We start from the raw sequence: 72,089 nt of genomic DNA, 5'->3' as shown, positions 1-72,089 counted from the left end.
AGCAAGAGAGAGAGTGGAGAGAGAGAGTGGAGGGAGAGAGAGAGTGGAGAGAGAGAGAGTGGAAAGAGAGTAGAGAGAGACAGTGGAGAGAGAGAGAGACAGAGAGTAGAGAGAGTGTGGAGAGAGAGAGTGGAGAGAGAGACAGTGGAGAGAGTGGAGAGCGAGAGTGGAGAACAAGAGTGGAGAGAGAGCGTGGAGGGAGAGAGAGAGTGGAGAGAGACAGTGGAGAGAGAGAGAGTGGAGAGAGAGAGAGAGGAGAGAGAGAGAGTGGAGAGAGAGAGTGAAGAGACAGTAGAGAGAGAGAGTGTGGAGAGAGAGTGGAGGGAGAGTGGAGAGAGAGTATATGTAAATATGTAAATATGGCGCAACAAGGCGCATTTTTTACGCCACTGATGCATCACAAAAAGTGACGCACCGGCGGCGTAAAAGTGATGGACATCCTCATAAATGAGGCCCTTAGTTTTTAACAAAATAACTTCCTCTTGTATTAGGTGAAATGCTTATTATGTGTAGCGTTTCTAGGTTGTATCTATTATTTCACCTGTAATAATACTCAGTTGTATGTATTTTGTATTTATATTCGCATTCATTTGGTTGCTTAAACTTTTGAAGGCATTTGGTTGGCTAAATAAAGATTATTTACTAATAGTGTATATTTATATTTATATCTCTTAGAAATTCACTGAAAAAAATAAGGTTACAGTGACATAGTTCGGCTCATGTTTCACTAATACAAAACCAGTGACATTCAGCAGTTATACTTAGCTGAAGTAACTATAACTCGCACCACTGCAATACATTGCTTATGAACACACATATTACATGACTGATGACATAATCTAGTGACTGTGAGTGTTTTTAAAACGCTTATGAGTGCTAAATATATATACTAAGGTATGCGGGCGAATCAGTGGGTGTATGAGTTCCTGTATGGATGATTCAATAGGTATGTGAGAGACTGTATAAGTTAACATTAATGTTAATTTTAATGTTAACAGAATTTATAAAGCGCACAAATACCCAGAGGTGTCTTGACACTGAGAACACAGTAGCCCGTGAGTGAGTGAGTGAGTGAGTGATTAGGTGTCTCAGTGAATGTATGGGTGAGTGGTTGATTGTGTGAATGATGTATCAATCGGTCAGTTGGTGTCTAAGTGGCTTTATGGGTGTGTGAGTGGGTGTGTGAGTAAGTGAATGGTTGTCTGAGTACCTGTATGAGTATCTGAGTGCCTGTGTCATTACCACGCATGCCTTTACCACACATCCATTACAGTGCAGTGCTTTTACCACGCATTGCCTTTACCACACACGTTTTTAAAACGAATATGCCTTTACCAGGAATGCCTTTTAATGAAATAGTAAGTATATATCAGCTAAGTGAAACCTGTATAAAATAGGGGTTTCACTTACCTGGTATATACTTACTATTTTGTTGAAAAGGCATGCTTGGTAAAGGCATATGCATGGTAAAGGCTTGCACGGTAAAGGCAATATGTGATGAAAGCATTGCAAAGTGATGGATGCATGGTAAAGGCATGCATGGTAATGATATTTGTTCCGATGTCATATAATTGGCAGGAACAGTAGTCCAAGGATGGTTGAACAATATACAGCAGTGTGTTGCTATGCCCTCCTCTCCATCATTTCTTGAAAACTAGACTTTGTGATACATTTTCAAATGACTTCCTTGCATGCAAAAGAGTTGTTTGAGGTCTTGTGTTACACATCATCTTAAAAAATGTGCATTTACCCTTCAGCCACAACAGGTTTACAAGAAAAGGTGTGCACAATTCAGTTTCCTCCTTCCCTGTCTCACACTCCTTGCTGCATTTTATGAATTTCTTGCTTTTATTGTTGCTTGTTCTGGAACATAACTCTTAACAGGGTGTCCCGGTGAGTCAGCACTGCCATGGATCTGCATCGGGTGGGAGTAGCAAGGGTATATCTGATGACTCTAGTTGTAGCTGCATTCCCTACCTGTCTTTGAATCACCAGCTGGGCTAGTTCCAACCTTCTCGCACCATCTATGGTAATTATGCTCTGACTGTGGTGAGACCACCCTTAACCTTAGTCATTAGGTTGCCCATGACTGGGCGTTATCTCTTTATCACCATGTTTTGTGGGATTAGGCGTGCCTGCAGCAGGCAAGACATCTTAAGCGAAAGCTTAAGATCTCTTTATGCAAAGTCATGAAGTATCACATTTCAGGACCACTGTTGCAATCCCATGATGCATCATGTGCAGATGGGACATAAGGCCTCATTACAAGTACAGCGGTCCTGGGACCGACATACATGGCGTGGCGGTCCAACTGCCAATTATGAGTGTGGTGGTGAGACCGCCAAAAGACTGCTTCCTCTGCTGGGGTCAAGAATCTCACTGTGGTAGCGATCTGCAGCACTGCCGAGCATATTAAGACCTGCATAGCCCCCACCCTTTTCATGGCACGGACCCAGCCATGAAAAGAGAGGTGGACATACCGGCTTAACCTGGGCCTGGTGGTGCGTGCAGGGAGGCACATGTGCCCCCCTGGAATTGCACCCTCATTCTTGCGTGGTGTGGCATGCAATACATGGTGCGTGCCACACCATGTAGGAACGTGCTGCAGGCACTCAAAAGGCAGGGGTTTGCTGTTTAGGCCCTCCTATAACGCAAAAAAGGCCTGTCCGGTCAATTTATTCGGAGGCGTATCTTGCCGTACCTTCAAGGACCATTTTATCTGTTTAGTGATACTCACAATTGACATATCTCAATAACTCAGAAATACTGTTGACATATGTACAAAATTGAGTGACAACTAGGCTTCCTGTCTGTATGCAAATCAAATAGTTACTACCCGAAGTGATATTTGTGTTATCAACCCTATTTTGTTTTCTTGTTTCATGGTTCTATTGTCAAATCGACTGTGTTTTAGATAGGGGATGATTGAGGTAAGATTGTTATGAGTGATGAGGCGAGTGTTCAGGGGGTGAGACTTTTTATTTTTTTCAGAGCGTGAAGATTTTTCGGTGAATATTTTTGGGGGGAGATTTATAAAAAAAGTCACGTAAAGCTGCGAGTCTGTGCTGCGTTGCACAACAGGGAGGGAGCAGGAGAGCGCATACAAAGTCAGAAAAGGTTTCCATTGTGTCTAGGCATAGTATTCTGTACAAGAATGGTACCCTTCCTATACAAAACCTGTACTAGGCACATGCACACACCCTAGCGCTATGGCGCCAATGTGTGCGGATGGTGCACGGACGCTGAAATCAGCGCTGGTGCACGGGAAAGGGGAGGAGAGAGCCATAGCTCCGAAGATGCCAAGACATGATGGAAAGCTGTTCCAATTTTGTATGCGTGCTGCACACATGCAAAGTCAGAAAAGCACAGACAAATGAAGGGATTTTGTTATGTATACACGTGCCTTTTCTCTCGCGCGCCTTGTGTATTCTATTATCTTGCGCTTTGTGTTTTCCTTCAAATGTATGTTATTGTTCAAATATATGTGTCTCATGCGCCACGGCACGATCTTTCATCGTGCCGTTCCACGATTCATGTACGGTTTAATCAGTTGCTGTGTGCTGACCGGTGCCACGGGATGTGTTGCTGGTGGTGCTTCCTTTTTCCACGAATAAACCTATCTTCTATCAAATTTATTGGTGATTATTGATCCTACACATTTCTCCTGTTAGCTCCTCCTTTGAAAGGGTGTCAACTTTTGGCGCAAAACCATGTCTACAATTCTTCATTCATATGGTTTTACGTCAAACGGCATGGGTGGGTGATTGAGCACGCCCATGTTCCACCCATGTAAAGCCCCCTCGGGGTTAAGTAACGAAAAGCAGAACTTCAAGCTGCTTTGCACTACTTTGAGGGTAATTTCAAGCGCAAAAAATATTTTTGACGGAAAATAAATAGCAACAAATTTTATTTTGCATTGGTTAGTGTCACTTTTACGAGGCTAACCCAGTGCAAAATGTTTGTAAATCCTCCACCTGATGTATATAAATTCGGAGATATAAAACAGATTTTCTCTTTTTGATGTTTGTATATGTATTTATTTTCACATGAATTGCATTATAATAAATAATATTATTGAATGAAAAGTATTGTGCTTGATTTGTTCCTAAATTACTGAAAGTAGTATATATATATGTGACTCCAAGATGATTCCTAAACACTAGATGGTGACAGTTCCTATGAGGAGAAAGAAGAAGAAAGAAGAGGCGCTCTCTTAAACCCTTTATGATTTTGGAGTGACTAAGAAGAATGTCTCCTGCAAGGGATTGAGTATGCGTGAATGGGGAAGACTCCTTCCTGTGCATTCTTGTGCCCTCAAACACCCTTGCAAGTTTAAGCATCATCATCGGGCTATGCTCCTCGTGGGGGTGGCGCTGCAGTCCTCCATGGGCCCCACAAGAAGGCTCCTTGACGGAGATCTTTTCAGGAGGTGCCGCACTTTTGCATGTGGGTGTGTGGGCCAAGTGAGTGAATAGGGTGCGAGTTAAAATTACCTATTGGTACCCTAATGTGTTTTAATAAGGGGTCCTCCAGGTAAAGCTAAAAATTGCACAGCGTTGGAGACTATCCTCAAACAAATAAAAGGAAGGGACAAGAACATTTTTATTCTCGTTGTTCTCAACCCGTGACAGAAGTGTGTGTTCAAAAGTGAAAGATGGTCGACATGTTTCGCGCAACCTTTGGGTCCCTAATGGATCTCTGTGCGCTTCATCAGGACTGTGCAAATGGATGTAAAAGGTAGGAATCAGGAAATAGACTCCTTATAATCCTACCTTATAATCCTACCATACCTGTAGTAAGGTCAGTGATAAAACGACTCAGCGTTCGAGACACGTATTATGTGCGTTCTCAGAACCCAAAACCCTCCCCTAGACGGTGGAGGACTGCACCGGCGAGTGATCGCGTTGGGGGGGAAATGTGTCACCCTCAGTCTCGAACATTTTAACCTGCCCGCCGATCAGGTATCACCGGTCCCAGAAAAATGTCAGCATCTTGAAGGTACAGGGAGATACTCTGCCATATAAATTGACCGGGCAGGCCTTTTTGCTTTGTGCTTTTGTTTTCTCCTGTCCTCCTGCTGTGGCATTTGTCCCTATAGGGACCCTCTTCTTGTTTGTTATGCTCTCCTGTGAGCCTAACTCAGCCGTCGCTAAACCACCGCTGGTGGGTGGGCTCACCACGGCCTTTGTGGTCTTCCTGGACCCCAAAGTCGTTATAAGCCCCATAGTCTCCGGCTATTCCTGGTGGCAGGTTTGTGGTAGGCTATCATCTACCAAGACGGCAGCAGATTTCCACTGCCACCTTTTTGGCGATCTCGAGAGCAATGAGTGGTTGCTCGTGTGTGCACATATTGTATTGGTTTTCCAAGGGAGTGTGGCAGACCAAGTAGTACAAAATTCATGTATCTGCTTCCTCTCATTATCTGGCGACTCTATTTATGGTGCAGGGTCTAAATCCTCAAATTTTACATGCAACTTTGGTTAGTGAGATGTGAAATGGAGAAATTATGGCATTTTGTCTGTCTCACATTGTGCTGACACACTTCAGGCTGCCTTATGCCATGCTCCATGCATGCATGCCCCCTTGTGCCATAGGGTACTTTCCCAGTACAAAATACTATGCTTAATTAAACATGGTTTACAGCATTTCCAAGTTAGTATGTGTGCTGTCTACCTTCTGTTGTTAGATTAGGCTTACGTCATAGACCGTTTGTGGTTGCATGGGAATGCCCATGTGCCACCCGTGGTAAGCCCCCTTGATGCAAAGTAGCACTCAGCACTATTTTGCAATCCTTCAGACCTACTTTCCAGTGTACTCTTTTGCACTTAAAAGTAAACCCCATTTCAACATTGTGCACCAGTCTGTCTCACTTTAGTGGCAGAAACCAAGAGGAAAGTGTTAGGAAATCTGGGCCTATCATTTCATGCTCTTGCTATGAGTCACAAGACTCCCCGGGGACTTGCACATCTCAGCAGAGAAGCTACTTTTGCTATTGAGTCTAAGTGCAGGTGAGCACTTTGTGGCTTGGAAACGGCTCAGCATTGACCAGACATAGACAGGTGATGTGGCTCACATGACATAGTATGCTATGACAGGCCTATTGTGCTGAGACAGATGAAACTGAATGCTATACTTCGAGTGCGATGCATCTACGTAATGAACCTCTGGCATTGTATTATGTTGTATACAGATGCTTTGCCTTTGCTGGTATCTCACTACCAAAGTGGTCTTTTGTCATGCAGATTGTGAGTACGATTACCTTGTTTAAGTGATATCTCTAGAGAAATTCCTGTTTTGCAAATTCATGGAATGGTCTCCTCTGTTGGAATTTCCTAATTAATCCGAAATTCTTATATGACTACTAGGCTATGAGCGGCCATCCTGCCAAGTTGAAGTAGAGTATTCCATAAGGGGAAGTCCTACGCATCTAAAGAAATTGCAGCACTGTGAAGAACTTTAGGATCAAGCAAGACAATTTGATTACAAGATTCAGAGCAAGATGGTATTCTATGTGGGTTCTGAATAAAACCAAAGAACGAGCTATATTGAGGGACAGGAATGATCTTATACATCTCCCGCAGGAACCAAATAGCAAAGACAATACATTGACGTTTAACACCAAGTATAATTAACAGTCTACAGCTGTGAAAAAACATTATGAAAATACATTGTCAAATTCTTAATTCTGATAATGTTCTCCCTAGGTTCATTACATCTAATCCTAGCATCACATAAAAGAGAAGCACCACACTAGCACCCACATGCATCAACCTATTTACGAAGTGCAAACGGTGCGAATCGGTAAAATCGGCCGTTTGCACTTCCTAAATACGTTTTTGGGATGCATCATGCATTTTTGTGAAAATCGCTATTTTTAGCGATTTCCAAAAATGCGATTGCTTTTAAGGAATCGCAAATTTGCGATTCCTTAAAAGCAATGCATGATTGTTTTTCTAATTGCGAATTAGCAATTAGGAGGTGCAAATTACCACGAGGTTGAACCTCGTGGTAATTTGCGAAAAGTTTTGAAAAAGCTCAAAAATGCATTTTTTAAACGTTCATGTTTCAGACACACATGTCCTTAGGACATGTGTGTGTGAAACATGCACTTCAAATTACATTTCTGGGGTGCAGGGGGGGTCCTTTGGACCCCCCTCTGCACCCTTGGAATGCATTAACAAATTGCGATTTTCAAAAAGAAACTCGCAATGTGTTGAAGCCTTCCCATTGATCCCTATGGGCCTTTTGGCCTATAGGAATCAATGGGAATTGCGAATTCGCACTTTGGAATTCGCATAATATTTGCGATTCGGTAAAAATTGCGATTTTTACCGAATCGCAAATAATTTGCGAAAATATACATGCATCCCATTTTGCGAATTCCAAATTGCGATTCGCTATTTTTCGCAATTTGGAATTCGCAAAAGGCTGGGATGATGCATGTGGCCGTAAGGGACAAATTGATGAAGTCAGAAGTTACCAACACATACATAAATGTGATTTGGACATTAAGGGGTTTTACATCTGTGGGAGTAGTAAAGGCTGTAAATCATGGAAAATTGTTGTTTCTTACAATGTACCATAATCAATTCCTCACTAGCAAATCGAATTGCGTTGGGCATATGTTAGTATGACCTTGTGCTGTTATATGGCGCCTGGGGACATTGTGGATAATGCAAAGTTAGCTTGAGCTTTGCTGCCATGATGCTGCTTTTGCGCACATTACTACATTACTTTGTTTTTGCAAAACTCTGTTTGTGCCTTTCACATGAGAATGGGCTGTTTTCGTGGTCTCTGCCTTTCCTGGAGTTTAGTCTGAACATGATGTGCAAGGTCAATAAACAATGCCCATTGTTATTCTGTTCTGGTCAGTCCCTAGCACCTAGATATAACATGCTACACACAGCTGCAGTACTGAAAACTTGGGCTTTGATATTACGTTGTTGCATGTTGTTTTAACACACTTGGAGAAAGCCGTTCCATGGAAAAGCGCTCTGCTGTTCCTATGTAAACTTTGCATCCAGGCTTTAGGGTATGGGGTCTGCTGTGAAAGTCCAGAGATCGTCCTTTTTATAAAATAAACTTCTTCTACGCAAGGGGAGGGTGGTTAGTCCTAAAAGCCCTAATGTCCACAGTCTTTATAAAATGACTTCTCCCTTTGTATTCTATGGAATTGTAACAATGCTAACTGTGCTTAGTTTATGCATTTTGCTGCTAGTAGTGGCACGTATACTGTATTGTAGAGCACGATAGGTAAAATAAACATTTTGAACTATTACAGTGACTCTGCCTATTCGCATTGTGGAAAAGTAGGAGTGAGTGAACGAAAGAGTATGCCTTATTGCGTGATTCCTGAGAGAGTCGGGAGTGTTGTGTTCTGGGTTGTTTAATCATTTATAGCTCCGTAATCTTTGGAGGAGAATGAATAAGACACTGTAGCTAATCGGTTTGGGATTTTGGGCACTTTTGTGGTAGGATGGTAGACATAAGGGTCCTGTTTTTCTGTGCATAGTTCTGTGTATATGCAGAATCCCTGCAACAGTGGATTACAAAAGATAGAGTGAACTATCCATCAAGCTAAAAAATAAGTACTGGAACATCTACGACATATAGAATGAGAATCCTCAATACTCTGTTGCACTCAATTTTGATGATAAGCATGAAAGTGATGACAGTTTGCTACATTATTCTGTTCTTGACAGGGTAAGGGAAAACATGCAAGGTGGAACTAGAGAGCTTGAAATGAGACAAATGTAGGCAAGGTACATTGTAAACTTAGAGACAAAGTTCTCTAGTGGTCTGAATTTGGATGAACAACTTATTGTATATTTAAGTTGAATATATGAATTATGGTTGTTCATCTGTCTTGAACTTTTAAAGCAGAAGTTTATGTAGATATTTTAATGAGGATTTTACATGGTTTTTCAGGGAGCACTGCTGAATATGGTTCCAGCTTCTCTCACAGGTTTCAGCCACACCATCATTGCGAGGATTCAGGATCAGGAAGTTCAAGGAAGTACTAGTATATTATATATATATACATATATATATATATATATACATATATATATATTTATTACCTACTGGCAATAGCCAGTAGGTATATATAGTCAGGACCTAGCTACCATAGGAAATCCGCAACATTCTATTGGGAATAACTTTGGCGCCAGTTGAGGAATTTGCGTGTAATTTTACAAAATTTTGGCCAGCTCCGCTCCGCTCCTTCCCTGAAAGTTTTAGGTGGATTCGTGAAGTGGGGGCTGTGAAAAAAGGGGGGTCCCAAAGCGTGTTTTCCCCATGTTAATTTCCTTAGGACGGTCTGACAAGTCTACAGCCCGAACCGCTGAACGGAATTACACCAAACTTGGCAAAATTGTAGGGACTGGTTCGCAGATGTGCCTTTGCTATATTTGGTGAAAACTGCTACAGTGCTTTTTATGAAAATTTACTTCAAAAACACATATATATCTATGTGAGCTTACCCGTACGCGTACCGTACGCGTGCACGAGCTGCATGCTGATTGGCTGCCACTGTCTGTCAACACTCCAAAACAGAAATTGTGGGCAGCCATCTTGTGCCTCGGTAGAGTGAGGTACAGGAAAGCAGAAAAACAAATGTGTAGAACTCGCAAAGCTGCCAGGGTAGAAGCACCCTGACCCCCTAGGCCTGCTCAGGAAGTCCCACAAGGACCCTCAAGGCAAAAAAAATAAAAATAAATTAAAAGTCGCGGGGTACGCGTACTGTACGCGTACGTACGAGCACGGTACGCGTACCCCGTGATTTAAAAAATACTAATTTCTTTTTGGGGCTTGGAGGGTCCTTGTGGGACCCCCTGAGCAGGCCTAGAGGGTCAGGGTGCTTCTACCCTGGCCGCATTGCGAGTTTCACACCTTTGTTTCACTGCTTTCTTGTGCCTTGGTTCTACCGAGGCACAAGATGGCTGCCAACACTTCCTGGTTTGGAGTGTTGACAGACAGTGGCAGCCAATCTGCATGCCTTACCAAGAAAGCTGCATGCTCATTGGCTGTCAACACTTTTAACCAGGAAGTGTTGGCATCCATCTTGGACCTCAGTAGACTGAGGCACAAGAAAGCAGAAAAACAAACGTGTTGAACACAAAAAGGGGGCAGGGTAGAAACACCCTGACCCCCTAGGGCTGCTCAGGTGGTCCCACTAGGATATTAATATATTTAAACGTTATCCACTAATAGAATTAGCATTTAAAATTTTTTGCAAATTCACTGAAAAAACTATAGGTTTAAGGCCTTATATAGTTAGGAATTAGCATTTAAAAAACCTTTGAAATTCACTGAAAAAACCATAGGTTGCAGGCCTTATATAGTTAGGAATTATCATTAAAAAAACTTTTGAATATATAAACGTTATCCGCTAATAGAATTAGCATTTAAAAAACCTTGCGAATTCAATGAAAAAACCAAAGATTTCAGGCCTTATATAGTTAGCAATTAGCATTTAAAAAACTTTTGAAATTCACTGAAAAAACCATAGGTTTCAGGCCTTATATAATTAGGAATTAGCATTAAAAAAAGTTTGAATATATAAACGTTATCCGCTAATAGAATTAACATTTAAAAAACCTTGCGAATTCACTGAAAAAACCATAGGTTTCAGGCCTTATATAGTTAGGAATTAGCATTTAAAAAACCTTTGAAATTCACTCAATAAACTATAAGTTTTAGGGGTGTTTTCACTCATACAAAAACCTTGAAATTGCTCCTATATAGTTAGTTGGACTAACTATATTTCGCGCACCCACAATCCACTGCTGATGATGTCACATATTACATTACAGTACCGCTTTTGTCCACCATAAGTGTGGCGGGGTATGCTCAGACGTGAGTCCCTTGCTCACTTTGCCACTGGATTCAAGCAAGTCGGGCTGAAGATGGCTGGAATGCCAGAAACCGGTCCTCGGAAGCTTGTTTCCAGTCCAGGGAAGGCATGGCTTGGCAGTTCGCGCTGGACTGGGTGTGAGTGTTTGATTGGTTCAGATTGTCAGGGCCCGCCTCGCAGGATTCAACTGATGAACAAAGGGGTCCACCTCCCGATGTTACCAACACCCTGAATATGAACACAGGGGGTTCGAACCACAAGGGATAAATAATGAAGAAAGACCGGGGAAGGGAAAGGGTCAGCAGGGACAAGGGATCTGAAATGACAAAGCATAGGGCATTATAAATACTGCTCTACATACAATACTACACTCGGTATTTCTCGCTAGAACTATAATACCTTATGAGGCTGTACTCATTCCTCCAACCTATATAAGATAGACCTAGTCCAGCTTCCTGCAACGAAACACACTAGTTAACACAATAATCATATGTCAGTAGAACACCATCCTAGCTCAAAAACCCATAAATGTACACACCATATAATGTGGAGATGGACTTTGTCATGACCCGTTTATAAACTGTAAGTTTCTTTACTTTGACCATAGAATAGTTCACTTCCCCAGTATTCTTTACAACCTTAAAAAGAGTTAGAGATATGTATCTCTGAAAGCACTCAGATTAGGTGTATTTCGTTTCACTCCTAGGACGACAGGAATTGTACTCCACAACATAGGAAGGCAACAGAGTTCGTGTCCACCTCTAGTCCGTTATCGTGAATACTTCAAACAAACGGTAACGTGTGGTTGCGACCACCACTACGCTCCGCTTCTTCCTGTGGGTTCAATAAATAATACACCAATCCGGCAGCGGGTAGTTGCGACCACCACTCTGCTCCGGTACTAAAGTCTTTGCCTGACACACGGTAACGTGTAGAGCCCTACAACGCTCCGCTGCTATCTAACATCCAGGAAATGCCTTCTGTAAACAACAACCTTCACGGCAACTAGTAGCGACCTGCCACAAAGTTCCGCGGAACGAATCACTCTACCGCTGTCCCTGAACTGGCATGCATCAGCCGATGCATTTCCTCCGGTTTGTATCGGACAACAAAAAACACACAAAAGAGTATCACGTGAGCTACGGCTCCCAGCGGCTCTCACTTTGACAACAGTACCTTAAGATGAGCGGTTATTTCTGCAACAGCATCGTTTCAACCGCGATCAGCAGCGCGATGCTAATAGCAGCCAGTACTTCTCCAATCAAAACCAACGAAGGACTCAGAATTACGCGCACCTTCCCCCCTGTCTCCTCTATCCATATACTTCCTGCAGCAAAGGCTCATGGAAGTCGTAGTCCATTAAAGTTTAGGTAGGCGCGGCAAGGCAAAAACCTGACAGAATGCCCTCCCCCCTAGCACCTCCTAGGCCCAGGCTTAGCAGGGAACCTCCGATGAAAGGACCGGCCAGCAGCAGGAGCATGCACATTAAAGGACGGCTCCCAGGAATCGTCTTCAGCAGTGTAACCCTTCCAAGCCACCAAATACCACAGCGCACCCCTACGTCGCTTAGAGTCCTTAATGCAGCGAACCACATACTCCAAACCACCATCACACAACACAGGTGGAGGTGTCCTCTGTTGAGCAGACAATGCAGGCTGCAACAAACTACTGTGAAAAACAGGATGGATACGAAGAGAAGCCGGAAGCTTCAGTTTAAATGCCACAGGATTGATCTGCTTCAGAACAACATACGGACCGATGTATCTGGGGTGGAACACCGAACGAAGTTTGAACCGGATGTCCTTCGTGGACAACCATACTCTGTCCCCCAACTGGTAATTTGGACCTTCACCTCGATGTTTGTCAGCCCACTTCTTGTAGACCGCCTTTGCTCGGACCAAATGCTTAGACACCTTTCTCTGTAGAGAATGTAAATGGCGGACCTGACTCAATACAGAAGGCTGACTACCCACTTCACAAGGGATGGTGATGGGCAATACTCGAGCATCAAATCCATAATTGGCAAAAAAGGGGGACACCCCCAAAGAGCTGTGCCAAGCATTATTATAAGCCAATTCAGCGAGCCATAACAGCGATACCCATGAGTCATGAGCCTCCGCAGCATAACATTGCAGGTACTTCTTCAGAGTTTGATTGAGCCATTCCGTTTGACCATCCGTTTGGGGATGGAAACTGGTTGACAACGTGGCTTTGATATGTAGCGCCAGGCACCAGGATTTCCAAAAACTGGCGATGAATTGAGGGCCCCTATCAGATATTATGACTTCCGGTATTCCATGGTAACGGAAAACGTTAGATAAGAGCAGCTGAGCCGTCTGACCAGCTGTGGGAAGGTTTCTGCACGGTATAAAATGTCCCATTTTGGTGAGACTATCCACCACTACTAGCACTGCCGTGTGTCCATGATCTGAAGGTAACCCAGTAATGAAGTCCATGCCTTTGCATTGTTATGTTATGTTATGTTATGTTATGTTATGTTATAGAGTTTTTTATATAGCGTGCAGCTACTCACAGGGAGTGTCCCGACGCTTTCCACCCTCAGCTCATAATGAAATAACACAACACAGCTAAAAACAGGCAACAAAAACAGAGCAAAAGCAGTAATGAACAGTAGTGAACACACTAAGAGTTAAAAAGCCAGGTCTTCAGGCCCCTCCTAAACTGGAGTAAATTAACAGTACTCCGCAGAGCGAATGGAAGCTGATTCCAAAGCTGGGGGGCTCTGCAGCCGAAAGACCGCCCTCCCGCACGATCCTTCCTCACCCGTGGAACCACAGCTCTACAAAGAGCTTCCGAACGGAGAGAACGCGCCGGACGATAGAAAGTCAGTCTCCTCTGCAGGTATCCCGCTCCTGAACCATGCAGAGCCTTGTGCATCAGGGTCAGGGATTTGAACTGGATCCTCTTCCTGATGGGGAGCCAATGGAGCGACTGGAGCAACCCAGACGCTCGGGCACGTCTCCCTAGACCAAAAATCGCCCGGGCAGCAGAGTTCTGCACCACTTGAAGGCGCTGGACCAGATAGTCGGGAAGGCCAAGAAACAGAGCATTGGCATAATCTAGCCTGGACCCGACTAGAGCCTGCACTGTAGTCCTCCTATGCTCCTCAGATAACAGAGGCAAAAATTTGCGGAGCATTTTCAATAGTCCGTAGCAAGTGCCGGCTAGGCCAAGAATGTGAGTGCGGAGCGAGAGCTGATTGTCGAGCTTAACGCCCAGGTTTTTGGCCACCACAGAGGACTGTACAGGAGGGCTCATGTCGGACGGCCACCAATGCTGCCATTCCGGATCGGCAACGCAACCAAAAAAAAGAATCTCAGACTTTCCCGAGTTGGCCCTCAGACCGTTCCGCTGGAACCAGTCGAAGACCAGTGCAAGGCAGTCCCGGACTCTCTCTCCCACAAACTCTTGATCTTTCCCGCATGTGAAGAGGAGTTGCGTGTCGTCGGCATAAGAGACGATCTGGGCCCCATACGCCTCTACCAAGGCCGCCAGAGGGGACATAAAGATGTTAAATAATGTGGGGCTCAACACAGAACCCTGTGGAACCCCAACTCCCAATGGCGGCATCTCGGCGGAGCTCTGGGAGACCCAGACCGTCTGGCGGCGGCCTTCCAGGAAAGAGGTAAACCACCTCAACACCGTCCCCCTCAGGCCGATGTCATAAAGCCTGGATAGAAGCGTCTTGTGGGGGACGGTGTCGAAAGCCGCCGAAAGATCTAACATGACCAGCATGGCCCTGCCGCCGGCATCGAGAGTCTCCCTGATGATCTCAGTCACCTCAATCAGAGCAGTTTCCGTACTAAAATTAGGTCGGAAGCCCGATTGAGATGGATGGAGCAGATTGTTGGCTTCCAAAAAACTAGAAAGGGCGCCGTGAGCATGTTTTTCCGTCAGCTTCGCTAGTGCAGGTAGCAGCGAGATAGGCCTGTAGTTCGCCAGAACTTCGGTGTCAAGGCCCGGTTTTTTTAGGAGGGGGATCACCATCGCTCTTTTCCAAGAGCTAGGGACCCGCCCCTCCCTCAGGGAGGCATTTAGGATAGGGTTGACTAAAGGGTTCACCACTGCCGCCATACCAGCCAAAAATTTGGCGGGGCAGGGATCAAGTGGCGAGCCAGATTTGAGGTTGGCCAACAACGTAAGAGAGGCCTCACTGGAAACAGTGGGGAAGTCGGACATTGGCATGGCTTCTTTGGTGTGGGCATTGGCATTTGTTTCCCCTTGCTCTGACATTGTAAGGTTTTAGCTCGAGCACACACCTCACACTTCCCCACCCACAAAGTCACATCTCTGGACAGTGAGTCCCACCAGAACTGTCTCTGCACGAGAAGCACCGTTTTCTTTACTCCTTGATGACCAGACATAGGTGAAGAGTGACACCATTCAAAGGCCTTTTTCCTGCTTTCCACGGTAGGCAGAAACAGTTTGTTTTGAACAAAAGGCAGACCATGTTTAAGAGAACAACCTGTACCTCTGCTACTGCAACTTCTCCATGCGGCATCAGTCTTTTGGCCTTTGATTGTCTCAAGGAACGTATTCGCATTAAGCACACATATCACCTTGTCCGGTTCTACTATGGCTTCCATCGGAGGATCGGGCTTCCCCATTACCGTGTCCCCCAAGCGAGACAAGGTGTCCGCCTTTCTGTTTTCAATGCCTGGACGGAAGGTGATAATAAAGTTGTATTCAGCAAAAAACTGCATCCACCTCATTTGTCTCTGAGACAGATGTCTGGCTGTCCTCATGTATTGCAAGTTACGGTGGTCTGAATACACGGTCACAGGATAAGAGGCCTACCATAGGTCCTGTCTCCACTCTTGAAAAGCCTTTTTTATAGCAAGTAGTTCTTTTTCCGCTATAGTATAGTTCTTTTCAGCCTGACTCAGCTTTTTTGAGAGGTACGCCACCGGATGCAGTTGACCTGTTTGTGGATCCCTTTGGGACAAGATAGCCCCCACAGCCTCATCCGAGGCATCAGCTTCCACAATGAATGGCAAGTTTGGTTGAGGATGCGCCAGTATGGGAGCGGAAACAAATGCCCTTTTTAGACAACCAAAGGCAGCGTCAGCTTCAGGTGACCAACAAAATCCCACCCCTTTTCTAAGAAGGCGAGAAAGAGGAGCTGCAATGTGCGAAAAACCATCAATGAATCTCCTATAATAGTTTGCAAAGCCCAAAAAACATTGGACCTCTTTCACTGTCTTCGGTATGGGCCAGGATTGAACTGCTTGCACTATTCTTTCGGCCATCTGTAAGCCTTCAGGACAAAGCATAACTCCCAGGAACTCCATGTTCTCTACTCCAAACTCACATTTACTGAGCTTACAAAACAGTTTATTCTCTCTCAACCGCTGTAAGACCTGTATGACATGCTCCTGGTGGATAGCGATATTCTCAGAATAGATCAAAATGTCATCAATGTAGACTACAACACTAGTATCCACAAAATCTCTCAGCACATCATTCAGGAAGTATTGGAACGCTGCCGGGTCGTTAAATAGCCCAAAGGACATGACGGTATATTCGAATAACCCGTAACGAGTCTTAAAAGCAGTCTTCCACTCATGCCCCTCTCTCATCCTCACCAGGTGGTGTGCTCCTCGGAGGTCCAGCTTAGTGTACACGCTGGCATTTATGACTTGATCTAACAGAACAGGAATGAGGGGGAGAGGATATCTGTTACGGATAGTGTTCTTGTTTAACATCCTGTAATCCACGCATGCCCTTAATTCTCCATTTGCTTTAGCAATGAAAAATAAAGGAGAGGCAGCAGGAGACTTAGAAGGCCGGATGAAACCTATAGACTGGTAGTGGTCCAAATATTCCTTTAAATGTTTTGTTTCAGGCACCGACAAAGCATACACCCGACATGTGGGCATAAGTGCTCCTTCTACTAGATCGATACAACAATCATAGGTTCGGTGAGGGGGTATCTCATTGGCCAGTTGTTCACTAAATACGTCCTCAAATGATTGAAACTCAGAGGGTAATAGCACCTCCTTTTCTGCCGCAGTAGCTACTTGAAAAGGAGCAGATAACCCTGTAGCCTGAGTGACATGATGCAATGACATATGTGTCTGACATTCTGCTGACTGGAACCGTAGCTTTTTCTCTTTCCAATCTATATCAGGGTTGTGATAAGAAAGCCAGGGCATGCCCAAAATGACCTCGTATTGAGGGGCCTCAATTATATTCAGAATCAAACTATCTCGATGTTCCCCTTCTGGTACCTCAACAGTTAACAAAACTTCTTCTGTTTGTTCAGTGATCAACCCTGACTTTAATGGTTTCCCGTCTACCGCCCATACTTCCTCGGGGTGTCGTCATGGTATACGTTTCAATGATAACAAGGACACCAAACCACTATCTATGAAATTGCTGGTGGCCCCTGAGTCAATCATTACTAACACCTGATGTTGGCTCTCCAAACACATTGACAATACAATGTGCGATACAGAATCCTGAATAACCTCACAAACCAATGAGGGAAGTTTCAGAGGTGCATGATCACCCCGTTCTCCCAATAACTCACTACCGAGCTCAGTGTTGGACACTGTCAATCTTTTCTTGACCCAACCCCCAGTAGTCTTGGGCTTGGAAGGACATTCCCTTACGTAATGACCTTTTTTCCCGCATTACATACACAATCCTTGTGTTCTGCGGGTTTCTCTCTCCTCTCTGGTTAACGGAGCCCTCACGGCTCCTATCTCCATGGGTTCATGGTTTTCAGTAACCCCCGGTGGCCCTTTCCTGATCGTGTACTCTAGCCTAGAAGAACCTCTGTCCCACTTCTTCCTATCCCCGCTTCGCTCTGACATCCTGCCATCCAACCTTAAAGAAAGGCTGACCATTCCTGCACAAGTAGTGGGTTGGGGATCTATTTGGGCGGTTATATCCTTAAGACCGTCTCTCAGACCCTGATAAAATATGGACATTTGTTTTTCCTCTGGCCATGATGATTCCGCCACCAACCTATTAAAGGTTGTTAGATATGTAACTAGCTCATTTCGCCCCTGTCTCAATTCAAGCAATTCTTTGTCTGCACTGAAAGTTGTTGCACGCCTATCAAACACTCTCTCGAACTCGGCTCTAAAAGCCCCCCAGTCCGATAGCATGGCATCATCCTTCCTTACTAAAGGAACAGCCCAATTTGCGGCATCGCCTATCATGTACGAGATGGCGAACGCCACCCTTGAATGGTGATTCGGAAAAGACGCAGGTTTGCACGAAAAATGCAACATTATTTGAGTTAGAAACACCTGTGTCTTAGAAGGATCCCCAGAATATCTTTCGGGACTTGGCAATGGTATAGGCGGAGGCACAGTGACCTGTATCCGGGGATTTTGTGTAGCGGCATCAAAAGGATTACCGGCTAACCTATCTACTCTATCCCTTAAGGCAGTGGTCTCTGCTCTAGAGGCTATCAACTCCTGCTGTACTAGCACAAGAGCTTGTAAAACATCCTCAAGGGTAGCCATGTTTATTCATCAAATTGAATCGGGCGACGCATTTAACTTGGGCGCGTAATTCTGTCAGGGCCCGCCTCGCAGGATTCAACTGATGAACAAAGGGGTCCACCTCCCGATGTTACCAACACCCTGAATATGAACACAGGGGGTTCGAACCATCAGGCGAGGGATAAATAATGAAGAAAGACCGGGGAAGGGAAAGGGTCAGCAGGGACAAGGGATCTGAAATGACAAAGCATAGGGCATTATAAATAATGCTCTACATACAATACTAGACTCGGTATTTCTCGCTAGAACTATAATACCTTATGAGGCTGTACTCATTCCTCCAACCAATATAAGATAGACCTAGTCCATCTTCCTGCAACGAAACACACTGGTTAACACAATAATCATATGTCAGTAGAACACCATCCTAGCTGAAAAACCCATACATGTACACACCATATAATGTGGAGATGGACTTTGTCATGACCCGTTTATAAACTGTAAGTTTCTTTACTTTGACCATAGAATAGTTCACTTCCCCAGTATTCTTTACAACCTTAAAAAGAGTTAGAGATATGTATCTCTGAAAGCCCTCAGATTAGGTGTATTTCGTTTCACTCCTAGGACGACAGGAATTGTACTCCACAACATAGGAAGGCAACAGAGTTCGTGTCCACCTCTAGTCCTTTATCGTGAATACTCAAACAAACGGTAACGTGTGGTTGCGACCCCCACTACGCTCCGCTTCTTCCTGCTGGTTCAATAAATAATACACCAATCCGGCAGCGGGTAGTTGCGACCACCACTCTGCTCCGGTACTAAAGTCTTTGCCTGGCACACGGTAACGTGTAGAGCCCTACAACGCTCCGCTGCTATCTAACATCCTGGAAATGCCTTCTGTAAACAACAACCTTCACGGCAACTAGTAGCGACCTGCCACAAAGTTCCGCGGAACGAATCACACTACCGCTGTCCCTGAACTGGCATGCATCAGCCGATGCATTTCCTCCAGTTCGTATCGGACAACAAAAAACACACAAAAGAGTATCACGCAAGCTACGGCTCCCAGCGGCTCTCACTTTGACAACAGTACCTTAAGATGATCGGTTATTTCTGCAACAGCATCGTTTCAACCGCGATCAGCAGCGCGACGCTAATAGCAGCCAGTACTTCTCCAATCAAAACCAACGAAGGAAGAATTACGCACACCTTCCCCCCTGTCTCCTCCATCCATATACTTCCTGCAGCAAAGGCTCATGGAAGTCGTAGTCCATTAAAGTTTAGGTAGGCGCGGCAAGGCAAAAACCTGACACAGATGCTCCGTCCATTACCACCCCCTTTTGTATCGCTATATAGGGAGCACCATTCTCAGTGTTAAAATCAGAGTGTTAGAACACATGGGGGCCATTGGTAAGAAAGATCTGAATTACCCAGTAGCACGGTACTTTGCCATCAAACATGGGGGTAAAAGGGATCTGTTACGATATTTTACATCAATTGTATACCCAACAATGTCAGAGAAGGTGACAGAGTCTTGAGACTTAGGCGACTTGAGTCTCGTTACATAAAAGACCTGCAAACCTAATCCCCTAACGGACTGAATTCAGGGGAAGAATTAACTGTTCACTTAATAATCCACATTTTGTAAAGCGCGAACCATCACCCGTTAGGGTCTCTAGGCGCTGAGGGCCGTCGGGAAGATTAAGCAAGCTATTGCCCAGAGTCACATGGTGCTGGGCTAATCTGCCGCCGGCCCCAGGGATCGAACCGTGATCCCCAGATTCCGGAGTCAGTCACCCTGGCCGCGGCGCCACACCTCTTAGGTTAATGAATCACTGTAGTCATTACGAATCACCTAATACTGTGTAGAGTTATTAAGTCCAGCTATGTTTTGTGTCTGTTATTTTAATTCTTTTTGTTATTGATATTAATGTGAAAGAATACATACACTGTTGCCGATACACGGCTTAATTCAGGAAATGTGGGAATTTGCCAGCAACCTGCATTATAGGTTGCCTAAGCCGATCCACGGCAAGATCGTTTAACGTTGGATACATGCCATCTTGTTAGCCTTTTGCAATAAGATCGTATGCAAAATGTCTTTTATAGTGCTTTGTTCCCACACATTGTTTACAAATGCAGGCATGCTTCGTTGGTCGTAATTTTGACTCTTTAAAAATGTTGCGTGTTTTGAATTACACCGGGGCGCCAGTCCTCTTTTCATTTCACTGAATGTTCTTTTTTGAGTAAATGGCGTTTTGTGGCACACACGATGTAAATGCACACTGACGAACGTAATCTACCAAAACGCGTCTGTGTAATAAACCGCACTACTGCAACTAACCCCGTGAGTGCTGCATATTTCTTTCTGGGATTCGGGAGAAAACCGAGCGTGCAAATTGACGCGGTGCATCACCGCGAGCGGCACCTGTCTGCAAAGTGCCCCGTCTTTTGATGCAACAAGGAGCGCAATGTATTTGATGGAGGCACCTACAATTGACAAAACATCTAATGCACTATCAGCACAGTTTGCTCAGTTGGAGAAATTATACGAAAGAGAGATCCGTAAGTGGTGGGAGGCCACATCCCTGCAGGGGTATATAGAAGTCGAAAGAGTCCCGAGGGGATTACGAATTTACACAGTACCAGCCTACGGAAATCCTGACCTTAAACTGCTCGAGGCATAGTCAGCCCACACAGCTCTGTCTTGCAGAGGAATGCTGGAGATTTTGGTCCAGTTTGCCTGGAGCGACAGAGAGAAGGCACTTAAAGAGATAGAGACATTGGAGGAAGAATTAAAGAAGAACACTGAACTAGACCTCCAAAACCAACTAAGAGAAGGTATGAAAAAGCGCCTATCGAAGTATGAAATCAAAATTAAACAGCGAAAGCAAGAAAAATTCGATCGGGACGAAAAGGATTATGCGATGGGGCGCATCCTAACTTTTGCGAAAAAATTTGACTAACCACGCAGGGAAGTGATGAAGAAAAGCCATACTACCACCAAAGAGAATCCACAAAGAGTAGAGACTTCTGAATCTGAAGTGACTGAAAATGAACAACCCGAAGATGAAGCTTCAGATCTGGGAGGAAGAATACATAAAACCCCTTTTCAGCAGGAGTTCAACATCATAAGGCAATCCTGGCTAAGGGGCGGAAAGAACAAACCCCCGGAGGCAGAAGAAAAACCAGGAGGGGCGGCAGGAAGAGGAAGGGCAAAAACCAACTTGCCCAGCAGGGTCACTCGCAGCAAGAAGGGAGGACGGTGGTAGATGGCGATGAGCAATTAACTATTATCAACCTCTCACCTAAGATCCTGACTGACACTGAGGAATCTGTACTGAAACTTGGATTAAGTTGTTGCCATCAAAACAAGATGGAATATACACAGACCAGGATAGACTTATTCAAATTTACACGTAAACTCAAACTTCATAAATTTTTTAAACTGAAACCAACTGCCAAAGAAGCTAGATTTATGAAGACACAAGGAAATGATACCGATCTCCTAACAGTCAATGAACTGACAACTTTGGAATTTCTTGAGGGTTTACGACAAGAGAAAGATCTAAACACTTCAATAAGCTTGAGCCAACGAGTAAGACAGATAGATGTGGAACAACAAGCACCTATTTGTGGTTTTAAGCCAACATCTCAGTTCCTTCCACAAATGCCATTTGATGCTATTGACACTTTTAGTGAGGCAGTAATGAAGAAACTGTAGAAATTCAGGGCAAACCCTACTCGTTCCAACAAATCCAATAATTTGACGAAACCACAGCAAAATGCGATCGAAAATCTAGAGAAAGACGATTCTGTGATATTTCAACCATCTGATAAAGGAGGTAATATTGTGATCATGTCCTGCGAACAATACACAGATGAAGCTTATCGACAGCTAAGAAATAGTGAATGCTATGAAATAACAACTAACAAGGCTTATCAAGATAGCATCCAAGAATTCACTGTGCTTATCAATAAATGGTTTGAAAAACGGATGCTGGACAGTGATGAACATTTATTCCTTTGTACTATGAATCCCACTTTGCCGTCCTTTTATCACCTGCCTAAGGTACATAAGGATCAGCTTAGACCACCAGCAAGACCGATAGTCTCCTAAATGGGGAGCCTGACTGAAAACTTATCAAAATTTCTAGATCACTATCTATTTGAAGCTGTGCTAAAACTGAAGTCTTATATTAAAGACACAGCAGACTTCATAAATCACATTGAATCTGTAGCCTGGCAACCATCTTATTGTTAAATGGCATTGGATATCACTAGCCTCTACAAAAATATTGATCACCGACAGGGTCTCCATGCCATCGTGTATTTTTTGAAGAAAAGGCCGTTAAAATTTGCCATCCATAACACAATGCTTTTGGAATTTATTGAGTTTTGTTTGTTTAATAACATTTTCGTTTTCCAGGGAGAACTGTTCAGACAAACCTCGGGGACCGCGTGGGCACCTGCTTCGCCCCCAGCTACGCAAACTTGTTTGTTGGCTGGTGGGAGGAGCAGGTGGCTTGGTCTCCTGCCAATGAAAACTTGCCGGAAAAAATTGTGTCTTGGAGCAGGTATATAGACGACCTGTTCCTAATATGGAATGGTAGTGAGAGTGAGGCCGCAAAATATATACATCATCTAAATGATAACACCTTGAATCTACACTTCAGTGGGGAGATTAGTTTGGTGGCAGCGAACTATTTAGATCTCAAGGTGGAGATAATTGAGGGCAAGATTATGACGGCACTTTTCAGAAAACCGACCGCTGGTAACAGCACGCTTCATGCGTCAAGCGGTCATCCCAAGAAACTAGTGAATAGTATCCCCTACGGGGAATTTCTTAGGCTCAAACGAAACAGCTCTAGAGAAAGTGATTTTAACTTGGCAGCAAGTGAAAGTATTGATAGATTCCTGGCTAGGGGTTACGATGCTGAATTGCTACAAAGTGCTTTGCAAAGGGCTAAATCCAGATCCGGAGAAGAACTACTGAAATCAGTTAAACCTAGAAATGAGACTAAACAATTCAGAATGATTACAACGTACTCGGAAGACGCCAATCTGTTAAGATCTATATGAAGAAAAATTGGCACATTCTGAGGACAGATAACATCATTGGATCAGACATTACTGCGGGTCCTTTAATAACTTTTCATAAAGCCCGCTCTCTGAAAGATAGTCTCGTACATAGTCATCTGGACAATCCCTCTCCTAGACAAGGAACTTTGAGCGACATGAGACGATTCTATCCTTGCGGAAAGTGCAAGGCTTGTGCCTTCAGTAGGAGGGTTCTCTCTTATCGCATCAAAGGATTGCCATTTGACAAAAGAATAACTAAGTTCATGACCTGCCTTACCACTCATGCTGTTTATTGTTTGATTAGCCCCTGTGGGCTTCGCTGCATAGGGAGCATTATTCACAGTGTTAAAATCAGAGTGTTAGAACACATGCGGGCCATTGGTGAGAAAGATCTGAATTACCCAGTAGCACGGCACTTTGCCATCAAACATGGGGGTAACAGGGATCTGTTACGATATTTTAGCATCGATTGTATACCCAACAATGTCAGAGAAGGTGACAGAGTCTTGAGACTTAGGAGACTTGAGTCTCGTTACATAATAGACCTGCAAACCAAATCCCCTAATGGGCTGAATTCAGGGGAAGAATTAACTGTTCACTTAGGTTAATGAATTACTGTAGTCATTACGAATCATCTAATACTGTGTAGAGTTATTAAGTCCAGCTATGTTTTGTGTCTGTTATTTTAATTCTTTTTGTTATTGATATTAATGTGAAAGAATACATACACTGTTGCCGATACACGGCTTAATTCAGGAAGTGTGGGAATTTGCCAGCAACCGGCATTATAGGTTGCCTAAGCCGATCCACGGCAAGATCGTTTAACGTTGGATACATGCCATCTTATTAGTCTTTTGCAAAAAGATCGTATGCAAAATGTCTTTTATAGAGCTTTGTTCACACACATTGTTTACAAATGCAGGCATGCTTCGTTGGTCGTAATTTTGATTTTTTAAAGATGGCGCGTGTTTTGAATTACACAGGTGCGCCAGTCCTCTTTTCATTTCACTGAATGTTCTTTTTTGAATAAATGGCGTTTTGTGGCACACACGATGTAAATACACACTGACGAAGGTAATCTACCGAAACGCGTCCGTGTAATAAACCGCCACTACTGCAACTAACCCCGTGAGTGCTGCATAATTCTTTCCGGGATTTGGGAGAAAACCGAGCGTGAATATATAAATATATATATATATATATATATATATATATATATATATATATATACAAAGGCTTTTATAAATGCAAGACATGCAAGGCGTGCACCCATGGTGTAAATACCAAGACATATAAAGATGGTTTTAGCGACGTGGAACACCAAATATCGCAAGTATTAACATGCAAAACCGAATATGCTGTGTATATCTTGCAATGTCCTTGTTCATTAAAATATGTTGGTAGTACCAAACTCCCTGTACACCAACGTATCTTGCAACATCTAAGGGCCATATCTAATGGGGATAACACCTACCCTGTTGCACGCCACTACCGTGATGTACATCAAAGCAATAATAACTCGCTCAAATACTTTGTAATTGACAGCATCAACACTAATAGACGTGGTGGGGATAGAGAAACAAAACTGAGAAAGCTTGAAACAAAATATATCCTCCTACTCAATACTAAGGCCCCAACAGGATTAAACATAATGGAAGATATGTACACATGCCTGCTTTAATTTAATCTAAGCTGCTGATTTTCTATGCGGTTCTATATGGATCTGATGTATTAAATAATGAAATTATTAAGACTAATTGTTACTCCCGGCTGGGATACAGGAGGGTCTTAACCTAAAATAAGTGATGGACAATTTTGACTAAACGTTTTGGGAACAAAGTAGCGGCTGCTAACTGATCAGGAAAAAAAGTAACTTTAAGTGTTTGTTTACATGTTGGTATTAATTCAGCGTAAAGGTCCTTATTCCTTAGGAGCTGATATTTAAAATACTGACTAGGAGTTATTGATTTCATTACATGTCTCACTATTTCACTTTATATGGACGAATGATAAACTGTTTTGATGGGTTTAGACAATGAATTAAATTGAACAATTGAATTGAAAGTGGAAGGAATTTAGCACAGAGTATTGCGTTTATAAGTGTGATAAATTTGATAATCTAACCTGTTTTGTTGAAAATCAAACATCTAAAACAAATTATCTGTTTACATATTTGCGAAGTTTTGCACAATTTAATACTATATATATAGGCACGGGAATTATGGCGTTTTTTGCACATATGCAAGACTTGCACTTGATACAGCAGCACTTTAGCAAAAGCACTTTAAATTAGACATGGTAACTGGTTACCAAGTAAATATGCAAATATGAACTCAATTAGAGGATAAAAATTGTAAATATGGTTTTGTATTGGGATGTAATTGTGTGCTATGTATATGGGTATTTAACCATTATTGACAAACCTCCACAAAAAATTATGATTTTCAATATAATAAGAGAGAACAAATTGATTTTGCCATCATAAACTTGTAAACCTTGTATTGGTATTTTACCGTAAGTTACAAGTATTTCCTTTATGTCCATTTTAAAAACAAGCATGTGACCCATTTGACAACTGACGCTGGCCCTTTAAAAGAACGACTCACAGAGATGAACACTGTCATGTGAACAAGGCTCCTCGGAGCCGAAACGTCATGCGGCGTGCTTGCACTGAATAAATAATTTGCACGAACCTGGTCCGTGTCTGCGTGGATCTGTGGTGAGAGGGGGATCCCTGACCTATGGAATCAAAACGCTGTTCTTTGGATATATATATACACATATATATATTTTTTGTTGTTGTGTAAAATATATATTTTTAATAATTGTGTTACAATATATATACATACATATATATAAACACACACATGTGTGTGTGTAAGTGTTTACATAAGTGTATATTTAATGTTATGTGCTGAAAAATGTAACATTACCAACATTAAACTATATGTATTACATGAAGGATATTAGTGTATGTTTTTGGACAAAAATTGTGTTAAACGATATTTTATTTCTGATGTATTTGTACTTGTATCAATATATTTATTGGGGCACAATATTTTGGTAACAATATTTTTGACAAAATATCTGTGTCAAATAGTATTGTGTACCTCGATATTGTGTCCGTGATCCTTTGTATAGATGAGGTTATTTTTCTGCTCGATTTCCAATGGTCTCCCGCATAAGTGTGTGCAGACATACCATGGAGGATATTGCCAGGACCTACTCTTCTTTTTTGTTTGCTGATGCCAAAGACAGTGTAATCATCAACTGCAAACATTTTTTCTTAATGTGATGTATATGTCAACATTCTATGAAGTGTCTGCACTGTCCCACTTGGTAAAATCCATCATTATATTTTCAGTTCATTCTGCCTTTGATCCTCTTTTTTAGTATTACCTGTTCTTACTTTGGAATGTGTAATAGTGTAATTAGCCAATCTGTGATTTCTTTGCAAGTACTGTGTGCTGTCTCTTCTGATAAAGTGGAGCTTTGTGTGATTTTGGTGTATGATTTCATATTTTCAGCATATTGTTTAAATAAATTACTTCCTCCTCCAATAGCATTAGCTCATGGGTTAAGAAACACCAATAGCGTACAGACGCCCTAAAGTGCCCACAAGTCAATAGTTTCTACTGAGATTCTGGTTTCTTCCTGGAAGGTATTGCGTCTCTCATGTAATTTTTTGTCTTTTACTTCCTTCTTGGTGGTCATACATGGAATTAATCACAGAGGGAAACTACCAACAAAGCCCTACTTTCTTCACCGAAGAGGAGCAAGACTTTGTTCATAGGACTGGCAATCGTAGGTTTATTTTTAGAAGATTAACACACGAATAATATTTGTATTTTATGTGTCTTGCTGCTATAGGTCTTAGGTTAAAACAGGTGAGCTATACCTCAAAATGCTATTACTAATAATGTAAGGGCATGTGTCAAACAGTGCATGTGTTTATGCGCGAGTATATTCACCTGTGTGTGTGTTTGTGTATGTGCGAGTGTGGGTATAAGTGTGAGTGGAGGGGGTGTTCTGTGTGTGTGTGTGGTTGGGGAAGTGTATGTGTGGGCATGCGGAAGCAGTCAACTGTAAACGCTGTGATGTGACGATAAAGTATTGGATCAGTGGTCTATACTACTAAGGATAGGGTATTCCAGCATACCATAAGGCAGGGGAGTGGGATGCTGTGTGGATGGTATTATGCAGAGGCATGGAAGATGCCTGTATAAAAGCACGTCACTGGGAGGCAGTGTGAGTGTGCCTGAGCTTCTACACTTATTTGCTGCATGCCACAGATACCTAAATGCGCCTGAGAAGAGGGGGAGGGTACACGGATTTTACTTTCACTGTGCATTAAAGAAAGGGCCTCATTGGTCCCCAGATCCTTTATATGTGCAAGCTCAGGATTCCCTGTGCTGTATAAGGTACAGTGCACATACACTCTCACCACCGGGCACAGATGTTCACGGATGCCATGGAGACTACCCAGGCTGGAGAATGGTGGAGGGATTGAGTTGTGCATATGTGCAGGTGTCTGCCTGAACATGAATAACTTAAAGAAGGATGACCTTAGTGTGATTTCCCAGCACAGGAAGGGCATCATGTCTATCTAATAGAGGTGGGATCGGCTGAGGAACAAAGGAACGAGTGAGATGACACTCAGTAGACCCCAAGTAGTGGGGGGGGGGGGGTAGCACTGCTCCTGATACCCCTAGCCCTCAGAGGTCATGAATGTCAGTGATGGAACAGATTGTACATGGGGTGCAAAGGACCTACTGTACTTCTGTAATTTCTCTTCCTTGGCTTTCTCCAGCCCCTCAGCTGCCCCTCACCATTGGATAAGGGAGGGATAATGGGTGAACCCTGTAATGTAATTGGAGATCATGCATGACTAGTTAGGCAGGGCAGGCATGACCACCTTTACTGCAGATTCCCTCACCACCACCCCTCAACAGTGCCCCTCGAGTCTAATAAACCAATCTCTCTCTAACATGCATTTCATTCGTTTTATAGTGTTATACTGGTGTAGGGTGTCAACGTAATTTAAATCACACACACATTACACAAAGGCAATCAGTCATACATCTGTGACTCAGAGTGTAGAAAATGTGACATAAGACAGAGAACTACAAGGAGTATGAGACACATGTCGTCCATACTGGTAGTCAGTAAAGTTTAAGGGTGCTTTGTCTGGAAAAGCAAAAACGAAGAATTTAAAATGTAGCGCCATGGTTGGGGGATCTCTTTAACAATAAGAGTTGATTTATATCCAGAATGAACCCTTATTGCAACATTAGGATAAAGAAAAGACTAGGGGAAATCATAACGCTATAATCTATAACCTGCAGTTTGCATGCAGCTCTTTGATGAAAGGTAACAGCTCACTGTTCAATATTAGGATTTTACTTTATAAACTGCAAGTAACAAAAGGATCCTTCTGAGAAAAGCAGTAACCCGCTGATCTATGTACATAATATGCACTTTGTGATCTGCATGATACACATTCTTCAACCCTATGTATTACTTTATGATGAGTCAAAACTCCCACTAGCTAAACATGATCTCTCTCCAGGAAGAACATTAATCATCTTGACATTTTTATTCTTTCACTAGCAGCCCGTCCCGACGTTGTCCGGGTATGAATTGCTACCGGCCAGTAGTATATTGTTTCGTAGGATTTCATTTTGCTAGCATTTCTTATCTGTGACAGGCCTGTGAAACGCTTGATTCACAGTGCACTGATGATGCACTTAAGAGTGCGCGTTCAGTAGTGTGTGAACTCGAGTTTCCCTACTTTATTTTCCTTGCAATATTATATAGCGCGAACTTGACAACATGGCATGAGCACAATTTACATTACAGAAGAACACATTCATTTGTGGTAGGCACGGGAAGACAAAGCGATTTGCCTGGAATCACAGGATGTTGAGCTGATGCCGAGATTCTAACGTAGCTGCCCATCTCTAAAGTTCGCAATTCTAGAACTTGTGGTGGGAGGTGTGTCTAAAAGTGAATGTCGGTGCTGGGCATCAATGAGAGAGACCTGTGCATTTTTCCAATTGGTGGTGAAAAAATATGAGTATGTTGCTGGAGATGTGGGCCACCGTGCCACCAATGTACTTACGGGGGAGGGTAAACACCCATTATTCCGCAAATTTCTTTCCGCATACCATCACTCTGTATACTTTCATTACGAAAGTACCATGACTCCGCAATGCCATTATAACGCATGGCATTACATTTTATATGCTTTTACCACGCATACATTTACAACAAAATTCGTTGTAAATGCATGAATGGTAAAAGCATGTTTTTTAAAAATGTTTGGATAAGGCAAGTATGGGTATAGGGGTATATGTTTTGGGGTACTGAGGTATATGTTTTGGGGTGTTTGGGTATTTTAATGGTTCAGATATAGTTTTGGGTTATGGGGTACAGGGGTATTTTTAGGGTTCAGGGCTAGGTTTGGGTTTTCGGGTATAGGGGTATTTTTAGGGTTCAGGGGTAGGTTTGGGTTTTGGGGTACAGGGGTATTTTAAGGGTTCAGGGCTAGGTTTGGGTTTTGTGGTACAGGGGTATTTTTAGGGTTCAGGGCTAGGTTTGGGTTTTGGGATACAGGGGTATTTTAGGGTTCTCGGCTAGGTTTGGGTTTTGGGGTACAGGGGTATTTTTAGGGTTCAGGGGTAGGTTTGGGTTTTGGGGTACAGGGGTATTTTAAGGGTTATGGGCTATGTTTGGGTTTTGGGGTACAGGGGTATTTTAGGGTTCAGGGGTAGGTTTGGGTTTTGGGGTACAGGGGTATTTTTAGGGTTCAGGGGTATGTTTGGGTTTTGAGGTACAGGGCTAGGTTTTGGTTTTGGGGTACAGGGGTATTTTTAGGGTTTAGGGATAGGTTTGGGTTTTGGGGTACAGGGATGATTTATAGGGTTAAGATGGGTTAGTGTTTAAGGGTGTTGGGGTATTTTATAGAGTACGGGTGGGTTATGATTATGGGGTGCAGGGGTATTTAAAGTAGGGGTGGGCGGAATTGGCGCAAACTTGGTACAATAAATCCGCAATATTTTGTTCCGTCAGATTTCCAATTATTAAAACAGAAACCTCATATATTCAAGGTAAAATAACAAGTATTTCTACATGCTAAAACGCATATAGTCATTTCACAAAAGTGAAATTAGCTTCCAGCAAGCAGTGAGAGAGGTGATGATTTTGAGATCAAGCCCCTGCAAAGCATTATGGGACGAGATTAGCAGTGGGAAGTGAATATTATAGTATCCAAATATTTCTACAAAGAGCTGCAGTTCACCTCGTTCTCCCCAGTTGTCCCAAAGAGGCAAATGCAATAGCATTTGAAATATTATACATCAAGCTGCAGTTCACCTTATGGTCCCTAGATGTCCCTGATGAGGCAAATGCAATAGCACTTAAAATATTACACATCAAGCTGCAGTTCACCTCATGTCCCTAGATGTCCCTGATGATGCAAATGCAATAGCATTTAAAATATTATATATCAAGCTGCAGTTCACCTCGCCGTCCCTAGATGTCCCTGATGAGGCAAATGCAATAGCATTTCAAATACTATACATCAAGCTGCAGTTCACCTCGTCGTCCCAAGATGTCCCTGATGAGTAAAATTCAAAAACATTGAAACCCTTTCATGAATGCTAAAAATTATGCTAAGCTTGTCCCATAATGCTTTGCAGGGCCTTTTAGTTGTATTTTTGCCCATAACTGTGCTTGGGGTGGTCCTAAGAGAATGGGACCTCCACTGAATTACTATTTAAAGGGAGCAGGAATGTATAGAACCTGGGAAGAAAAAACAACACTCGTGACGGAATGCCCCCAGCGATTGTTACGCCTACAGCACACACCCACAGCACAATGCAGACACGCCCACAAAAGGGACTACTTTGCTGGCACGGTTCCTTTACATTTTAAATGTATATGGTGGGCGTCTGCATAGCCTATGTCCTTCTGCTGCAACTGCCCTTTCCAAAGCTGTATTGGGTGTTGTGATTGGTGCTGTGGTTCCCGAGTTTACCTGGCCAAAAGGTGCAAGTTCTCTCTTTATAATAGTAGTATAGATGAAAATTGCTTGAGGCAAGGAACAGGGTAGCAGGTGCCTTCAAAACCATAATATACTTGCAAACCCGGTGGCCCACATATTTCTTCTGTAATGATTTGAAACTGCAGGAACACTGCTTGATACTGGTAACATAAGTCAAATATTCATCTAAATCATGGGCACTGGCAAGTATTTTCCCAGGGACAAAAACGTTTGTTCTGTGATGTGATCGAAGGCAGCATTGTTGCTTGGAGGGTGGCGGTCGGGGTTTGGAGTGGCAGTCAGGTGGGTGTAGAGGAAACTAAGAACATACATGTAGTAGGCGCATTGCAACTATGATTAATCTCAGCTTTCACACTTTACCTAATTGAGTTATACTAGCCAATTGTATTCTTTCCTTTTCCCTCGTTTTTCTTCATTATCACACATAGGAAAACCTTGAAATGTATGACTTCAGGATGTGCACTGCAACAACCATATCATGTGATTGATTTAATAAACTATGGGGTATATTTACAATATTTTGGCATAGGCCATCACCGCAAGCTTCTAGCTGCACTGCCCTACGTCAAAAGAAATGGGAGAAATGCGCCGTATCTACAAGATACAGCGCATTCCTGTCCTTTCTTCCGGTGATGGCTTATGCTGCCAAACGCCAGCACAGGCCCCCTTGCATGGTGCAACGGGGTCTGTGTTATTGGCATGATTTTTTTGTGCCGAAAGTGAAACCTTCCTGCACAAAAATAATCAAAGGAGGCATTTTAACCATTCTACGTGTGCTGCTGGCATACTTGGAAAGAGTAAATAAACGGTTATGCCTTCTTTGGGAAGGCGTTCATTTTGGTGATACCCCAGATTAACACTAAAAAACCTGAGGGCATATTATCAAGGGGGTTTATCTCCGCTTTTTTGGCTTTCAAAGCCAAGAAAGCGGAGATAAAATTATCTCCCTATTACCTAGCTGTCGCTAACACCAGTAGTAGGAGATAGCGACCATCTTGGGCCCCGCTTTGCATGTCAGTGATATTTATCACTAATGACATGCAAAGTAGGCGTGCCAAGATGTTAGTGACTGGAAACAGTCGCTAACATCGCTATCTCCTATTACCAACTTTTGGAGATATTCGCGCTAAGCGCGAATATCTCCAAAAGCTAACACCTGCCCCTGAGCAGTTCTTAGCCATGTTATCCAATGGGAGGTGGAAAACATGGCTAAGAGCATTAGCTCGGTAATGCATGAATATCGCTGACTTTTCAGCGATATTCATGCATTGCGGTGATTTTTATCGCATTAGCGATAAACCTTGGTAACACCAAGGTTCATCTGCGATAAAAATCGCCGCAGTTCAGCGGTAAATTTTTGTCTCTAACCAAGCAATAGCGATAATTATAGCTATTCCTTGGTAATATGCCCCCAAGGGCGTTGAGTGTGGACACCCACAGCAACACCCATGGAATGCCCCTTCCACACAGAGTAAGGCATTCCCTTATTGCATATTTACAAGGCCCTGAAAAGCCATGCAGGGTGGCTTTGCACGGCATTGTAAAGATGGACCGGCACACTGTGCCTCTAAACCATCTTAGAAGTGATGCTCCAGTGGCGTAAATGTGCTGCAGGGGCATTGTAAATATGCCCCTTAGAGTGCACACAATGATTGACTTACCTCTTAGTTCATTATTGGCATTGTTGTCAGTCAGTGTGGGGGAGGTGGGAATTAATGTTTCTAAATCCATATTTGAAATCTATCACTTTAATAAAAATAATTCTCTTTGCACTGATAATGTTTTGTTTTAAGGTGAAACGGTTCTGGAAGTAAATGTAATACATTTTTTGAATCATAAAGATTCTTTATTCAATTTTTTACAATTTATTGCAAGATGTCTTTAGAAATGAAAGTGTTTTGAAAGTTAAGTGGTCCACTACACTCTTCAATTAACCTTTAAGTAAAAGCTTGTCAGTTTTTGAACATCTTTTTGATGTTAGTGCTGAGTCAAGTAAAAATCCTCCCAGTGCTGCTGTTGACCAGGGGGCTACATCTAAAGGTCAAGAGGGCCGCATGCGGCTCACAGTCCGTACTTTGAGTATCACTGGTGTACATGAAGGTCTTCTTCCTTTTTTACGCATGGTGCACCCTTTACATTCACTCTGCTGCTACCATTGGCATGGCACCAGCTAAGTATCTTGTTTAAGGCCACATAGCAGATGAGAGAACTGGGGCAGTCTAAGGCTCTGGTGCCTACGGGCATCTGGCACCTTGCAGGCCAGTAGCCAGAAGTACATTTTAAGGGAGCATACCCGTCAGCGAGGACCAAGCTTTATACATGTGCATGATAGGTGTATTGTTTCCTAAATATTTGTGGGGAACAGATACAAAGTGCACAGTTTTAAAGCAACAAATTCCTTTTTGTCCTTTTTAGGGTTGATCCTGCAAGTGCATGTGATGGCGCATGTGTCTCGCTTGCAGTATGTTTTGTTTACAAAAAGGATTTGGAGCCAACCCAGTAGGCAACATTTGTGCTCCTCGGTGTCACTCTTCTATGCAGCAACCCTCACTGGCTACTTCAGCCACGACGTCATTATCAATGCTTGTGGTGGAGCACAGACGAAGCACGGATTAATTAAAATTAATCAGTACCTATCCGCTGCTCTCAATGTGATTCAGGTATTTTGGCCCACTCAGTAGCGGCTGCTACATCACGGGTATGCAGAGTGGTGGGGTTGTAAGGGGGAGGGGATTAAAAAATAAACACTTACCTGGATGCGGCCAGCCGCCACCTGTCCACCGTCCTGTTCTCTTCTCCAGGGGAAGCAGGAAGCACGTAGCATCCCAGACTCTCCTGACCAATCTAATGCTTCAAAACAGCAGTGCAATGATTGGTCTGAGCGCAGGAGTTCGGCGCTCAGACAGGGCTGGGAGGCTGGGCATGTAATCCAGCCAGCTTGTAATGCAATCTCAGTGGAGAACATGCAAAATGCGCATGACATTTTGGCAGGCCTACCACTCCTACTCAGCATCTAAACAGCCCACCCCTCCCCTGCCCTAAACGAACTGAGCCAGTAAGCTTAACACCTTGCCTGCAGTGCCGATTCTCCCCCGGTGCTGAACATTCCATTCGCGGGTGTGGTCGTGACGGAACCATTCCGTCATACGCAGAGCCCAACCGTGAGGCATGACAGAATGGTTCCGTCACAAGCATCGAAGGGGTTAAATAAAATCATTTTAAGTTAATATAATTTTATTTTTCCGTTTTCAATTGCTCAGTGGGGAAACTCTCCTCCACCTTCATGGAGGAGCCGCCACTAACTGCCTACTGCTGTCTGCTGCTTCCTACGTACGCTTGATTTTTTTAATTGTATTAATCACTCTGCCGAGGCTGCTGCTCCCTCCGTAGTGTGTTCTATTTTTCCATTTTTGTCTTCAGTTGTGATCTTACCTGAGCCTGAATGATTTTTAATTAAGATGCCACATTTTATGCAGTGTGTTATGTTACGGTAATGGAGGCTGAATTCGACATTGCTGGAAGAGACAGAGTATGAACAGGTGCCGCCTTGTTGCTTGTGGATGAAAAATTGGTTGATTTGTGCATCCCAATTTTTCTCAAATTAAAAATAAAATGATAATAACTTAACTAGTTATTCAGATTTTGTATTTCCTTTATTTAAACAGCTTAAAAGCAGTGGGCAATGCTCCCCCACCTTGGCGGAGGAGCGGCGACTGTTGCTGAAGTGTTTAACCACTGAAGACAGCCAATCCATTACCAACCAACACAGCTTTCTTCTACTGCCCAAATATTGTTGAGATTACCCAGTAAAAATGGCAACCACATAAATGGCGCAATGGTAACCATACCTCGTGCAGTTACAGAACTGAAGCTACCTATAAGCACACTATCTACGCGTCATCCCTCGGACATCCTTTTTTTTATACAAAGAATTGGACAGAGTACTAAAATATTCCAACCATACTGTTGCACTGTTCTGTTCAGGAATATAATCTATAATGAATTGAGGCAAGCTCTAAATAAAGCCTCTGTTCCCTGAACCTGCCAATCATTCGTCCCCCAGATGGATTTTGTGTCTATCGTGTCTCTCCAATAGTCGAAACCTTGTACAGACAGTTGGGAGATTAAAGGTGCTGAATATATGAGCTTGGTGTATATCAGCATAATTTTCCTCGCAGTTGCATTCATCTGTATTAACTTATAGTAATATGACATTGGGTCCAATGTATACCCTGAAAAGTAAGCGGTGGTGTCGAGCAATGTTCCCATTGATGCTAAGTGTTAACAGTGTGTAGGACACTAGCTCTGTGCAAAAATTGATGACCATAATGCTGGGAACAATACATACCGTCGAAATCAGGTGTATCTTCTTACAATTCCATGTAAGAAAATGCAGCAGATTGTTCTAAATCTGAGAGCACAGTATTTACAGTCTCAATGTCCCAATCGTCAGATAGTGTACTCGGGGTAATGAAATCATTCAATGAAATTTTAAATACATATGGAACTATCAAATGTTCAGTAGGACCAAACATATCATCTGAAACTCCATCCCAAACTATACCATCCAGTACTTTACCTGCTGTAATGTTCACTAGGGACATGTCTCTCTGTTCGCAGTGTGATGACATATGAAGTTTCAAGAACAAATTCACACGTTGTACTGCTGAGCGTTGTAGGAGGTAATGTTGATTCAGTAATAGGAAAAAGACAGTTACTATACCAATCCAAATTAACAGGAACTGGATCCCTAAGCAAACCAAATATGCAACCAAGGGTACACAAAGTAAGTCTTTTTCAGCCAGAGATAGAATTGTCGAAATTTCTCTTTTTGGAAATGGGTGGCATTTGCTCAGGCTCACATAGATCTGAATTAAAGTCATCGAAGTTGATGAAGTAGCCAGATGCAGTTCGATCTATCTTTGGTGGCTCAACAGGGTTTGCAGAACTGGTAGTTGCTTCTTGGTAGGCACATTGCTGTAAACATCATTATTGGGCCGAATTGCAATTTGTGTTTCATTTGTATTTGGATGTTTTTCAACTTCAACTGGTGTAATTCGTACTCCGTTATTTGATACTCCTGCATTGTGCGCAGAGGAGGCTTGGAACGTTATTAGTCTTTCCATCTGAACTTCATGTACAGTAGGGAGAGGAGATCTGTGGCTACTCAGGATTCCACCTGGCCTGCTGTTGAGAAACGGCTACATTGTGTGGTTTGATCAGATCAATGGAGACAAATCTTTTTTCTTTTTTGCCGGCAAGAGGCAGACGAAGTACTGCTCTTGTTCCTTGAACCAACAGGACAGGTACAGGTGTTCTGTAGGATGGCCCAAACTCCTTCTTGTCCACAATCTTTTCTCTGACCAGGTCACCAATCTTTGGGACCCAGATAGGCCTTGCCGGAACTGGTATCACTTTCCCAGTAGCAGTGCGTTTTATTTGGAAGTTGCTTTGTAATGCCTCAAATTCATTGAGTTCCTGTAAAACAGCCAAACGATCATTCAATTCAAATCTTTTTACATCCACCACTGTGCTGGCACAATTGAGGTCAGGTGCCCACATTCTTGTCCCAAACTGGATTTTCTTGCATGTTGGTAAGTGACCTCTGGACCCCATATAGGTGATTGACCCAACTACCACATGTACCTAATACCCTTGCTGTTAAGGAATGCTTTAGGTTACTAGTTTTTACTCTCCACCACCAAATTTCCCTCAGAATGGTAGGTGGAGGAGTACTGCAAGGCCACACCCATACTTTTCATGGCTTCCTTGTAAGCCAGAGAGCTAAACACATTGCACAGTCAGAATGTAATGTGCCTATTACGTATGTCCCGATAAAGACTCGAAAATCCTTAATAACAGTTTGAGAGTCAACCGAGCACTGAGACCACACCCATAGGAATCTAGAGCATGAATCTACTGCCACAAAAATGTACTTGTGAGCCCCGTCTGAATTAAGGGGGCCACAGTGATCCAAATAGACACATGTGAGAGGTCTGTCCAAAATCAGTGATGGTGTTTGTGGAAATTTCATCTGCTGACAGATGTCGCACTTTAGGACATAACCCTTGGTTTGTTGAGACAAACCTGGCCACCAGAATCGCTGCTTCAGTAATGAAATTGTAGCAGTGACTCCTCAGTTTGCTGAGCCCAGGCCCTCGTGTGCAGCTAGAATTAAACCTAATCTGTGATCCGTGTTTAGTATAACTCAATCCCCCACTCCTGGAATTTGAGCAAACAGTGTGTTTTGCACATCTAATTTATAGGAATGTTTGAGTGGAAAGCACTTTGGAAAAGCAGAGCCGTTTTTCGAGGCATTGACAGCTATCAATATATCTCTGTCTATCCTCATGCTAGATCAAGTGATTGCAGCAACCGCAGCAGTTTGCACGGTCACCTTGGTGGCTTCATCAGCAAGTGAATGGCCATAGCGGACACTGGGCATTTCCCTGGTGGGCTAACAGGGCCGGGGCTGGTTTTGGGCCCCTGGGGGCCTGTTTGTGTTACAGAGTGTTTTTTGCAGCATAGCTGCAATATCGGCCCCTGTAACAAAATCAGCCAAAACCGGCCCTGGCAAATAGCTTGGCCGCACCCCCAAAACCCCTGTGGGCCAGCCAAGCTCTTTGCTAGGGACAGTTTTGGTTCCCAGTCCTGCCCTGAACACACTGATGATTCAAGGTGTGAATAACTTAAGCCCATAGCAGGCATGCTTTCAGCGTTGCCATTTGTTCCCAGAACAATTTATGTTTAATTGTGCAACTCTTGGAATCTCTAAACTCATTCTGACCCCAGTAATGAAGATATTCATTATAAGACTGGACACAGTAAAACGAATCGCACAATATCAGTGTGGGGAATTCCCGATCCATATATTCTAATGCCAGTATCAGGGATTTCAACTCTGCCAGCTGTGCTATACAATCTCATACCTACCATCCTTCATACTTCCTTTAACTATAGCACATGCTGCGCTATGCTGTTGTTTACTTCCAATGGCAGGCTAAGTGGGACCATCAGTGTAAATGTTGTTGTCATATTTTTCTAGAGGCAAGATTTCATTCTGGGGAGGGTATTCTTGTTCGTACTGCAGGAACTCTTGTGTTTTTAATGTAGGATCATGTTTGTAATCTGCATCTGTTGCAGTGAGAGAATTAGACCATTGTATCCATCATGGATGCAGTGCTTTCGCATTTGGAATGCTCGCTTTGGTAACAGCTTCTAAAGTTGGGGCCGGGGTAACAACTATTATGTGTTTCCCTTGGGCTAGTGCTCTTTCTTTCACTACAGCAGTCTGTACAGCAGTAAGTATTTTTTCTGTGGCTGCCAATCGCATTTCTGCATGTGTGTATAAATGTGATTTGTATGCAATTGAGACTGTCTCACCTTCTTTGAAAGTGTTGTATGTATATCCTGATAAACCCGGAACCACCCGGATCACTAAGATGCTATCATGTCAGCCTGAAATGAATATAGTATATCTGCATGTACGTGTGTCTACTGATGTGCTGTGAAATCAGGTCTGATTAAGTCGTAGAAATCTTTTACCCTTTCTGCCTAATCCCGAATGTATGGTTTGCGAAATTTAGAAATCCTAAAATGGATTATGAACCATTCAGAGCATATGGAGGTTGGAGCAGCGCACACTTTTCTAAAAAGTTGGCTTCCAGGCTCTTGCCTTCACTTGATAGCTCATATCCCAAAAATAGGACATTGAGATGGCAATTTTTGATTTCTTGAAATTACATTTGTAGCCCAAATTGGCAAATCCCACAATTATGTTGTACACCTTGCGTAAGTGTTCAAGTAATTCATTGTGTGTCAGATAAATGTCATTTACATAGGATACTGCCTCCTCATCGCATGTTTGTAATTTTTCTGACACTCTTTTAGAGAATAGCCCCGGGCTGTTCTTATACGCCTAGGTCAAATGACAAAATATTCACTGAGTGCCGAGGGCAGAGAATGCTGTCAAATATCTGCTTTCTGGAGATATATTCTGTCAGAAGAATCCATTCAAGATATCTAATGTTGTTTTGTATTTGTTACGCACAATGTTATTCAATAATGCGGCACTGTGTGCATTTTGTACTGCAAATGTTCATGTGCATGTGTTTAAATGTCTGTAATCTAAAACTAGATGATATGAGTTGTCAGGTTTCATTACGGGATACAAAGGATTGTTACCACACCACACCTTGGTATTCAAGTTGGTCTAAGATGTCTTTTTGCAGCACTTTTAATACAGTACAGTCTCTGTGGATTTGGAGTAGATTTTAATGGGATTTCATGGAGAGTAGACTCCACGTCCCACCCTACATGGTTGGGGTATAATGCCGGCGCTGGCACCCACTCCTGCGTATATGAATGTTTTAAAGATTCTGGAACAGGGTCGAAGAAAGCAGGCAAAATGGCGTTTTCCCCTTTTGGGCAATCTATCATAAACTTAGGCAGACAATTTTTTCTGCTAAGAGTATGTCATATCCATATGTTAAGTTCTCCCAAAAGAGACAATTTTTTTCACAACTAATTTTATTGTTCTTAGACACAATAGGCCAAGGTGACACCAGGGCAGCATTTGTATATGTATCATAGCCATGGTAAAGATGTCACCTTTTACAATATACAATTGTCGCAGAATGGAATATGCAAAAAACAAATTAAACGCATATAAACATTATTAACTAGAAACATCAGTGTCACAGATTTCATATGTATATTGTCGTACAAAGTTTCCGATCGTAACAGTTTGATCTTTATGGCAGATCTTCATTGCATATCGCAGGTAGGATAGGTTCAAAATATAGAACCTGATAATCAGCCCACCGCTTCCATATCTTTTGGGTGTTTCTGGGGACATCCTCTTGCTAAACAAATCACTATTTTAAACCAAATGGAAAACATAAGGCCCCATTTCTAGGCCCTACAGATGGCGGTGAAGTCGCCTTCCAAGCCTAAGCAATGCCAAGCTTAGCCTGAATAAGCCCCAGGACTAGCCGTTTCTTTTGTATCTGCTACCTCCAATGCCACCGAAATATGAAGCATAGTTAGACGCGGTGACTGTGGAATGTCCCACCCCAGCGCCACAGAGAGACGGGTCAGCACCCCATGCCAAAACCACGATAGAGCAGTACCCTCCCAAATCGTGTGGAAGAAATTGCCCTCGGCCATTCCGCAACGCAGACAGAGGGGGGATGTAATCATCCTGGCGTGCCAGAGCCTGTAGCAAGTGAAATATACACAGTGAAGATATTTAAATTATATAAGACGACGGTGTGCAGCAATGACTGCCCCACTCGCGGACTCCAGAGCCTCAACGTCTTCATCAAGTGGACCTAAATCATTCTGCCAGGCCTCTCTGGTCTTCTTAAGTGTAGTGTGGCTGTTAGTGACCAATGTGCGATGTAGCGCTGCAATTTTGTGAGGGCCCATATCGCCAAGAAACACCTTGGCGTCAACGGGATTAAAGTTGGGATTATTGTCTTGCTGAGCAAGGTACGGGGAGAAAGTGTGGCAAAATTGTAAATATTTATAAAATTGAGACCAAGCATTTGAAATTCAGTTGGTAACTGCTGGAATGACTTCAGGGTACTGGGCATGGAGGACAGTGCCAATTGTCGAAACTCCAATAGAATCCCATCCCACGAAGTCCTGTAGTTCAGCTAATTAAGGTAGGAGGCATTGCACCAAAGTGGAGCCTTTTTTGTGAGTTTGCCCCACCACCCCATCCTACGCAATGCCTGTCGTCATATCACAAAGACCGTCCGGGTTGAGGGTGGTAGCGGCTTGAGCATCGCACTAGAATATGAAATTGTGTATAGAGATTTACAGTCCAGTAACCAATGCTCGACGACGTAAGCAGGGTCACGTTTATCCCCGTACCACCAATCATTCAAAATGAGAAGATGAGACGCAGCATGATACATCTGAATATCTGGAGTCACGATACCCCCGTTGTATGTGGACTGGAAACTCGTTCTTAGTGTGACACGCACAGAGTCACCCCAAAGGAAATGACTAAGGACTGTGTTTAATTGCCGAATTCCTGTATGCAGTATTGGGTAGGGATGGTTTTGAAGTTGATAAAGAAGGTGTGGTAGTGACACCAATTTAAAAATGGCCGACCTGCCGAATAGTGATAAGGGCAAATGTGACCAGACGCGCAATTGTTCTTTGATCTGAGTCAACAGAGGGTTCAGATTCTTATTCCAGGAGGCGGGTCGTGACGCTGACAAGAACACCCCAAGATATTTGAAGCCATACGTGACTACCGTAACCTCATGTGTCCCAAGCTGATCACCCCCGCACAAAGGCCATAGAAACGATTTGCAGGCGTTCATGTAGAGACCGGAGTTCTGGCCAAAGATTTGCATCTTCAAAGCAGGAGTGGGCCAGATCTTTTAGGGAATCTGAAAAAGAATAAGATATCATCGGCATATAACGCTATATGACCGGAGACCTCCCAAGACCACTCGAAGCCCTGTACCTGGGCATCTATTCTTACCCACGCCGCAAATGGCTCCATGGCAAGTGCAGAAAGAGAGATTAAGGGCAACCCTATTTGGTGCCCATTCCGATGTAAAACGGCCGCGAGATTGAGTCAGTAGTCCATACCGAAGCAGTGATGTCTGTATATAGGAAGCAAATATATTTAAGGAGTCGAGGGCCAATGTTAAGGCGGTTCAGGATAGCAAAGAGGTAGGTACAACTAAGGGAATCAAAGTCCTTGTCGATATATGCCAGAAGGAACACTGCTGGCTCATTCAGTAGGTCTACAGAGGCAACAGGTTGTACGCACAACGGATGTTATGTCGGGTGGCACAGCTGGGCATAAAGCACGCTTGATCTGGATGAACTAATGTTGGTATGTGCGGGACAATGCGGTTTGCAATGATTTTAGCCAACAATTTCACCTCGACGTTGAGTAGGGAAATTGGTCTATATGAGGTATGTAGTTCCGGGGGCTGGTCTGGTTTTAAGAAAATCATTATTTCGCCGTGACGCCAGTCAGTCGGAAGCTGGCCGTCTTCCTCCGCTGCATGGAGTGCCACCAAATAATATGCTAATATTTTAGATGAGCATTTCTTAAAGAACTCACAGGGAAATACATTTGGGCCCAGTGCTTTAATCGAGCTCATGTCTGCGAGGGCACTCTGAATCTCCTCGGTTGAGATCGTGGCGTCAAGGTCATCTCGCAGGGAGTCTGGCAGAGACCTCGGGGGCAGATCAGCCAGGAATCGGTCAATGGTGGCCTCAGAGAAAATCTCCTGCGGGGTGAATAGGTATTGGATTACCGGCATTTAAACTCGCATTGGCGTACCTGTGCAGTACAGAATACCCACGGCTCTGCTTTAGTGGATGGTCTTGTGCGTAAACGGTTTAAAACACACTTGACATATCCAACGGTTTTTTTGCCCACAATTTGGATGGTCTAAGTTCCCAAAGGACCAGTTTTACCTGTGGCTGCAAACAACGGCAATTTAAACGCCTAGCGATGGGCTATAATAATAGTCCAGGCGTGTTTGCTGCTCGTATAGTTTCTCTCTTGGAGAGAGTCAACACTGATGCGTGTTCGTATGTGGATGACATATATCTCACAGACGACGAGCTTTGGGCACATCTGTGTCGCCTTAACAGCATAATTTGTAACTTTGCGGACTTTGGTTACAAATTTTACTTTGCGAAGTCTCACATTGCAGAGTACACAGTGTTGTTCTTGGGCGACGAGCTCAACAATGAAGGTCGAGGATTGGCTCCTCACTTATTGGAGAAATGCGTACAGTTGCGCGCTCCTACAACTCTGAAAAAATTACAGTCCTTGCTGGGATTTTTGAACTCCTGACATACCTACATACCCGAATATGCCCAGCGTATCAAGCCTTTGTATGCTTTGATACAACCAAATTTTACCAAATCTTGCTGGATGCCAGAACATTCAGCCATTTTGCAATCTTTGCAGGCTGATCTCCTTGAATCTAAATTCTTACTGACTCGTGATAACCACACCAACCTGGTGATAAGAATCATCCCTGGGGCGGTGGGTTTCACTTACCTTACTTTTAACGAAGGAGACACAGTACCTATTGCTTACAAGTCACACTTGTACGCTTCGGCTGAAATACGGACTTTGGGAAGAATCATGGGTCGGAGCATCTGCTGGCATAGATGATGTAAAAGGGCACTAGATTTGTCCACCCACTGTTAAATCAGGCTATGCGTAGCGAGCCAATACGTCTTGGCTTCGTCCAACAGGTCGCTAGCATACATTTGTTGTGTTATGGGGAGATGACGGTGAATCACGTCACTATCTTCAGCCCTACTTCTAGGTCAATGATTTGGGCCTCAGTAGGGGCTAGTTTTTCCTGGTGCTGCAGATGCTGTGCGGTACAAAAGGCAATGTCTGCCCCCCTTAGTGTTGGTTTCATAGCCTTCCAGAGTCCTGGCGGAGTCGACGGTGCCGACATTGTATGAAAAATATTCAGTAACGGTGGTATACATCTGGTGGTGATAGTGAACATCCTGTAGTTGCCATGATGAGAGGGGCCAGCGGGGTGGGGAGCGCCCGATGCCCAAGTGTAGTAGTGTAACTGGAGAATGATCTGACAAGCAAGATCTTGGCGTTCTCTATTTTGTGGATGTGGAGAGCAGAGATGAATATATAGTCAAGTTGAGAGAAAGAGTCATGAACGCTTGAGAAATATGTGTATTTGTTCACAGTCAGATGTAATTTCTGCCAGCTATCAACCCATTCCACTCCCTGTGTCAGTGTATGCAGTTTTGACTCGGCGTGTCAGTGTGCAGCCTTGTGCTACGACATCTCTCAGTTGAGGGGCACATAACATCATTCCAATCGAATGTATGATGTTACAACGCATATATTTACAATGCATGCCTTTACAACACAGTTTTTACATCGCAATATCCTTTACAACGCATACATTTACAATGCATACCATTACAACAATTTTTTTTAAATTATATTTACAATGCATTCCATTACATCGCATTATACCTTTACAACGCATACCATTACAACGCATACCTTTACATTGCATTTAAGGTAAGTGTTGGATAGTATAGGGGTAACAAGTACTATTCTAACTGCAGGGGGAGCCACAGTAGGTTAAGTGTTGGATAGTGTAGGGGTAAAAATTACTATTCTCACTCCAGTGGGTGCAACAGTGGAGTAACTGTTGGATAGTGTAGGGGTACTATGCATTGTAATGGTATGCATTATAATGACATGCGATATAATGCCTGCATTGTAGTGACATGCGTTGTAGTGTCCTGCGTTGTAGTGACATGCGATGTATGGCTGCAATGTAGTGCACAATTTTTCCTTTCTGCTGCTTCTGCACACAGCACATATTGTTATTAATGCTTTGAGCCTAGTAGAATATTTTGCTTCACACGAGAATAATATGTTTTTCCTATGGTATCAGCTTTGCTTGGTAAGCTGTGTCTGAACAGTGAGTGCCGAGGCCTTCAAGGTTAACACAGTGGTTGTTGTTCGGTCTGATCAGTGCACGTCCTAGACATAACACATATGCAGCTGTAGCCCAATCTGGTTTTGGCGTGTTTAATAATGCACTGCGCAGAGCATGCAAACACACTTGATGAACATTCACATGCAGGGAACTGGCATAGAAGATGATGTGATCCCTTTCTACTAAGACCAGAGGTATAGGGCCGCCTTCTAAAATCAAAGAGACCTTCTGTAGATACAATATAATATACTAGCAAGGGAGGATAAGACTGAGGTGTAATTTAGCCTTCTTCCCTTACAGCATTTTTACATGCTTTCTCCCTTTGTATTTTATGGATTAGTAAGTATGCTGATCAATCAATCAATCAATCAATCAATCAGGACATTTATATAGCGCACTACTCACCCAGAGGGTCTCAAGGAGCTAGGGGAGGGGGGTCCGCTACTGCTCGAACAGCCAGGTCTTGAGTTGTTTCCTGAAGGCGAGGTGGTCCTGGGTCTGGCGGAGGTGGGTCGGGGGGGAGTTCCATGTCTTGGCGGCGAGGTAGGAGAAGGACCGTCCCCCTGTGGTGGCTCTTCGGATGCGGGGGACGGTGGCGAGGGCCTGGCCGGTCGATCGAAGCTGGCGTTTGGGAGCGTAGAAGTTGAGGCGGCTATTGAGGTATCCTGGGCCTTGGTTGTGTAGGGCTTTGTGTGCGTGGGTGAGGAGACGGATGGTGATTCTCTTGTTGACCGGGAGCCAGTGCAGGTCTCTCAGGTGTCCGGAGATGTGTCTGCGACGGGGGATGTCCAGGATGAGTCGTGCTGAGTGCTGAGGCGTTCTGCATCCGTTGGAGTCTCTTCTGGAGTTTGGCGGTGGTTCCGGCGTAGAGGGAGTTGCCGTAGTCCAGACGGCTGGTGACGAGGGCCTGGGTGACTGTCTTCCTGGTCTCGGTGGGGATCCACCGGAAGATCTTACCTAGCATGCGCAGGATGTTGAAGCACGACGAGGAGACGGCGTTGACTTGTCTGGTCATGGAGAGGGAGGAGACCAGGATGAAGCCCAGGTTGCGTGCGTGGTCTGTTGGTTGGGGTGCGCTGCCTAGGGCGGGGGGCCACCAGGAGTCGTCCCAGGCAGAGGGTGAGGATCCCAGGATGAGGACTTCCGTCTTGTCCGAGTTCAGTTTCAGGCGGCTGTTCTTCATCCATTCGGCTACCTCTTTCATCCCTTCGTGAAGGTTGGCTCTGGCGGTAGCGGGGTCTTTGGTGAGGGAGAGGATCAGCTGGGTGTCGTCGGCGTAGGAGATGATGTTGAGGTTTTGCTGGCGTGCGATGTCTGCGAGGGGGCTCATGTAGACGTTGAAGAGGGTTGGACTGAGCGAGGACCCTTGAGGAACGCCGCAGATGACTTCGGTGGCTTCAGATCTGAACGGTGGGAGGCGGACTCTCTGTGTCCTTCCGGCGAGGAAGGAGATGATCCATTGCAGTGCCTTCTCATGGATTCCGACGTTGCTGAGTCGCTGCACTAGTGTAACCTTGTTGCTTATAATATGTTTGATTGTATTAGCTAAGATACTGCGCCTGAGAACACAGCATTAGAAATAAATATTTCAAACTTGCACCTGTCTTCATTTACTCCTCATTTTGGACTAGTATGATAGTATAACGAAAGAGTGTTCATGTATTCCACGTTACATGAGGTGTTCTAAGTTCATGTTCTGGGTTGTCTAATCATTGGGTGTGTGTAAGAACCAATGAGACACTGATTGCTAGATGAGTTTTGGCACACCCTAATTCACTGAGGTTCCAAGTCTCTATGCAGAGTTCTGTGTAGGAGCAGAATCCCTGCGACATGGCGCCCAACGTTGGTGGTCTTATTTCATGACACTCGAGTAGTACTTAATTCAGTCCTTAACCCCTTCACTATTGTTTCCGGAAGACAGTGGTGTCGAACAAAACCTACCTATAGTTACATAGGTCTTTTCAAGCTTGAATCTTTTCAAATGGTTTCCTTTTGAATTACTACCCAGTTGTGCTACGGAGGTTTTAGTTGTACCTCTTACTCACTGTGTCATTATGGCTGGCGTTGACATACTGCAGCATAGTCGAATTGCGGTCCGCAATCATTTGAAGGCTTAAAACGCCGGATTAGATGGCATGGCAGTTATTATGGTGGTGAGTGCGGAAGTAGCTTACCCTTTCAAGATTGCTGTGAACGCAGATATTGGTGTGTTCGACACTTATACACCCACTGTTGTGCCGCAGGAATATGTTCCGTATAGGACACAGGAAGTTCCGATTAATGCATGGCAGCACCGAGTTTGGTTTAATGGCACCCTACCTCACACTTTGTTAGTCACAAGGTTAGGTCCTTTGTCCATTCCAGGCGCTACCTGGCCTGTTTTGTCTGGATTTACACCACATCCTCGACATGGAGCGGTTCCCGTTGCAGATATACGGCTGTTGCATACGGTCGCAATTAGTGTAATTCGTCGTTAGTGCAATACATTACCCGCAATCTCCCGGGCAGGGCCCCAGGTGTTGCGGCGCTTTCAGCCGGACCGAGCGGAATGAAGCTTAGTCCAGTCATGGTTAATGCAGTGATGGGCAAGCGCCCCCAGGATAAGGATGATATGCCTTTCTGGCTTGCCGAGAAATTTAACCAGTTGGAAGCAGTATTTCCTAACACGACTCCTGTTGAAAAACACAGGATTCTGACAATTAGTTTGCCAAAAGACTTGATACCAGAAGCTGGTGACTGTGAATCTTGGGTTAAGATTTTTGTGGCTGTCTATACGAGGTGCTTCGGGACTCCGTCAATGACTGTCCTTCCCTCTGTCATTAAGCGTGTTGAGGATGAGTACGGACCTGAGGCAGAGGTTGAATTGGGTATGCTGCTGTGCGGCAGTTTTCACGTAGTTTCCAATCTCGTTCTTGCGAATGTCAAGGGTGATGCGGTAAGCTTTCAGGTGTCTAATGCTTTGCAGGCTGTTCCCGATGTCGATAAACCCCGTCAGTTACCGAGAATTATTACGGCGGCTTATAAGACCGTGGGCCATAATAGTTTGGGTGTCAAGCCTTTCTCTACAAAAGAGAAAAAACAACCCCAAGGGCAGAAGTCTGGGACGGACGACCAGCCCAAGGCTAAAAAGCAAAATTGGACAAGAAAACAGAAACAGGGTAAACGACAGAAACAGGGGTCACGTCCTGCATCACCAGTGCCTGCACCTATAGAACGTGTTTATGACTTGCGCGATCATGCGACGATAAAACCACCTGATCGTTTCTGAACAACGCTCTCATCGTTCTTTTCAGGACTCATTGACCTCATCGACCAATGGTGGAGGAGGCGGCAGAGGTTGGGGTGGCCAGCAGGAACGCGACCAGCCCAGCCCCGCCCAAAAGACAGTAAAGGCAAGCAGGACGATTCGACAACGAAAAGACCCCAGTTTCAGAAGAAGAAAGTTGCAGCTTTAACAGCGAGCTATGCCACAGATAGTGCGAACGCAGCTTCGGATTCAAACATGGGCGCTGACATTGTTGGACAGCGCGGCAGAGATTATCATAGTGTGAGAGGCCCTGCGTCCTCTACTGAAGGTGACAGCGACTGACCAATATGTTGTTGTGAAGACAGCTGATACCAGAGTAGCTCCCCCTAATAGACTTTATGAAATAGTCCTTTTAATTGAAGGTGACATACAACGTACCATAAAAGGGGTATTTTGGGAAAATCTTACAACTACCTATGACATTTTGTTAGCGGAGGCTGACTGGCCCCCAACGTTTGTTCTCACGGCTCCGAGAGGGGAGGAGGTGATCCTCCCTAGTTTCGCGCACACAGTCTCAAAGGAGCATGCACTGAATTTTGCAGAAGAGTGGGCAAAGGCCCTTGTGCCGGATCTGTACCGTACACATTGTGGTTGGGATAAATTTTCCCCACACCACGAGATTTCTTTACGGTCTATGCCACAGCCTCAACCTCAATAACCCATCCGACGTGAAGTTAAGGCTTCCGTTGCGGAAATCCTTGAACAATTGGAATATCAGGGCGTAATTGAAACTTGCGTGTCACCAATGAATGACCCACTTTTTACTTAGCCTGACGGTTCATACCGTTTGGTATTGGATTACCGGCATTTAAACTCGCATTGGCGTACCTGTGCAGTACAGTATACCCACGGCTCTGCGTTAGTGGATGGTCTTGTGCGTAAACGGTTTAAAACACACTTGAAATATCCAACGGTTTTTTTGCCCACAATTTGGATGGTCTAAGTTCCCAAAGGATCAGTTTTACCTATGGCAGCAAACATCGGCAATTTAAACGCCTAGCGATGGGCTATAATAATAGTCCAGGCGTGTTTGCTGCTCGTATAGTTTCTCTCTTGGAGAGAGTCAACACTGATGCGTGTTCGTATGTGGATGACATATATCTCACAGACGACGAGCTTTGCGCACATCTGTGTCGCCTTAACAGCATAATTTGTAACTTTGCTGACTTTGGCTACAAATTTTACTTTGCGAAGTCTCACATTGCAGAGTACACAGTGTTGTTCTTGGGCGACGAGCTCAACAATGAAGGTCGAGGATTGGCTCCTCACTTATTGGAGAAATGCGCACAGTTGCGCGCTCCTACGACTCTGAAAAAATTACAGTCCTTGCTGGGATTTTTGAACTCCTGACATACCTACATACCCGAATATGCCCAGCGTATCAAGCCTTTGTATGCTTTGTTACAACCAAATTTTACCAAATCTTGCTGGCTGCCAGAACATTCAGCCATTTTGCAATCTTTGCAGGCTGATCTCCTTGAATCTAAATTTTTACTGACTCGTGATAAGCACACCAACCTGGTGATAAGAATCATCCCTGGGGCGGTGGGTTTCATTTACCTTACTTTTAACGAAGGAGACACAGTACCTTGTACGCTTCGGCTGAAATACGGACTTTGGGAAGAATCATGGGTCGGAGCATCTGCTGGCATAGATGATGTAAAAGGGCACTAGATTTGTCCACCGACTGTTAAATCAGGCTATGCGTAGCGAGACAATACGTCTTGGCTTCGTCCAACAGGTCGCTAGCATACATTTGTTGTGTTATGGGGAGATGACGGTGAATCACGTCACTATCTTCAGCCCTACTTCTAGGTCAATGATTTGGGCCTCAGTAGGGGCTAGTTTTTCCTGGTGCTGCAGACGCTGTGCGGTACAAAAGGCAATGTCCGCCCCCCCTTAGTGTTGGTTTCATAGCCTTCCAGAGTCCTGGTGGAGTCGACGGTGCCGACATTGTATGAAAAATATTCAGTAACGGTGGTATACATCTGGTGGTGATAGTGAACATCCTGTAGTTGCCATGATGAGAGGGGCCAGCGGGGTCGGGAGCGCCCGATGCCCAAGTGTAGTAGTGTAACTGGAGAATGATCTGACAAGCAAGATCTTGGCGTTCTCTATTTTGTGGATGTGGAGAGCAGAGATGAAAATATAGTCAAGTCGAGAGAAAGAGTCATGAACGCTTGAGAAATATGTGTATTTGTTCACAGTCAGATGTAATTTCTGCCAGCTATCAACCCATTCCACTCCCTGTGTCAGTGTATGCAGTTTTGACTCGGCGTGTCAGTGTGCAGCCTTGTGCTAAGACATCTCTCAGTTGAGGGGCACATAACATCATTCCAATCGAATGTATGATGTTACAATGCATATATTTACAATGCATGCCTTTACAACGCAGTTTTTACATCGCAATATCCTTTACAACGCATACATTTACATTGCATACCATTACAACAATTTTTTTTAAATTATATTTACAATGCATTCCATTACATCGCATTATACCTTTACAACGCATACCATTACAACGCATACCATTTCATTGCATTTAAGGTAAGTGTTGGATAGTGTAGGGGTAACAAGTACTATTCTAACTGCAGGGGGAGCCACAGTAGGGTAAGTGTTGGATAGTGTAGGGGTAAAAATTACTATTCTCACTCCAGTGGGTGCAACAGTGGAGTAAGTGTTGGATAGTGTAGGGGTACTATGCATTGTAATGGTATGCATTATAATGACATGCGATATAATGCCTGCATTGTAGTGACATGCGTTGTAGTGTCCTGCGTTGTAGTGACATGCGATGTATGGCTGCGTTGTAGTGCACAATTTTTCCTTTCTGCTGCTTCTGCACACAGCACATATTGTTATTAATGCTTTGAGCCTAGTAGAATATTTTGCTTCACACAAGAATAATATGTTTTTCCTATAGTATCAGCTTTGCTTGGTAAGCTGTGTCTGAACAGTGAGTGCCGAGGCCTTCAAGGTTAACACAGTGGTTGTTGTTCGGTCTGATCAGCGCACGTCCTAGACATACTACATATGCAGCTGTAGCCCAAACTGGGTTTGGTGTGTTTTTAATGCACTGCTCAGAGCATGCAAACACACTTGATGAACATTCGCATGCAGGGAACTGGCGTAGAAGATGATGTGATCCCTTTCTACTAAGACCAGAGGTATAGGGCCGCCCTTCTAAAACCAAAGAGACCTTCTGTAGATATAATATAATATACTAGCAAGGGAGGATAAGACTGAGGTGTAATTTAGCCTTCTTCCCTTACAGCATTTTTACATGCTTTCTCCCTTTGTATTTTATGTAATAGTAACTATGCTGATCAATCAATCAATCAATCAATCAGGACATTTATATAGCGCACTACTCACCCAGAGGGTCTCAAGGGGCTAGGGGAGGGGGGTCCGCTAGTGCTCGAACAGCCAGGTCTTGAGTTGTTTCCTGAAGGCGAGGTGGTCCTGGGTCTGGCGGAGGTGGGTCGAGAGGGAGTTCCATGTCTTGGCGGCGAGGTAGGAGAAGGACCGTCCCCCTGTGGTGGCTCTTCGGATGCGGGGTACGGTGGCGAGGGCGTGGCCGGTCGATCGAAGCTGGCGTTTGGGAGCGTAGAAGTTGAGGCGGCTATTGAGGTATCCTGGGCCTTGGTTGTGTAGGGCTTTGTGTGCGTGGGTGAGGAGACGGATGGTCATTCTCTTGTTGACCGGGAGCCAGTGCAGGTCTCTCAGGTGTCCGGAGATGTGGCTGCGACGGGGGATGTCCAGGATGAGTCGTGCTGAGGCGTTCTGGATCCGTTGGAGTCTCTTCTGGAGTTTGGCGGTGGTTCCGGCGTAGAGGGAGTTGCCGTAGTCCAGACGGCTGGTGACGAGGGCCTGGGTGACTGTCTTCCTGGTCTCGGTGGGGTTCCACCGGAAGATCATACGTAGCATGCGCAGGATGTTGAAGCACGACGAGGAGACGGCGTTGACTTTTCTGGTCATGGAGAGGGAGGAGTCCAGGATGAAGCCCAGGTTGCGTGCGTGGTCTGTTGGTTGGGGTGCGCTGTCTAGGGCGGGGGGCCACCAGGAGTCGTCCCAGGTGGAGGGTGAGGATCCCAGGATGAGGACTTCCGTCTTGTCCGAGTTCAGTTTCAGGCGGCTGTTCTTCATCCATTCGGCTACCTCTTTCATCCCTTCGTGAAGGTTGGCTCTGGTGGTGGCGGGGTCGTTGGTGAGGGAGAGGATCAGCTGGGTGTCGTCGGCGTAGGAGATGATGTTGAGGTTGTGCTGGCGTGCGATGTCTGCGAGGGGGCTCATGTAGACGTTGAAGAGGGTTGGATTGAGCGAGGACCCTTGAGGAACGCCGCAGATGACTTCGGTGGCTTCAGATCTGAACGGTGGGAGGCGGACTCTCTGTGTCCTTCCGGCGAGGAAGGAGATGATCCATTCCAGTGCCTTCTCATGGATTCCGACTTTGCTGAGTCGCTGCACTAGTGTAACCTTGTTGCTTATAATATGTTTGCTTGTATTAGCTAAGATACTGCGCCTGAGAACACGGCATTAGAAATAAATATTTCAAACTTGCACGTGTCTTCATTTACTCCTCATTTTGGACTAGTATGATAGTGTAACGAAAGAGTGTTCATGTATTCCACGTTACATGAGGTGTTCTAAGTTCATGTTCTGGGTTGTCTAATCATTGGGTGTGTGTAAGAACCAATGAGACACTGATTGCTAGATGAGTTTTGGCACACCCTAATTCACTGAGGTTCCAAGTCTCTATGCAGAGTTCTGTGTAGGAGCAGAATCCCTGATACATGGCGCCCAACGTTGGTGGTCTTATTTCATGACACTCGAGTAGTACTTAATTCAGTCCTTAACCCCTTCACTATTGTTTCCGGAAGACAGTGGTGTCAAACAAAACCTACCTATAGTTACATAGGTCTTTTCAAGCTTGAATCTTTTCAAATGGTTTCCTTTTGAATTACTACCCAGTTGTGCTACGGAGGTTTTAGTTGTACCTCTTACTCACTGTGTCATTATGGCTGGCGTTGACATACCGCAACATAGTCGAATTGCGGTCCGCAATCATTTGAAGGCTTATAAGGCCGGATTAGATGGCATGGCAGTTATTATGGTGGTGAGTGCGGAAGTAGCTTACCCTTTCAAGATTGCTGTGAACGCAGATACTGGTGTGTTCGACACTTATACACCCACTGTTGTGCCGCAGGAATATGTTCCGTATAGGACACAGGAAGTTCCGATTAATGCTTGGCAGCACCGAGTTTGGTTTAATGGCGCCCTACCTCACACTTTGTTAGTCACAAGGTTAGGTCCTTTGTCCATTCCAGGCGCTACCTGGCCTGTTTTGTCTGGATTTACACCACATCCTCGACATGGAGCGGTTCCCGTTGCAGATATACGGCTGTTGCATACGGTCACAATTAGAGTAATTCGTCGTTAGTGCAATACATTACCCGCAATCTCCCGGGCGGGGCCCCAGGTGTTGCGGCGCTTTCAGCCGGACCGAGCGGAATGAAGCTTAGTCCAGTCATGGTTAATGCAGTGATGGGCAAGCGCCCCAGGATAAGGATGATATGCCTTTCTGGCTTGCCGAGAAATTTGACCAGTTGGAAGCAGTATTTCCTAACACGACTCCTGTTGAAAAACACAGGATTCTGACAATTAGTTTGCCAAAAGACTTGATACCAGAAGCTGGTGACTGTGAATCTTGGGTTGAGATTTTTGCGGCTGTCTATACGAGGTGCTTCGGGACTCCGTCAATGACTGTCCTTCCCTCTGTCATTAAGCGTGTTGAGGATGAGCACGGACCTGAGGCAGCGGTTGAATTGGGTATGCTGCTGTGCGGCAGTTTTCACGTAGTTTCCAATCTCGTTCTTGCGAATGTCAAGGGAGATGCGGTAAGCTTTCAGGTGTCTAATGCTTTGCAGGCTGTTCCCGATGTCGATAAACCCCGTCAGTTACCGAGAATTATTACGGCGGCTTATAAGACCGTGGGCCATAATAGTTTGGGTGTCAAGCCTTTCTCTACAAAAGAGAAAAAACAATCCCAAGGGCAGAAGTCTGGGACGAACGACCAGCCCAAGGCTAAAAAGCAAAATTGGACAAGAAAACAGAAACAGGGTAAACAACAGAAACAGGGGTCACGTCCTGCATCACCAGTGCCTGCACCTACAGAACGTGTTTATGACTTGCGCGATCGCGCAACGATAAAATCACCTGATCGTTTCTGAACAATGCTCTCATCGTTCTTTTCAGGACTCATCGGCCTCATCGACTGATGGTGGAGGAGGCGGCAGAGGTTGGGGTGGCCAGCAGGAACGCGACCAGCCCAGCCCCGCCCAAAAGACAGTAAAGGCAAGCAGGACGATTCGACAACGAAAAGACCCCAGTTTCAGAAGAAGAAAGTTGCCGCTTTAACAGCGAGATATGCCACAGATAGTGCGAACGCAGCTTCGGAATCAGACATGGGCGCTGACATTGTTGGACAGCGCGGCAGAGATTATCATAGTGTGAGAGGCCCTGCGTCCTCTACTGAAGGTGACAGCGACTGACCAATATGTTGTTGTGGAGACAGCTGAAACCAGAGTAGCTCCCCCTAATAGACTTTATGAAATAGTCCTTTTAATTGAAGGTGACATACAGCGTACCATAAAAGAGGTATTTTGGGAAAATCTTACAACTACCTATGACATTTTGCTAGCGGAGGCTGACTGGCCCCCAACGTTTGTTCTCACAGCTCCGAGAGGGGAGGAGGTGATCCTCCCTAGTTTCGCGCACACAGTCTCGAAGGAGCATGCGCTGAATTTTGCAGAAGAGTGGGCAAAGGCCCTTGTGCCGGATCTGTACCGTACACATTGTGGTCAGGATAAATTTTCCCCACACCACGAGATTCCTTTACGGTCTATGCCACAGCCTCAACCTCAATAACCCATCCGACGTGAAGTTAAGGCTTCCGTTGCGGAAATCCTTGAACAATTGGAATATCAGGGCGTAATTGAAACTTGTATGTCACCAATGAATGACCCACTTTTTACTTAGCCTGACGGTTCGTACCGTTTGGTATTGGATTACCGGCATTTAAACTCGCATTGGCGTACCTGTGCAGTACAGAATACCCACGGCTCTCCTTTAGTGGATGGTCTTGTGCGTAAACGGTTTAAAACGCATTTGACATATCCAACGTTTTTTTTGCCCACAATTTGGATGGTCTAGGTTCCCAAAGGACCAGTTGTACCTGTGGCGGCAAACAACGGCAATTTAAACACCTAGCGATGGGCTATAATAATAGTCCAGGCGTGTTTGCTGCTCGTATAGTTTCTCTCTTGGAGAGAGTCAACACTGATGCGTGTTCGTATGTGGATGACATATATCTCACAGACGACGAGCTTTGGGCACATCTGTGTCGCCTTAACAGCATAATTTGTAACTTTGCGGACTTTGGTTACAAATTTTACTTTGCGAAGTCTCACATTGCAGAGTACACAGTGTTGTTCTTGGGCGACGAGCTCAACAATGAAGGTCGAGGATTGGCTCCTCACTTATTGGAGAAATGGGCACAGTTGGGCGCTCCTACGACTCTGAACAAATTTACAGTCCTTGCTGGGATTTTTGAACTCCTGACATACCTACATACCCGAATATGCCCAGCGTATCAAGCCTTTGTATGCTTTGATACAACCAAATTTTACCAAATCTTGCTGGCTGCCAGAACATTCAGCCATTTTGCAATCTTTGCAGGCTGATCTCCTTGAATCTAAATTCTTACTGACTCGTGATAACCACACCAACCTGGTGATAAGAATCATCCCTGGGACGGTGGGTTTCACTTACCTTACTTTTAACGAAGGAGACACAATACCTATTGCTTACAAGTCACACTTGTACGCTTCGGCTGAAATGCGGTTTTCCACTGTTGAAAAAGTATTGACTGCAGTGAAATTGGCGATTCTTAAGGAACATGCACTGTCACAGGGAAAATGCATGTTGGTTGTTTCCTCGTATCCTGCAGTAGAGGCAGTGACGAAGGCCAGTGTTCCAAATTCTAAAGCTTTGCACCCACGGTGGATACAGTGGGCCGCATCATTGACGTCTCCGGATGTCACATTTGTTTTTGATGCCTCCTTACAGTTGCAGAAGTTTTTGCAGTATGAGTTTGTTCATCCTGTGCCCTTGACTATGCGACCTTTGGAGGATTTCCATTGTATCATTTACACTGATGGTTCAGCACAGGTTGCGCATGGGTCTAAGCACGCATACGTCTCAGCTTGAGCCATTCTGGTGAGTACCATGGTGAATGATGAATTCAAGTCTAGAGTCGTGCACACGCAGACTTTAGGTGACTGTACCGCACAATTAGCAGAGCTTCGTGCTCTGATGCTTGCATTGGAGTACGCCGATCCTAGTGTGACAACTCTTATTGTGAGTGATTCTTACTACTGTGTCCAGTCTTACAACGAGAACCTGTTCTTTTGGATTCAGAATGATTTTCGTGATTCCAAGGGTAGCACAATAAAACATAAAATGATCTGGTTCCAATTGGCTGAGCTTAAAGAGCAGTTGCCACTCGTGTATGTAATTCACACTCTCGGTCATCAGCGCGTAGGAGTCCACGCTGTTGGCAATTCTTTGGCCGATGAGGCCACAAAATCAGCAGCATCAACATATTTGGTTGCAACAGTTACATGTTCCAAAAGTAAGATCGATGATGATATCTTGGCAGCTGTTGCTGCCACTGAGAAGGGAAGTACATATCCTAAGGGATTCCCTTCAAAGTATTCACACCATTTAAGTCCTGATAAAGTTCCTTATGTGAAAATACCGGGCGTTGGTGAAAGGTTAATTCTCAACGCGGACCACAGGCCATCGCTGATTACAACTGCCCATGAAGGTGGGTCGTCTGCGCATGCGGGCGTTTAAGCGACTGTGTCTCAGTTACAGCAACGTTTCTGTTGGTGGGGACTGTACAAACAGTTGCGTGATTATGTCCTTCAATGTGACATTTGCCAGCAGATTAAGCCTTCAACTGCTGCGTGTCCGCCCAGACACAGTTGTACATTTCTAATAAACCACTTGGGTGTGTTTCTTTAGATCACTGCAGTTCTTTTTCTTTTTTTTTTTTTTTTCTTTTTTAACTTTTATTTTTTATTGCAAGCAAATCAGATACATATTTCATATTGAGAGGGGATACACAAACATAGTTAGAAGAAAGAAAAAAGAAATACATTACAGTTCTACAGATGCTCATATCGAAAAAGAAACAAAAGTAATCTTTTTAGTTAATATTAGACAGAAGTCTTCTAGGTTTCCAATTCTGCCTGTATCCAGTGATGAACTGGAGCCCATAATTACCCCCGCTAATCTTTTAGCACGTCCTTTCACAGCATAGATTGCCTGTTCTAGATTATACTTCGCTAAAAGCCCGGCCCTCCAAGTATGAAATTGCGGCGGATCTGGGCTAATTCATTCCTGAGTAACACAGGCACGATAAACAGACATACATATAAATAACAGCTTTTTTTTTATCTTCAGCAATGTTGTCAGAGGATGTACCTATCAAAACCAGCTCTGCTGTCAGGGTAATATTACAGCTGAGGATTAAAGACAGAAAAGTCTGTATCTGAGTAAGTACTGATGAGAGCAGCGGGCGTAAAAAGAACATATGAGTTGCATCCGCTGCTTCTAGCGAGCATCTCTTGCAGACTGTACCTGAAGATGCTCCCCATTTAGAGATTTTTTCGGGGGTATGATATAAATCAAAGAGGACCATATAGTGCTGAGTATGAGATCTACCCATCAATAAAATGGAGTTAGCCATCAGAATGGAATCTTCTTTTAAAACATTTGTCACCCCAAGTTTCGCTGCCCATCGGTCTTGTACTAAAGATAAGTCATCTGAATAAAATGAAATCAATAAATTATAGAAAAAGCCTATCTTTCTTTTAGAGTATAAAGATTCAATCAAAGATATTTTCTGGAGCCCTAAACGTTGCTTTAATGATAAAGTGTTAAAATAGCTATGTAATTGAAAATATTTGAAGTAATCCAGAGTTGAAATGTTAAACTTAGTTTGAAGAGTCTGAAAAGAGATCATTTCATCATTATACCATAAATCACTGATACAATTAATTCCTTGTTTGCTCCATTTTAACATAATATGATCCCTAAAAATAGCAGGCAATATATGCTTGGATGACAGGGGAGTATATCTCAAAATTTTTGGAATCCCTAGATGTCGCTTAATAATCTTCCATACCCAGTATGCTGCTGTTACAATCTTAAATTTAATTTTCTTGAAATAGCCTGGTTCTATATTTTTTAGAAAGCAGCCACGAGCTTCTACCCCTAAAGAAAATTCATAGATGGAGGAGAAATGTGCTTCGTGAATTGGGGGTTTAATACCAATAATTAACTGCAATATTGATGCTAGGTAGTAAAATAAGAAATGTGGTGTGCTCCATCCTCCTCTATCCTTAGGGAGAGTCAGCTTTTTAAAAGCTCTGCGGTGACGTTTGTATCCACATAAAAATCTTCCCGCCATTCTCTCCAGTTGTTTAAAAAATTCTATTGGAAACTCAAGAGGTATGGTTCGAAAAAGATACAGAAATCGCGGAACTATTAACATTTTTAATACATCATTTCTGCCATGTAATGACAGATGAAAGTGGTTAATCCGTTCCAGAGTAGTATTTGCTTTCTTAAGAATGGGGATAAAATTAAGCTTGGGAATATCAGAAATCGGGGTTGTAATCTTAATTCCTAAGTATGTTGCGGAGGATACTATGTTAAGGTGTGTAGGTGGATTCTGACCAACAAATAGAATTTGAGTTTTTGAGAAATTTAATTTATAGCCCGAAAAAGCACCGTACTCTTCCGCTATCTCTTTGATCTTTGGGATTGCCTTTACAATGTCTATGGTGGTCAACACCACATCATCAGCATGTGCCAATGCTCTATAAGGAGTCCCTGCAACCTCCACCAGATTTATTTCCTCCTCATGATTTAGTTGATTAAGGTAAATATCAATATATATAGAAAACAGTAGTGGAGATGACGGGCATCCTTGCCGAGTACCCCGAAAGATGGAAAATGGACTAGAATTACAGGACCCGATTTTAATACAAGACGTTGGTGATAGATATAAAGCTTTCAGAGCCTCTATAATTTTTGGTCCAAAGCCTTTCAGAGCCAAAACATCCCAAAAATAAGGCCATGCCACCCTGTTGAATGCCTTCTCGGCATCCAACAGGGTGATTCCAATAGGTGTGTTGGCAACCTGCGCCCAGTCCATCATAGCAATTACTCTTCGGACATGGTCCGCAGTGTCCCCATTAGGGATGAACCCGTGTTGCCATCGTGAAACAATGGAGGATATCACTGTTGACATACGGGTGGCAAGTATTTTTTAAAAGACCTTGCTATCAGCATTTAATAAAGATATCGGTCTAAAAGACGCCGGATTAAGGGGGGGCTTATCCTTTTTAAGAAATGCCATCAATGTGGATTGACTCCGCGATGCTGGTGGAGACCCTCTCTGAGCTTCCTGGAATGTAAGCAGTAAATCTTCTTTCATAACATTTCTAAACATCCTAAAGAATTCAAGAGGGATGCCATCAGGGCCCATAGCTTTCCCCGTAGCCAACGAAAGCAGAGCTGATTCAATTTCCTCCCATGTAATGTTAGCTTCGAGGGAATCTGATTTTAGATCATTCAATTTTGTAATATTATTTTCTCCAATAAAATTTAACAACATATCTGGAGAATATGCCACATTATCATTTTTATACAACTGGGAATAAAAGAGAATTTGATCCTGGTCATTATGAACCTGACCTGCCTCATCTTGTATCGCATTAATAGAATGTAAGATTTCTTTCTCTCTAGTTCTTTTTGCTAGTATCTTTCCAGAATTTTCTCCCATTTTGTAGATCTGAGATCTAAATGTCGCAAGTTGTTCCGCTAGTTTAGCTGCAAATGTTTCAGACCCTAGCCTTATGTATATCCAGTGTTGTTTTATTTTGTTCAGTATCTTGATGTTTAAAGATAGCTATGGCAAGTTTTTCCTCCTATTCTCGTACTAGGTTAAAATTCTGTTCTATTTTCTCTTTAATAATTTTTTTGTTTCTTAATTGAATAGGAAAGTGTTTCGCCCGGACTCCAGCTTTAAAAGCATCGCAAACTATTTCAGTAGATGTGCTGCTTCTATTGAAGTGAAAAAAGTCTTTGATCCATTTCCTCATTGTTTCAAGATATGATGGATCTACAAGTAATTTCCGATCAAATGACCAGGATCTTAAAGTTGGGGGAGAGCCAGTCTCTGGTGGTACCTCTATTACTATTGGATTGTGGTCAGAAATTATTCGGGGGAAGATTTTAAGTACTATACTATTTATTAGTCCGCAATTCACAAAAAAAGAATCTAGACGTACAAATCTCTGATGATGATTACAGAAAAAAGTAAACCCAGGTGAGAGAGGGTTTTTTACGTACCCCACATCTCTTAGACCATATTCTGTTACTAAACCTTTGACTGCATTGTAAGTCTTCTTTTTTAAACCTGGATATATAACATCACTAGATATATCTATGCCCCCTTCAAGATGCATGTTCAAATCTCCACAAAAAATAACTGAGGGCGGCCAGTCTGCTAATTCTAGGCTTAGATAGTCTTTGATCTCGGGGCCATCTGAGTTTGGGGCATAGACTGAGCAAATTGTCCATAACTTAGCATCTATCACAAGCTTGATTATTACCCATCTTCCATACTGATCGACCTTAGTGTGTTTTAAGCGTCCTCATCCTTGCCTCATAAGAATTACCGCACCCTTTGTGGTAGTGCCTTGTCTAGTACAAGCTAATAATTGCAGACCCAAATCTTTGAACATATTATATCACTCCACCTAATATGTGTTTCTTAAAGACACACTATATCTATTTTCATGCTCTGCATAATCTGGTTTCAAATCCCCCCTTTTTTCTGTTATTTATTCCACAAACGTTCCAAGAACAGACTCGGAGTTTACCCATCATCAATAATTATACAGTCTCCCTTTCTGTCCAACATTCGTACATCCATGCTGTTTAACACATTAGTTATTTACATACAAACGCATATTTCTGTTCTCATCCCTTTTAATCAAAAAAGTAAAAAGCTTTGATAGAGCACCAATCCATCTCGGGCATAAGGACTGGTAGTCCCTAGTATGGATGATGTGAGAAGCATCTGGTGTCTCACTGCCCCCTCCTTCCTTAATTAATCTCTTGCTATTCACCCACTATAGCTCCATTTTTAAAACCACATCAAGAAAAGTTGACTTATTTTAGTCAGCAAGTAGTAAGTTAACTGGTTAGATGCCCAAGTGTCAATATGACTGTATGTGCAAGACGAACATCATGATTAGTTTTGAACGATCTTGTAAGATCTTAATAACCCTTTGCTGCCCCCCAAAAAGCGTAAGAGGAAGAAAAAAATGCCAATACTCTTTTACAGCAATTGCATTCAAAATGAGGCCAAAAGCTCTTTAGCTGCACCCGCTGAGGTCAGGAAGTACGATTTCTCTTTGAAAATTATTTTAAGTTTAGAAGGGTTGCTCCACTGTGGCATGACAATAGTCAGGCCGGACGAAGAATTCCACGCCTCTCCCCCTTCTTTTCCGATCTGGCCTGGCCAGGTCATAGAGAGCCTCTCTTGCCAAGAAATTGCTTAGACAAATCAAGATTGCCCTAGGTTTTGAATTAGTATCCTGTCTGGTGTTTTTTTTTAAAATGGAAATCGGTGTGCACGTTGAATTTTCATATCCTATTTCCATTGCACGACCTCGGGAAAGACTTCCGAAAAGAGATCAATTGTCTTATATTGCCGCCTTCGTTTCCCTCAGGAACACCCAGGATTCGAAGGTTATTTCAACTTGATCTGTTTTCCAAGTCCACCAGTTTCCAATTTATCTCATCTTTCAGCCCTACCAATGATGAAATTTGTGTTTGTTGATTTGTCACAGTATCTTCGATCGCTGAAATTCTCTCCTCAGCCTCAGTCACTCTAGCAGACGTCTCACTGCAGGATTTGGCGACTTTTCTGAGGTTGTTTTGGAGCCGTCGAATAGCACCTTGCTTTCGGAGATTTTCTGCCCTTGTCTCCTCCCGATGCTGGATCATAAGCTGACAAAGTATACATAGCGTAGTACCAGTTGGCTGTGATTGTGTACTATCCTGGGTCTGCGGTTCCTGTGGTGGAACCGTAATTGGTGCATTGGGGAGAGTATCTCCATGTGTTGTGAGTACTGTAATGTCTTTAGCACCGCATTCCGACCTGTGTTGAGGGGCATCCTCATCCTCATCTTCATCTTCCTCCTCACCCTCCTCCTGTCCCACTGAGCCAATCGATTCTTGTTGCGATCCCAGACTTTTACCACTCATATCGTCTCTTCATCTGCCATCTGCCTCAAGGATTTCAGATTCTAGAGCCACCGACAGGTCAGTCGATGAGTAAAAATTACCCGCAGAATCTACTGATTCAACATCTTCCACAACTAGTAGAGATTCTGGTGCGTCCTGTGCTGATTCCAATAATGTCTTATGAGTTGATTCTCCAGATGTCTGAAGGTACTCCGAAATAATTGTCTGTGGAGGCATTGGATTTTGACTCTCTTTTGACCCATCTTTACCATTGCCAGTGTCTGTATTTAGCCCAGTGTCACTAGGTAGTTCAAGTTCAAAACAACTTTATTTCGATTCATAACGAATCATAAAAAGCACATAGACAAAAATACATAATTAAGGGGTGCAATTACATCGGGTTGCAGTCACAGTTAAAATAGAGCAGTTAAAATATTTACAAAAAAAAAAAAAGCAGCAATTTTTCAGTAATTCCATAGGGTGTTGTCAAGACTATTAAATTATCTATTTCCAGAACGTTTTTTAATGCGGAAAGCAGCTACCAAGAAGTTAGCGACATTAAACATATTTAGTGGTGAGTCTAACTTTTTTAAGTAAAATAGGGCAGGCTTGATTTGGACGAACCCCTTGTTCTTAAGCAATGGGACAATATACTTTTTCCTGGGCAGATCATATATACCACAGAAGAACATAAAATGAGCAGTGTCCTGCAGAGAAAAACCGTCACATTTGCAGGCCGCTAAGTCCTCTGGCTTGGCCCATACCTTAGAGTCATTTAACAGAAAGTGAATCTGGTTAAGTCTTAGTTTGGTTAATAACCAGCGATGTAATGGAATAGACACTACTGTTAAATAAGGTTCAATGGCCGGTGTAGTTTTAGAAATATAGTGCTCCCTCACTGTGGGTTTCGCAAGCTCACAGCTCTCCCGCTCCATTTCTCTCACTTTTAAAAAAGTCGATTTGAACCATTCCAGGTCATTCTTAACGATGCCATCTGGTGTGTGGAAGAGATCTGGGCGGCCCAGGGAAGTTAGTGTTTTATTAATATATGCTAGCCACGGGATATTTTTCATATTGTCCAGGAGTAGGCAGTCTCTCATGATTGTGTGGTTCAGAGTTAAGTTGGAGTTCAGCCATGTTTTTAACCACATCGAGATAGGGGATTGTTTGATGATGTCACTGATGTACCCCTGGCCTAGTTCCATATGGACAGAGAAAGTGGCTGTTGATTGAGGTAATCCTAGAAGCATACGAAAAAATCTGTTCTCTTCCATCTGTATTGCTTCTATGTTGTTCGAGTAACCCCAGATGGAAGCCCCGTACCTTACTACTGATATTGATTTCGCTCTGTAGAGTGCCAGCATTGCTTCCGTGGGCTTACCACCCAGACGTTTTGAGAAGCCGACTATGGCTGCTGCTGTTCTTTTCATGGCATTGGTTTTGACGGATATTTGGGGTGTCCACGTACCCTTATCGTCGTATACTACCCCCAGGTAGGTAAAAGTTCTCACTTTGGAAATAGAAGTGTTAGCACAGTAGAAAGTCTTCAAATCCTTATTTTTTCTGCCGCCTACAGCCATAACATGGGACTTGTCTGAATTGATTTTTAGACCAAGGGAGGTCATAAAAGCATCGAAGGATGTCAATAGTCTTTGTAGCCCAAGGGGGGTACGTGCCACGAGCACCGCGTCATCCGCGTAAAGGAGGACCGGGGTGGACAGTCCGCCAAAACGCGGGACGTCGAGTGTTGCCAGCTCCAGTGTAGATTCAAGGTGATTAATATAGAGTGTAAATAACATTGGGGCGAGAATACACCCCTGTCGCACCCCTCTGGTAGCCCAGTGTCACTAGGTATATTTAAGCTCTCAATTGCAATTACTGATATTTTCCCAGTGTTGCCATTTAAGCGAGTATTTCCCGGTTCTAAAGGTTTTTTTTGTGTGCAAGCACTGCGGTCCTTTTTCTTCTGATACTGCGTATAAGTACATCTAAGTAGCAGTTGATTCATGCGCACGCTTTGTGTGGGTGTGGCCACACCGCAGCGCTGACTCACGAACTGTCATAAGAGACTTGCGTGTCTTTGTAGGGATTTTTGCCTGTGGTACCTTCCATTCGAATCAGGGTCCTGCTTTTGCCTCCAAGGCGTACAAGGATGCCATGGCCTCGTTGGGGGTCCAAGTCAAGTTTTCGTCTCCATACAGACCTGAGGGTAATAGTGTTGTGGAGCGAATGAACCGAGATTTAAATCAGACTTTGACAGCTAGGGTTATAGGCACCGGCAGTAACTGGCTGGCCCACCTCAATAGCATGCAGCGTGCCCATAATAATCTCCCTAGAAGGTCTCTGGGTGGGCAGACCCCATACGAAATGCTCTTTGGTATCAAGATGTTCGTACCGGACCTTGATGGTCTAGACCTAGCGGCTGTTGATGCCTCCTTTGATGTAGATGAACATTGCAATGTTTTACAGGATCTACAAAAGACGAGAGACAGTCTTCCAAAGGAACACGTGCCCTCCACCTTGGATGATGTGTTGCAGATCCCATGTAGTTGGCTGGCTACCCCAAGTTGGTGAACTGGTTCGAAAGAAGATCGAAAACAAGAAAGAATTTGGTGCCTCTTATCGGGCTCCTGTTCCGGTGCTTGGCGTGAAGGGCACAAGAACAGTCATTTTACCTCCACTTCCAGGCCGTAAGGAAAACAGGTTTGTCTCCATTGACAATGTCAAAATACACAGAGTGGCCGATTCTTCTTAGTATGACACCGGCGGTCTCATGTCCTTCGATTTTGAGAAATTCTGTTTTGGCCCCGGCTTCTAATCCAATGCCTGAAGTTGCCCTCGAGATGCCTGCAATTTCTAGTCCTTTATTGAGTACACTGCCTGGTACTCAACTTGATGAAACTGACTACACTTACCCAACTGACTTATCGATGTCTGATTTGCAAACTTGCTTGGCTACAGAATCCAGATTTTAATTTGACACTGATTCACCGGATTATGTGTTTTTTTCTTCAAAATGTTTTCTCTCCTCCTTGTGCAAATTGGAGACTTGTTCCGACTATTGTTCTTGAACTCTGCATTCCTAAATTTGCCCCTTATCTTATCTTATCTTATCTTATCTTATCTTATCTGAACCGTGCTCGGATCAAGGGAGGGTGTCATCGAGATAGGCTTTGCCTTCACACTGTGTTAAATTTGCATAAGCCTATTAGACGTTTAAACGCCATTTTTCCTTTCTGCTGCTTCTGCACACGGCACATATTGTTATTAATGCTTTGAGCCTAGTAGAATATTATGCTTCAAACGAGAATAATATGTTTTTCCTATAGTATCAGCTTTGCTTGGTAAGCTATGTCTGAACAGTGAGTGCTGAGGCCTTCAAGGTTATTTTAACACAGTGGTTGTTGTTCGGTCTAATCAGCGCACGTCCTAGACATAACACATATGCAGATGTGGCCAAATATGATTTTGGCGTGTTTAATAATGCACTGCGCAGAGCATGCAAACACACTTGATGAACATTTGCATGAAGAGAACTGGTGTAGAAGATGATGTGATCCCTTTCTACTAAGACCAGTGTTATGGGGCTGTCCTTCTAAAATCCAAAGAGACCTTCTGTATATATAATATAATATACTAGCAAGGGAGGGTAAGACTGAGGTTTAATTTAGCCGTCTTCCCTTCAGCATTTTAACATGCTTTCTCCCTTTGTATTTTATGGAATAATAACTATGCTGAAAACCTTGTTGCTTATAATATGTTTGCTTGTAATAGCTAAGATACTGCTCCTGAGAACACGGCATTAGAAATAAATATTTCAAACTTGCACGTGTCTTTATATACTCCTCATTTTGGACTAGTATGATAGTATAACGAAAGAGTGTTCATGTATTTCACGTTACATGAGGTGTTCTACGTTCATGTTCTGGGTTGTCTAATCATTGGGGGTGTGTAAGAACCAATGAGACACTGATTGCTAGTCTGGTAGGGGATTTTGGAGACTAAGGTGAGTTTTGGCAGAACCTAATTCACTGAGGTTCCAAGTCTCTATGCACCGTTCTGTGTAGGAGCTGAATCTCTGCGACAACCGATTTTGGCCTCTAGTGCGTCCCCGGACTGCGTGTTACCTGCCAACAGTACAGCATTGTCAGGAATAGCAGTGCCACGCTTTCGGGACAAATGACTGGGCAGAAGCACCGATGTACTTGTCCATTGTAGATTGTTTAGAAGCAGCCCAGAGGGTTTATCTTTAGCCATTTTACTCAGGTCCGAGGAGATCTGCCACAAGATGAATGTCTATATCAAGTTAAAGGCCAGTATGTTACCGACACTTAGCCAAAACCCCAACGTCACACCACCGAGCATCCAGGGACGGCTACGTGGAGTGCTGCGCACCCACAAGCAGCACCAGGACCTAGCCTGGGCACCTCTGCAGGCGCCAACCTAATGGGTGTCTCCAGCCCCCGATACCTCAACAGTAGCCGGGTCAATGGCACCATTGTAAGTCTCTCCGGCGTTCCTCAGGATCGAATAAATCAGAGTGGGGCTATTTATTTATATATTTTAAAAGTTTTATATAGCGTGTTCAAGACCCATGAGGGTATCAGAGCGCTTTACAGGTGAGCGAAAAATAGAGAGGAGACCTAACAATCAAACAATAGGGTGGTTAAAGTGCGGGGGCAGGGAAACCTCCATATCGGCATGGAATACATAAACAGTCTAAGGTATGGAGAATAAAAGAGCAAGACTAAAACGAAGCATGTTACAAGGACCTGAAGGAGTGGCAGGGAGAGAAACTGAGCATAAACAAGTACAAAAGTACATCTAAGCAATACAATAAAAGTTTAATAAAAGTAAGGACAGGTAAAAACTAGAGTAGGACGATGTCTTTGAGTGTGTATAAGGTACGAAAAGTCATGGCAAAAAGTTGTTTATCGGAAGTGCTTTAACTTCCTTTTTGAAGTTAATAGTAGAAGGGATCGTCCTGATTCCCGGAGGCAGGAAGTTCCAGATTCTCTGGGCGATACCTGAGAAGGCTTGATCATAAGTTTATGATTTATGGAATTTCCGAGGCTTCAGCAGAAGGGTGCTGGTACCTCTGGAGAACCCGGAGCCTCCGATAATACAAGTTTTTGTGTGAGGTATAATGGCGTATTCTAGTGTAAGGCTTTATGAGTCATGCAAGCAATTTTTAGTTGTATCCTTGCTTCATAAGGGAGCCAATTAAGGGTTTTAAGCTCCGGCATTTAAGCTATGATCGGCATCTTTTTGAACCGGTGATGAGTCTGGCAGCAGAATTAAGAGAGGGCCTTAGTGGTAACATCTTTGATCTTGAGAGTCCACAAATGGTAGCCCTACCGTAGTATAACCTGGAGATCAGCAGAGGTTGCATTACGGATTTGAAATCGTTGGGGGGGAGAAATGGTTTAATTTTGCCTTAGGATGCTCATTTGGAAATTGGTTCCCTGGGTGAGGGCCGCAATATGCTTCTGCATGTTAAGGCTCTGGTCGAGGAATATGCCCAAGGAACTTGTGGAGTCAATGATATGTGTTATCCAGTTAAGAGCTTTTAGCTGATTCATCCATTGACAGATGATATGAGAATGGTTGGTAGGAGAGATTAAAAGAAATTCAGTTTTCAGAGCATTAAGTTTTAGATGGTTTAAAGTTAATTCATTTTGGGCTTTTAGTAGGGTAGTGTTGAGGGTGCTGATATCATCAGGGAAGGAGACTTTCAGGTACAGTTGGGTGTCATCATCATACTCCAAGAACAGGTTGAAGAGAGTGTGGACCCTTGCGGAACCCCACGATTGACTGAGGAAGGATAAGAAAGAGATTGGTTAACCTTGAGTTTTTGAGCACTATTATGGCAAAAGGATGTAAACCAATTAAGGACGGGCCCTGAAAACACCATCCTATGTTCCAGTAGGTCGAGTAAGCAGTCATGTTTGACTGCATCAAAAGCTGATGATAGTTTGAGGAGGATTAGAAGGCAAGTGTCGTTCTGATCCAGGATTTCGAGAGCATCATCAACAATGTGGCTGATGGCGGATTCTGTTCTATGACCGTGAGGGAAGCCAGCTTGGAGTTGGTCTAGTAGTTGGAAGCGTTCTATGTGATTTCAAAGCTAAAGGCATTTCTCAATGAGCTTGGCCAAGGTCAAAATAAAGTGTTGGAGATTGGTGGGAAATTGTTACGGTCGGCTTGATCTGCAGATATTTTTTTGAGAATGGGGTAATCTGGGATAGAGCCTTGAATCAGTGAGGCATTGATAATTTGATCTCCTTGAAGAGGTTCGATGGGAGAGGGTTGTTGAAGTGATTGGTTGGTTTCAGAGCTGAGAACGTTTGGAGAATGATGTTATCGTCCAAGATTTCGAAAGCGCTCCAACATACATGTTCTTGAGGGTAAGAGCTGGAGTGAGCGACGGTGTCAGACATTGAGAGGGGTATGAACTGATAGGAGGTGAGACTGGAAAGAGCTCCAAAGCAGTCTGCAACTCAAGTACCATCTTAGTTGTCTTTCCGATGAATAAAGAGGAGAAATCTTCACAATTTGGTAAAGGGCGTGATCCATTTGGGGGATGTTGATATTGCTGTTCGAATGAGATTTAACAATTTCAAATCGTTTTTTGGGTTGATTTTTTGCTAGGTTCAGTTGGTTTGTGAAAAAGTTAGCTTTGCATAGTCTTATGCATTTGTTATAGATGCTCCTATGTGATCTAAGATGTTTGAGGTGAGCAAGGGATGCCGAGGTTCTCCACAGTCTCTCCGCTTGTCTCAGATTTCTTCTCTCAGTGTTTAGACTGCCGTTGTACCATGGTTTGTAGGCCTTGGAAGGTATTCTTTTTAGCTGGAAAGAGGCTACCGTGTCTAGAATGGTAGTCATGGACCCATTGTAGTGTTCAATTAGATTATGGACGTCAGTCATAGCGTCGGGGGTTGTATGTTATTTCTGAGAGTTGTCAAAGCAGCAAGGTTAATGTTTTGCAGTGATCTTTGCCAATGTTTGGGTTTTTTCGGCTGAGTTTTACTCGTGATGCAATGGTGATCAGTACAGACACAAGGGACAATAGAATCAAGTTGGATCGATTTCATATTACCAATGATTAGGTCTAGGGTAGCTCCTTTGATATGAGTAGGGCTGTCACATATCTGAGTTAGATCGAATTTGGTACGGAAAGATTTGAGACTATCTACAGAAAGGTCATTAAAGTCATTCCAGTTGAGGTTAAAATCTCCAAGAAAGATCTGTGTTGGTGGAGATAATTTCCATAATCTGAAAGATTGAAATATTGTCTCTGGGGGGATGACAGAACAAGTGGAATTTGCAGATTTGTCTGGTTTTGCTCGTGGCCTCGATGCATAGGTATTCATACGCAGGAAGAGCAGCAGAATGGAGTTGTGTAACCACCAGATTGCTGCGATAGATGCAAGCAATAACCCCCCTTGTCGGCATGATCTGTCTAGCCTAATAATTTCATAGTTAGGTGGGACTTGTAAGTCAAGGATAGGAGCAGAGGAGACATTTAGCCAGGTTTCAGTCAATATTAGGAAATCGGGCTCTTGGTCGAAAATGGTCTTGGTCGCAATATCTGCTGCATGTTTTACAGCGGATCTGCAATTGAGGTGGATGCATTTGGGCTTTGAATTGGTGTTGTTCGGGGATTCGAGTGAGGTGGAGACTAGTGTGAGGTTATTTTTATTTAAGGCTCTGGAATTAGTCGTGGGTTCTCTATGCGGGTCAGCTTTAATTGCCTTGATTTTATAGTGATAGGGAATATTGTTGACGAATGTTGAGTCATAGGAGCAAGAGAATATCCATGTCAGTCAGAGGAGGAATTGGTCTAATGGGTCTGGAAAGGTCATTTGGGAGAGCAAAAGTTTTCCATTTGAGGTGGGGGGGGATTGAGATTTGTGGAGAGGTTTGGGAGGGGGTGACGTTCTGGAGGCCTAGAGTCGAGGTATGTGTGAGAGGCGTGGTTATGAATGTTTAAATCGAAAGAATTTCTTAGGCAACCCTTTTCTGCCAGTTCCGAGGTGAGAAGTAGAATGCTTTTAACGTCAGACTTGAGTTGTAGAATGGCCAGGGTGATCTCATCCAACTTGGAACCGAGAGAGGAGTAGGTGTGAGGATCAGAGACTTCAGGCAGGAAATTGTGGGTATACAAAGGGATAGTCCCGAAAAGATGTTGGCCAGTGAGAGCCATCTGTGGCGAGTTTTGATCCACAATAAAGAAGAGCACATTAAGTGGCTATATGAAGACACTGGCGAGTGAGGGGTCTGACTACTATCAGGAGTAGGAAGTTCAGTACCAGACTGTGCAGAAGAGGAGTCTGTGATGGGGGTTTTGGGCCCATTGCTATAGTTGAGATAGGTCAAGGGTACGAAAGGGGTGATTATGAGATTGTCTGAGGTGTGTATCTCAGGGTTAGCTACTCTGGGAGAGCAGTGGGCATGGGGGAAGGTTTGAAGCATGATAGGGAGCTGCTCAGACCCTGCAGATGAACATGATGGGTTAGTGTCAAGTAAGCAGATATTGTTAGATATTGTTAGAAGTGTGGGGGTGGAGAGGGAAGGCCATCTTGGTTGGGGAAGGACATGGGGTGGGGGACCATGGAATTGGCAGAGGGGATAGGATGGTTTCGGGAGGCGGATTTTGTTTTGTTCACCTAGTTTTTTATGATGGGGAAAAAGTCAGTGAACAAGCGGGAAAGGCTTCCGAAAAGAGATCAATTGTCTTATATTGCCGCCTTCGTTTCCCTCAGGAACACCCAGGATTCGAAGGTTATTTCAACTTGATCTGTTTTCCAAGTCCACCAGTTTCCAATTTATCTCATCTTTCAGCCCTACCAATGATGAAATTTGTGTTTGTTGATTTGTCACAGTATCTTCGATCGCTGAAATTCTCTCCTCAGCCTCAGTCACTCTAGCAGACGTCTCACTGCAGGATTTGGCGACTTTTCTGAGGTTGTTTTGGAGCCGTCGAATAGCACCTTGCGTTCGGAGATTTTCTGCCCTTGTCTCCTCCCGATGCTGGATCATAAGCTGACAAAGTATACATAGCGTAGTACCAGTTGGCTGTGATTGTGTACTATCCTGGGTCTGCGGTTCCTGTGGTGGAACCGTAATTGGTGCATTGGGGAGAGTATCTCCATGTGTTGTGAGTACTGTAATGTCTTTAGCACCGCATTCCGACCTGTGTTGAGGGGCATCCTCATCCTCATCTTCATCTTCCTCCTCACCCTCCTCCTGTCCCACTGAGCCAATCGATTCTTGTTGCGATCCTAGACTTTTACCACTCATATCGTCTCTTCATCTGCCATCTGCCTCAAGGATTTCAGATTCTAGAGCCACCGACAGGTCAGTCGATGAGTAAAAATTACCCGCAGAATCTACTGATTCAACATCTTCCACAACTAGT

Source organism: Lissotriton vulgaris, chromosome 2_1 (assembly GCF_964263255.1).
Source record: "Lissotriton vulgaris chromosome 2_1, aLisVul1.2, whole genome shotgun sequence".
NCBI classification, from domain to species: domain Eukaryota; kingdom Metazoa; phylum Chordata; class Amphibia; order Caudata; family Salamandridae; genus Lissotriton; species Lissotriton vulgaris.
Note: the sequence above shows the minus strand (reverse complement) of the source record.